This window comes from Aulostomus chinensis, chromosome 14, assembly GCF_037954235.1.
Source record: "Aulostomus chinensis isolate RoL2024-O1b breed Wild chromosome 14, RoL_Achi_v1.0, whole genome shotgun sequence".
Taxonomy (NCBI): domain Eukaryota; kingdom Metazoa; phylum Chordata; class Actinopteri; order Syngnathiformes; family Aulostomidae; genus Aulostomus; species Aulostomus chinensis.
The window spans coordinates 4,202,008-4,261,331 of NC_141333.1; the positions used below are offsets into that span (position 1 = coordinate 4,202,008).

Genomic DNA, 59,324 nt, shown 5'->3' on the forward strand with positions numbered 1-59,324 from the left:
TCTGGTTGGTCTTTGTCAGCAGCTGATTCATCAGACATCATGATCTAATTGGCTGCTCAGCAACAAGCGAGTCAGAGAACAAGAAGAAAAATGGAACTGTGGATGACGATGACTTTTATGTTTTCATCTGCATCTTTTGGTTGGTCCCTCCGTCCTGGTGTCTGACTGCATGTATGTATGTATGTTTGCAGGAAAATATGAAAACAATATTGATGATTCATGTGAAACTTGGTGGAAGGAGGTAGCATGGACGAAGGAAGAATTCACTAAATTCAGATCAGGTACATCCAATCAAATGATTTTATATTAATATTTCTATGATTTTATACATGGATGGAGTCCTGCGGGAGTATAGACTAAACTCTCTCCTAATCTACTTTAAAACTTTCCTGCTATGATATACAGGCAGTCACAGACTCAATTCAAGCTTTAAAATTCTCACCTGGCTTTGATCTTCCGACAATGTACCGTGTATTTCCCGAAAAGTTTAGTTTAGGAGATTTTTACCTTCAGCAGCACGGTGGTGCGGTGGTCAGCACTGTCGCCTCACAGCAAGAAGGTTCCGGATTCGAGTCCCGGCTCAGGCGCAGGGTCTTTCTGTGTGAGTCTGCTTGTTCTCCCTGTGCCTGCGTGGGTTCTCTCCGGTACTCCAGCTTCCTCCACAGTCCAAAGACATCAAGAGGGGACCAGGTTAATCCAGACTCTAAATTGACCGTAGGCATGGCTGGGAGAGCCAATGGTTGTCTGTCTATTGTCTGGTGACCCGTCCAGGGTGAACCCCGCCTCTCACCCGAAGGTTGCTGGGATAGGCTTCAGCCCCCACCACCCTTAACAGGATAAGCAGTAGAAAATGGATGGATGGATGGATGGATTTTTACCTTCAAAGTGAAGAGTTCTACAGCTTTTTGTAGTTCATCTGTGAAGAATAGAAAGAAAATGTCTGTGAGTTGAGCAGAATCATCTCCATAAGCACATAATCGACACCAAAATGCTGAATTATAAGGGTTATGGTATGAAATGAACATCTAATTAACAGGCAACAGCCCTGATGAACATTCGACAGTCAGCACACCAATTGCACGCCCCCCCCCCCAAAAAAAAATTGTAACATCTGAGGCGATGTGTTGTGTGATAAAACTGCACATTTTAGAGTGACATTTTATTGAGACGACGCCAGTGCGATAATCGCAGCGGTAATGAGCGAGCAGATACGCCACACCTGTCAGGTAACTGGATCTTCTTGGCAAAGGTGAAGTGCTCAATGACACACATTTGTGATCGAAATTAGTAAGAAAGGAGCCTTGTGTCTAAAAAAAAAAACAAAACACACAGGCGGATTAATATGGATATGAAAGCGTTTTTTAACAACATAGCAAGGGCAGAGATAATGTAGATTAAGCAAGTCGACACACTGTGACACAGTTCCAAGTTGAAAAGAGATGTGTTTTTGATCAGCAAACTCCTGCTGCGATATGTTAGCTTTATTCATCCAAATTGGGCTTGGATTTAAGAACAATCAGCGGCACCCTTTGGTGTGAAAGCTCACAGACAGCACAGCCTTTACCAAACAGCTGCTTTGTTGAGTTCTTCACTGTATTTATTAGTCGCAGCGTGCCGCAGCACTCACGCTGGGCTGATCTGAGAGAGACAGATAGGGAGACCGTGCGGGAAAGCATGTGTTGTAAATAATCCCTTCACTTAAGACTGTCGGCCAGTTTATCCACTACCGTTCATGCTCATCTCCATGCTCTTTTTAACACCTTGGCAGTTATAAAGTCATTAATTAAGCTTTTGGCGAATCCACCCAGAGAGCCTGTTGTGTGTGTGTGTGTGTGTGTGAGAGAGAGAGAGAGAGAGAGACCGCTGCAGGCATCTCCAGCCATCTGCTTCCAACATGCAGATGTCAGAGCCTAATAGGACCTCTGTCCAGGCAAAGCAGCTCCCTGACATTAGCAAGCATCCTTCAATAAAACACCACAGAGATAGGAGTGATCCAGTAATACCCTGAAAAGAAAGCTGCAGTATGCTAAGTGTTTAAATGCACCATAACAGGCACATTATGAGACCTCATGAGAGCAGATCATTTACACTTGTGACCAAAAAGGTGAGGCTGTTCAGCCTTAACTAAATAGTAGAGTCATTAACTTTGCATGAATTGGTTCGAGCACATGAAAGGCGCAGTTCATGAGCAAATAACTTTATCCTCACCGAGCTCGGAACAGTCCCGGCTCTGGTCCTCTGGTGATGACATCATAGCATTAGAGATCCCACTACTCTGAGCTTTCCAGCGCCTGTCACCTGGTGACAGAGTGTCACTGGTGAGACGAACCCTCAGCAATATATCAAAGGGCTGCACCTGTGGTACTCAGTAGCACTGTAATCCATAATGTAGCATTGTGAGGGGGCTGCAGTCCAGCCCAGACCAGCCAAACTACCTCAGTCTTTCAGCTTGCAACAGAAGGCGAGTGTTGGACTGGAAATATTCTGGTAAAGTGATAGTTTTACCCACAAGGGAACGCAAACTTCTTTGGCAATAAGTTATCTTTTCCTTGCTTCTTACCAAAGAGGTGGATGGCCCAACTCGCTGGAAGTATGCCACTGACAGAGAGTAAATATGGAGCATTAGTTTATTGAAATAAGCTACCAGTTATAACTGTAATGCACAGCCGGGCCAGAATTGTAATGAGTTTTACATTAAAGACATCATGTAACAATCAGCAGCGCCAGAGCCTTTCGTGGAGTTCTTAAATCTTGAAGGAGATGCTTCACCTCCAGGTTTTAAATTTTGTCATCAATGCAGGACTCATTGCCGTCTGGAGTTGGTAAATTCACCAGGCGGTTGAAAAAAACAAAACAAATAAATAATAATTCTGTGGAACTGCTGGATGTATACATAAGTTTGGATTGAGCATAAGCCTCAGATAACATTGTACTAGTTGAGTGTGACAGAGCTGCAAGCACATCATTGAGATTCCATACAGGTTTGGGTCAAAGCTGGCATTATTGGCTGCATTTCATGGTCTAAATCTTTTAAAAATTCCATTTCCTCACCAGCTAATGGAGTACTGCAGGTGGCTGCTTAGACACCAATCTGCACTCAGGACAGTGTGTGTTTGTCTGTGTGTGCACGTGTGTGTAGACCGTGTGAAGTCACTGATAGGCAATCTTCAAAATCACAGTTTCTTTTGAACAATGGAAAAAAGAAGTAAAAGCATGGCTCCTCCCAATCCTGTCAAAGTGCACGTTTACTTATAAAATGTACTGAAAGCTCCTATCTGGCTCCGAGACATCTTAAGTGAATCATCGCATCTATTTGTGGTATTATTTACGGAATACTAAACCCCATCAAACCTTGCAGAAACCTTCAGACTCATTCAACGAGAACTGAAATGATTCATTTCCTCATCTGGGCTTTTGGATGCACTGCTGAGTGGAACACAGGAGCACCAAAAGTCACACTGAGAGCCTCAAAGGCAGCGAGTTACATCACCTCAAAGCCATATAAGTCAGGGTCTAGAAGTGACACGTCTGTGGGGATGTCTCTGTTCTGCTTCAAACCAGCCAGTTCCAACCTGTAAAACCTAGAAGCCTGAATATGATGTATGTTTATGGGACTTTCACACAACTGATTGTAGATCAGAGGTCATATATTCCTGTGCCACCACCTAATAGAGGCCCTGAGGGAGGCTCTGCTTGCATGCTTAATCATCCCAATGCACTGCAGTCACATGTAGGTTTTTGTAATCCAGAGTCACATCTGGACCAATGTGGCGTTTTAGTTGTGGACATTGTGTTTGTGTTGTTCCAGGTCTTTGTGTTATTAAGTGGTTTTCCTTGGTTCCCCTGTTTCAATTTACTGTTCCTCTCCCGTGCCTACTCGTTTATTCCGGTCTTTTTCACTTGTGCACCTGTGTCACCTCAGTTCATTAGTCTTCACCACCCACAGCCCTGTTCCTAGCGTGGCTGTTCCAATCACTTCTCCCACCTGTTTCACGTTGTGTCATCAGGGGAGTTGTACATTAGTGTGGTTTTCCATCTTGTCTGCCGGATGGTCGTCACTATTCCCTTTTAACGCTGTCTTGTCCTGTGAGATGTTAGTTTAGAGTTTTGTTGCTGAAATTACTCCCGTCAAAGCACTGCACCCAGCAATGGTGCTAAAAACTTCATGGAAAGACCAAAGAACTGCTTTATTCAGTGTTTGTGACGAGAACATGAAGGATGCTGATTATGAGCACCTTATAGGGCCGAATCACTTACTTACTTCGTTCTGTTGCTGTCAACAAACTCAGAGCTGCTGGACTTATTTGAGGACAGTGCAGATTACGCTGTACTCTCACTGCCATGCTCACAGCTCTGCCAGCCAAATCGCCTGAAACAAGTTTCAGATTTGAACTTTGCATCCATCCTTTTTCTATTCCGCTTGTCTGTTCGGGGTTGGGGGGGCTGGAGCCTATCCCAGCTGACACTGGCCAAGAGGCAGGGTTCACCCTGGACAGGTCACCAGTCCATTGCAGGGCCATCAGGAGCAATTGGGGGCTCAGAAACTTGCTCAAGGGTACTTGGATATGGTCACCGGGGAAGTGAGGATCAAACCAATGACCCTTCGGTTACTCGGCGGCTCTACCTCTGAGCTACGCTGCTCCCTGGTTAAAACTTTGCAGGGAACACAATTTCAATTCAATTTGACACTTACGTTGAGCAATGAAAAACTAATCAAAGCCTCACGCAAGACATTCGATTAAGAAGTTTATTTCACTTACGTGAACCAGATTGGTAATTTTTCATCTGTCATACTGTTTTCTCTCTCGATTGTATCAAGTGGAGAGTCTGACTATAATTACATTTGCATATTCTTAATTTGTGTCATTTTTTTCCACTGGATAATAGAAATTCAGACATGTTTATTACTTTTACTTCAAGTACTGGCTGGTTACTTTTTTTCATCATAGCTGTGCCAGGAAATAGGAGAAGTGTATTGCTGCATTAATGATTACTGACAGACTGGAGATCAAAAAAAAAAAAAACAGGCTGGTTACTTGAAGGAGAACCCAACCTGTTTGTGAACAGCAGAAAAACACCTGAAGTGACCTCTTCACGAGGTGGCTTGTAATGTGTTTCAAACATGCCAGTGCCAGTTAATGAGGTTCTTTTAAGGTCCCAGATTAAGTGTCACGTGATCAGCAGCGGTTACTGCTGTTGAAACAGCAAAAGAAAAATATCTGCAAAGGCTGAGCTGGTGGTTGGCACCCACAAACAGCCTCTGCAGTGGGAAGTTTGTGCTTGAGTTCAAGAACTCTTCATTACACTTCATCCACACCATCGACCCAACCAACACCCTGCCGTAAACAGGTGGTTTTATGTTACCATGTCGGCCACAGCGGTGGGCTGGAGGCATTACGTCCTTGGGTTGACACCAGTCCCACTTCAACTGATGTGATATATAAGATAAGAACACCTTAAAGGAATTACTTCAAATTTTTGTCCCCTGTGGCTGAAGGATAAACTGAACTGGCAAGTTGGCAAATCGAAAAGAGTTTAAATGCGACCACATCAGTGGTGGTTTAAACATTATCACTTGGCGTGTTACCAGTGTTTTGATTGGCTGCTGTATGAAAATAGTTTGACAAAGTTGAGAGTTTAGCAACTCTTTTGGCTGAGTTTCTGTGGGCTTCAGCTCTACCACTCTTAGTTTCAGTTTAGTTTCCAGGTAACTCAAAGGTTTCGCAGTCCAAATCTAGCTCAAAAGATTCCTGTGCTGACTTATATAATCCCACGTTTGCGCTGTGCTGATTTGAATGCATAAAGAATAATGTAAGGAAAGATATGTGTGTGACTCAGGGACCATTTACAAGGCAAGATTTCGGAACCAGATTGTGAACCAGAACCTTTCCCAGGATATTTTCAGTTTAAAGCGTTTTGGTTTTATTAACATGGATTATCTGCTTATTCCTGAGCAAGAATGTAAGTCACCAAAAAACATTTGAAACATGCTAAGTACCTTTCTAATGAAAAAGAACAGGTCAAACACAATCTTAAAGAGCCCTTAGAGGGTTAATTCAAGTGTACTATACATGAAACTGTCACCTTAATTTATACTCATGTCCCTTGCAATGTTCATGTGGGACAAATGATTATTCAAACTGGATCCAGCAGCTTCATTCCACCACAAATACTGTATGTGCTGCCAGGCTACAGTGCCCCCTGCTGCCCGATTATTTTAAAACAGATGAAACCATCAAATTCAGCTTCATCTATCTTATTGTATTTATTTGACAGTACTCTTCACTTTCATCTTGAAAACACAATGGCCTTCAAACAATTATAGAAATGTACATTTTAATATACAATAGTGACGTTTTGATTTGCTGTTTTGATTGTTTCTGCTCATGTTAGGATGATTTTACAAGGAGATACTGACATTAGCTTTTGATTGGTCTCATTAATATTTTGTGGATTTGGCTTCATTCGTCTCAACTCTTCAGCCAAACATTCCCGTCTTCTTTGCTGTGAAAGAGAAATAAAACATCTTATCATGCACACGTCACCTTTTTTCCTTTTGGGCTTCGTGTATTATCCGACTTCCTCTGACCTTTTTCAGTGACAGTATACATCGTTTCCATGCCGGCTTTAATGTGGTCGGTGACATGACAGTGGAGCAGCCACGTCCCAGGATACTGAGGACGCATCTTTACTGTCTGAACAGGAGGAACACGAAACACAAACACGAGTCAGTGGAGATCCGCTTTTATTTCAGTTGGTACAAAACATCAGCTGTGCAATAATTCCTCCCTTCATGAGGATTATAATGTTGAGCTATTCATTTAACCTTGATTCATTTAATGGTCATTTTGGATGCTGTAATATCATGTGAAAGCAGGTTTGGGCGAGTAATTGTAATATTTCTCATTCGAACAACTCTTACATGTCTTGCCACCTGTGCTCTTCATTCTCTGCGGATGAGGGCTTAATTCTTTGATTCAATTACTACAAAATTAAAGTTGTAAAAGTTCAGTTCGGCACAAGTATATGGAAATATCACCAGACACATCCTCCCTGGCCACTCTGGTAGGTACACTTTAACAATCCAACCAAATAAGAACCAGTTGGTCATGAATTCTACATATAAAAAGCTTATCATTCTCGATGACACAATTATCTTCATTGTTGAGGTTGTGGTGGATGGTGGCGTGCACTTGAGAGATCAAAATATAAGAAACCTCCCTCAATATAATCAACTTGTTATTGAATTATGTCTCATATTGTGCAAATGTTCTTAAAACATAGCCTGTAAGTGTGTTAAGTGGCCTCTCTTGTGCATTTGCATATAATAGACAAGTGGGCCATTGGCAGAGGACTGCTGCGCTCTCAAAGTGGCCTTCAGGGTTAAAACTGTTGCTGAGAAAGCCGATCTGTGTTGGAGACACAATTTCACTTGCTTTTATTGTCTCTCCCTCCTGTTTCTGGCTCAGTTTGCAGAAATGTGGTGTTTAGAGAGTGCTATTAGGAAATGTTGTAGCCCAACGGATGATCAGTCACACCTTTTCTGTGATTACATCGATACCTAGTTAAGGTACTTAAATATCTGATGTTTAACCACGACGTCTGACACCAGAGAACAGACAGTAATGAACTTGAGAGATCAATACACTGCAAGTTCAGAAAACGCACGGAAACTGGAGAAATATCTTCCATCACGAAAGCACAAAACTACACATGAGGAAAGGCTGTAAATTCCATTCGATAACCACGGATGTGTTTCGAGGTGAGACTGATGCAGACCTGGAAGCATTATTTTTAATATATTTCATCAGTCACAATATCTACGCTTCAATAATGGCCAATTTGCAGAATTTCTTAAACGTGTAACATCTTTTCCAAATGTTGCCCATGCAGCGATTTTAAACAGATATTTTCTCATTTTGCTTGTGTTTTGTCTTTTTTTTTGGGGGGGGGGGGTGTTTTGTGCGTAGAGCGTTAGAGGTTTTACCTGGAAGGTAGCTGGGAAAAGCTCAAACACATCTGTGTTGTGAGGGCCTCCACCTAACTAGAGAGACAAAGAGAGTTATTAGAGTTAATTTTACTTTATGCTCTTGATAATGATTGTACCCTTTATGTGTGTGTGTGTGTGTGTGTGTGTGTGTGTGTGTGTGTGTGATTCTTCTCACCTTATATTCCACACTGTGGCCATGCCAGTGTACACTGTGTATGTCTACCTCATTGCCCATTCCCATCAGGTACCAGTAGACCTTATCACCCGCTTCCATGCTCAAACCATTTAGGTTCCCGTACACAAAACCATTAATGGCTGAACGTGCACACAAAGAGTAGAACATAAGTACTTTATGAACACGATGCAACACTTTCACATCTCGGGTGTGGTGACTCAGAACAGATCAGCAGTGTGTGTTTATCTCACAGTGCATCTTGTTGCTCTCTATAAATGTTTCATCATCCTTCAGGTTTGGTCGAGGGACCCTGATGTGGGTCCTGATGTTTTCATCAAGATACCTGAGAATAAATGACAACACCACAATCACTGTCAACACTTGCAATGTTCTAGTAGTCAAACTGGCTTGTGATTTTAGTTTTTTGAAGCTCTCTGTACAGATTTTTGACTGTTTAGTACAATAGTTTGACTGTTCTCAGATACAAGCAGTCAAGAAGAAACCCTACGGTTGCATGGCAGCCTGTGTCTTCCGCTGCACCAGGATACCTTCAGAGAATGTTTTTAGGTCTCCAGAGATGCATCGAAGACTGGAAAACTTAGTCTGGGCCTAGTCGGCATAAATTAATGCTAAAGACATACAGTCTTGCCTAAAAGATGCTTTAAAAATAGAAAAACAGTTGTACAACAACAGCAGCATAAATGAAATCTTTCCCAGGGGAGAAAACTTGCAGATTCCTGTTCTGTTCTGCTGCCAAACTCAAGCGAGGAGACTGTGGCAAGTCTTAGCTTCTCAACCCCTGGGTCAAACTGGGTCAACTCAGAGGTTTCCTGACTGATTATTCAAACCACTCACTCTCATGGAGCAGCCTTGATAGATACTACTATATACAGTAAAGGTGAGGAGGTCTGTGTAATTTGGGTGAAATGTTTAAATGTCTGTACAGTGAATGGTTTATCTTAGTCAGCTCTGCTTACCAACTCTCGTTCTCATCAAATACCAGGAATAGCAGTGCAAACTCCTCTACTTCCTTCTTCAGCCCCAAGGACCTGGAGCAATACAGTTTACAGAACTATGCATGAGTACATGAATAAAACTATAAACAGGTTCAAGTATTGCTTTATTGCTGCTTGGATGTGGTAATGCTCACCTGGCCCAGCTACGTCGACAGATCACCAGGGGTCCAATTAGACCGCTGTACATGTCCTGATGGGCAGGGAGAATAAATGTCAGTGTGTGTGTGTGTGTGTGTGTGTGTGTGTGTGTGTATGTGTGGCTGTGGTATGTGAGTGTGTAAGCATTAGCACACCTTGACAAAATCCACAGTGGAGTAGTATGCTGACACAGAGCACTCCTCTTGCTCTGTGGTTGGTCCCGTATTCTTTGTCACGTACCACTCATACGTGTGTTTCTCACCTGTGAAACACACCAGTTGTTACATTCTCATCAGAAAAGTGGAGTCACACACTTGTTCCATGATTTCTCATCTTCAATTCGTAAAAAGGGGGATTCTTCATTGATTTTTATATCCGTGCCAAAGTGACAATGGAGATTAATAAGTATTTCCTAAGAACTTCTATACCTGGTTTGGTTTGGTAGACCTCAGGGGTTTCTGTCTTGACTCCAGCGGCGTGGATGGAGTAAGGTCTAGACGCCATGTTCTTGAAAACCACCTTCACCTTGTCCCCAACATCAGCATGGATCATAGGACCTGATAGGATGGACGGTTTTCTTGTTACTGATCCAATTAGAGCTCTGCAAATCATTCAACTACAGTGTACACGTTGTCTTATGCTGTCACTGCGACCCTTAGCAGGATAAGCGGTAGAAAATGGATGGATGGATGTTTTGGTGTGAACTTTTATACATAACCATTCGTCTGGCAGCTTACCCATAATGCCAAGGTGTTCCATATCGGCATGTCTTTCCACCTCCTTGGTAAACTTGTCATTGGTGAACTTGCGGTAGACCACTTTCTTATACCGTGAGCCAATGAACCCTCCCTGCTGGTCGAGGAAGACAGTAGCAGGACTGCAGAGGGAGATGGAGCGTAGCGTTAGTTCAGGCCGGCCATGAAGTCAAGCTCACAACCCCGCGATACCAGCTGATGATCAGCTGTTCCAAGCTCGCCCAACTGGCTCAGCTGATTCTTTCCGTGCTGTCTATTGGCAGATGTGATTCAAACCATCTGATAAAATCTGACTTCTCTGCTGGCTGCGAGCCACCTCCTCCCCAACCCTTGGACTGAGTCAATGAAGCTTCTGTATGATGACTTTTACTTGTGTCTTATTCTTCAGCAGCTCCTCTGCACCTTCCTCTGGCAGACCCGAGGCCTGCATGTCCTGCGTCACCACAGCCTACTAATCAACTCCTTCACTTCATTTCCCAATGGCCAACCTACAGAGGGACCTCTGATAAACTCATTCCTACTTCCCTCCACCCTCAACACTCCCACCAAAAAGCTCAGCATCTTCGACGCTGCGGCCTCCAGATCCACCTCCACTTAAGTACAGAGTATTTTTATACAATGGCAATGCCACTTTTACTTAACAAAAAAATATCTCCACCCCATATACTGTATATGGATGACTGCTGGGATGAAAAACAAAGAAACAGAAATACAATTCTGTGAGTTATTTTTGAAAGGTAAGAACATCCTCAAACTAAGACGTTACCTCTCCTGACCACGAAACATCTCTGCTTCCCAGGTGCGGTTGGGGGCGTAGTCCCATTCTAGCTCCACGGCTGCGATGTAGTAGGTTTTAGAGTGGAGCATAATCTCACCCTGACGCTGAAACAGGCTGCATTTCTCTACCGTGTAGTTGGCTCGCATCCCGCCACGATAATGATTCACTGTGGGAGACGCCACTTCAAATTGACCTGGAACACATCAACACAACACACGTTTTCAGATATATTTATGACAGGATGCAAAAAAAAAAAAATGAACCAACATGTGTTTCACCTTTCCATATTTTTTTCATATTTTATAATATTAGGAAGAAGAGGTGGTCAGTTGAAAAAATGCACGTTTAGCGGGCGTAATGTGTGGTCAGTTCTGAGGCAGCAGACATTTCTGCCCTGACTGCATACTGGAGTGATTTCATCGGTGCTTATTTTCACCACTCATTTAGACAGAAAACGTAAGTAAAATTAGGACCAAGGTGAAAAATACTGAAGTTTCCCTTTAAGTTAGAGAGGAAGACACAGTACCGATGCTGTCTGGCTCCATGGTGACGGTGTGTGAGATGTGTGGGAAAACGCTGATGGAATTTCTTCTGTTCTGGCGGAAGATGAAGCGGTTTCCCTTGAAACTGAGGCTGTTGATGTCCGTCTCTGAACCCAGTCCTGACAGGTGCCACGTTACTTTGTTGCCCTTGCACATGGTCAGGCCTGGGAGATTCCTATACACGAACCCATTGAGGGCTGGGAGAAAGAGGGAAAAGAGAGAAAAACTCAGGAATGTTAAGGGAAATGTCTTAATTGCAACAGGCAGGAGAGGGAGAGGAGATGAGTTTGTCTCTACCCACCGTGCATCTTGTTGCTCTCCATGAAGCCCTCATCCTCTTTGTCGACGGTGGCAGGAGCTGTGGCGAAGGTCTGGATGTTTTCATCCAGATACCAGCTCAGGTTTTCATCAAAAACTGTAGCCAGCAGGTGGAACTCTTTGTCATAGTTCTTCTACAAGGGGACAAGTGAGCGATGAGGAAGATGCTGGTTGAAATATTTTGATTTATAAACTGATTGGCTTTTGATTTTTTGTTGTTTGTTTGTTAAGAATTCAGACTTAAGAGTTAATGACCCACAACATTCTATATAGAATTTCAATTTTGATTTATACCTCATGCAACACATGACAGGGTAGATGTTACTTATTTTGAAGGGGATTCTAAGGGGGTCTCAGGTATATCGATATTTTCTTGTTTTTATCTGACTTGTTCTTTTATTGAAGCTAATATCCTCTTTCTCAGGAGGTTTTGCCACAGCAGCCATCTTGGCTGCAGGTTCCTATCTTCATGAATGGGAGAGAGCTAAACCAGTATAGAAACACCAGTCCAATTAAATTAAAAAAACATATTAAAAAAAAAAAACTTGCAATGTATGACTTTGCTTCAAAATGTCAGTTCAAAATCTTTTTTTTTCCTCAGGTCATATTTCTGCTGCACTTGCACAAGTTTCCATGACATAATCCTTGCGTTAACTGTAAATATCACGATTAATTAGGATACGAGCTGTTCAGACCAATTATAAATCAAAGTCATCAATGGCAAATTGAACTTTTTTTTTCTCTCTTCTCACCTGCACGCCTTTCTTCAGAGACCCAGGGCGACAGATAAGGAGGGGTCCGACCAGGCCGGAGCTGGTGTCTTTGACAGGGTCTACTCCGGAATAGTACAGATAAGTCAGACAGTCCGCCTCACCCTCGACTGGCCCGGCGCCCACAGGCACCGTCCACTCGTAGGTGTGCATTGTCCCAGGTCTGACCAGAGCTGCTGGAGGAGGCGTCACCAATCCTAAAAACATTTATTCATGTGGAAAGATCATCAGATGTCTTCCTCTCTCACGTGCTCTGGTGTGTAACTTAGCAGCACTCACTTGGTTTCCGTTGTATTTCCCTCAGTTTTTTATCTGTATAGGACTCTGAACAGGAGAAGAAGAGAAGAGTTAATATGGATTAGGAAAAATGGTGCTAATGCTAAATGATGTTAGTGCACTAATACAGAATCAGTGCATGTATTAACCTTCTAGTTCATTGTAGTAGAGCGTCCCATCTTGCTCTATGCTATACTGAACACCGTGTGGTTGTATAGAGTAAGGTCGGCTAGCTTTGTTCTTGAAGACCACCTTGATAGTGTCCTTCTCCTCAGCTCGCAGCACTGGACCTGGAGACACACAAATAGAGTTTTGTAATGTGTTGGACCTCGAAGTGCTGTTTCATATGGAGCGTATCATATATTTCCTGACCACAGTTAACAGAATCAGTGAGAAACTACTAATGACATTATCACACGGACAAGATGAGACTGCATGGAAAGCAAACAAAGAGTTGTCTTGAGCTGCTCTTCTTCTTTGTCCTCATTTCTTCGAGTGTGTGTGTGTGCTATGTGTTTGTCCTGCTGCTCTGAATTAGTGCACCATGTATGAGTTGCCTTGAGATAGTCCCAGCTTGAAAGGTAAGGCCTGGTAGAATGTGAAGAAGGAGGTTAGGCCAAAATATGAAGACAGACAACATTCGCCAGCCTAATATTTTCAGCCCAGTTTTTAAACTGCTCTTCTGCTACTTTAATTTCCACAGATGAATGAGAGGACTGTAAGTGCTCCTCCACCAATGCATCTCAACTCACCCCTTTTTATTACAAAATCAGGACGATAATAATGATAACAACATCGCCAGAACTGGATGAATGTTCAATTCCAAAATCGATTGTTTCCAGCACTGTTCCTTAAGGACTACCGAATTAAATCCAAATCCATTCACAGTGCTTTGAATGAGGCTGCTAACAGGCACACAGACAAACCAGCGCTGATGAAAACACAACTTCCTTGGCAGAGGTGATCAATTTCTTCTTGGATGAATTATTCTCTCTTTTTATTGTTCCATTTATCTTATATGGTCAGACAAAAAAAAAAATCTGATGTTCTTTGTCTTGAAAGTTAAATTAGATAATGGTATTTGTAATATGAGAGGTGCAGTCAGCCCAAAACCAGTCTGGATTACCCAGGATTCCAAGGTGTTGCTCATCTGGGCTGCGTAGCATCTTAGAGGTAAAGGTGTTGTCGGTGTATTCCACATAACGAGCTTTCTTGTAGCGACTCCCGATACGATCTCGACCTCTGGCTATGAACATGTCTGCCTCACTGCACATATGCAAGCATACAGAAGCACAAATTAGAAAGGACAACATTAAGAATAAGCACAAACATGTGATTGTGTGTATTCAATCACCAACCCATCAGTTGATGGTGTGGGGGCGTAGTCCCAGACTTCCTCCTCGGCAGCGATGAAGGTCTCTCTGAGCTCACCGTATGGACGTGGTTTATGGACGTTGGGGAAACACTTCTTGATCTCAAAAATAGCCTGCATACCAGCTGGATGGAAACACAAAGCCAAGCCACTGGAGTTTTTCTTTTCTTTAATCTGACCCAGTCATGTTTGTGACATTATTGTTCACATTTGTGGGTCGGGAGGTGTGACTCACCCATCAGGTGGTCGTTAACAGTACACGTCAACAGCCAGTGACCAGGGTTGTCAGACACCATCTCAGCAGTGGTGCTGGAGCCGGGGAACAGACTGAGCGTGTCGGTGTGGTGATTCTGAGTGGTCAGGATCTGGCCGTGGAAATGAACCGAGTGCATGTCCACCTGCCAGTTGTAGATAAGTGATATTTTAAGTAATGTTCAGAAAACAGCAATAACAACCTGCTAGCAGCTATTGATTACATATCTGCTTCATCAGTCTTTGGTAGATTATGGATTCAGTTTATAAAAATGACAAAGTAGAAAAATGCAACAATTTGCGTAACTGAAAAATGAGATGAGATTTTAAAAAATTACTGATGAGCCAAAATGAGAAAACTAGCTTGCAACCTTGAAGTTGTTACTTTTTCTTTGTCCATCTGTTTGCAGAATTACACCCAAAAAAAGTCTCACTTGTCTCTGGTGTAGCTCAGGCCGAGGAAGAAACCATTAAATTTGGGGGCAGATCCATTTAACATAGCAAAAGTTTGCACGATATTCTTTCTCTTTGTCTGAGTGCCTTCTAGTTCGCTATTAGAACAAATGTAGGGCAGTTTGACATGCGCTGATGTTCTACCACTTATTTACAATGTTCAGGATTAGCATAATGCCAGTTAACCACTCAGAGCCTTTTAATAAACAATATGTTTCTCTTAGTTGCCTTTTGAACATGTATATATTGATAAAAAATCTTCAACACCTTGAACAATAGTATATCAGTTACCTCATTGCCCAAGGCAAAAATATGCCAGAGGATCTTTTTGCCTTGGCACATACTCAGTCCAGGAAGGTTCCCGTACAGAAATCCGTTTATTCCTGTAAGACACAGTCGAGGTTACCAGAGCTCGTGTGGACGTGCGTGCATTTAGTGAATCTGCTCACTCTCCTCACCGTGCATCTTGTTGCTCTCCATGAAATCTTCATCGTCCTTCAGGCCTTTGGCAGGATTGGTGATGTACGCCCTGATGTTTTCATCCAGGTACCAGCTGAAGTTCTCATCAGACACCATGAACAGCAGAGAGTACATGTACTCTGCTGACTTGTCTCCGTATACGTCCAGAGTTCCTACAATAACATTCAGTTCAGTTCCTTCTTCCTGAGATATGTAAAACCCCTTTTGTACCATGACAAATGATAGCGTAACCTGAAAGATGCTGATATTTTTGGAGCCCCCTCCACATTTCTGAGCTCCTCACCAAAGGCTAAGCCACTCGGCTAAGGACACTCATGTAGGCCTCTTGTATCCTCATTCGTTCAATAACTTGTGAAAAAAAATCATCATATGCATCTGTTCATCAACAAAAATATCTGTTTTCAGAAAGCAGAGCAGAAGTGGGTGTGGTCTTGACATATGTAAATGAGTCAACAACAAGCAGTTAAAAACAACTTTCTATTTTTCCAGATGATTATGAAAATATTCAAACAGCAAATGTCTGTGATTAGTTAATAACATTCAGTCCTGGGTCCAAGTACCAGCCAAAGTAGCGCCCAAACAACTGATATCACATCAAAATATTAATGAGGACAGGAGGATTTGTAAGACCCTTCAAGTTAAAAATGGACCCAGTACCTCTCTTACAGATGATGAGGGGTCCTATCAGTCCTGAAGCTATGTCTTTTGGGGCGTTGACGTGGGAGTGGTAGAATCTGGTCAGGCAGTTGCCGTCGTCTGATGTTGGGCTGTGGGACAGTGGGAGGGTCCACTCATATATTACTGTTGCACCAGGAGCCACGGCGTCGTCACGCTTCTGCTGCGGAGCGGTGCCGTCTGGGTACAGGGCTCCTGAGGAGGAAGGACCGATCACAGCTCTGTTCATCATCACAGTTACCATCATCACCATAATCCCAGCATTTCTTCCTCACCCTCATTGCTCTTGCTGTAGTTCAGGCCGTGAGGGTGGATGCTGTACGGTCTGGATGCTGCGTTCCTCAGCTGGACCACCACCGTGTCTCCCTCTTCAGCCATCAGCACAGGTCCCAGGTATCCCAGCCATTCATTCTTTGTCACCTCCGTCCTGTAGGTGCCGTCGCTGTATTGCTTATAAACGGCCTTCTTGTAGGTAGAGCCGATTCGCTGGGGGCCCCTCTGGAGAAAAACCGAGGCCTCTCTACAGAGAGATCCAGACACAAGTATGCACTTGCTCATCTATCATGGCATTATTTCAAAATCTGTAATCAGCTGGACATTCAAAGCACAAGGCACACAATTTAATAAATATTGTTTTTATTCATATCTCAATGGACTTGTTTTAGCTGAGTTTCCACAGAGCTAGATGGACTTTATTGATCCTGTGAGAGTTCAACAGCAGCAAACACTGGAAGTTTTTTTTAGGTTTTTTTGTGCTGCAAATCTGAAGAAATTGCTGGTGGACTTCATCAAATGGGCACATCAATAGTTCCCAGTCAGTGGTGAAAGTCGTGAGACGAGACCATAGAGAAACAGCCTTAAAGGGCAGTGGATTCAAAATATAAGACGGTGCCAACCAACACAGAGCTTTCAGTACAAATGATGGACTGTTAAACAAATTCAGTCTAATAATTCACTGGTGTGTCAAATTCAACACAACACGTTGCTCTCTGGTACCAGTCAGTAGTTGGACAAGTTGAACAAGACATGTAGGATCCGTGTACTTACTCATCCTCCTGCAGTGACCGGTTCTGTATGATGTTCATCCCACTTGGGGCATAGTTCCATAACACCTCCTCTATCCTGAGAACATACTCTCTCCTCATTCCAGACACACTTACTGCTGCACAGCACAGCAGCAACAAAAGCCCCAACCGATGCATTTTAACTGCGTAGTCCTGGAGCTTCGCCACTGCTAGTATCAATACTAATGATAGCGATGAAAACAGACAGGACAACTGACAGCTGTTGGTTTGTCTGTTTGTCTCAGACTTTAGCTCCAGTGAGTCTTTATACCCTGTCAACAGAGGGGTCACTGACCCACGTATCAGAGGAGAGAGAGAGAGAGAGAGAGAGAGAGAGAGAGAGAGAGAGAGAGAGAGACCCCGCTGCCCGACACCCTGCAAACTCAAAAGTTTGTAATTGCACAAGAGCAGAGGATGTTTTGCCTGCTGACATCTGTATTTTGATTATCCAAGTAGATGCTCTATAACCAGTCCAAACATTGAGCTGCATCAGAGAGAAATGGCACTTTAGCTGAAGATCTGGGTCACGGCAGTTGCTTCTCTTTGCTTGAAGAACTGCAGCCTATGTAGTCCCGGTTAGCCAATATCAACTACTATCTTTTGACCTTGTCAATATTGTTCCAAAAAAGAGGGTTTAAATAAAGCAATGCAGTGCTGACTGGTAACTTCTGCACCGGAAGAGGAAGTCAAATTTACTTGTCAAATTCAGCAAATTATTTTTCTGTTTCTGCAACTCCTTTAATTTCCTTTACTTAAAGTTCATTTCCTGAACTCAGGAAGACCCAGCAGAGGAAGAGAGGCAGTCAAAATGGGGTTCGGGTCCAGCTGAGGCAACACGCTCATCACCCCCCCCACACACACTGCCCAGCATGCCACTGGCTAGTCTTCTCTCTCTGGACAACAAGCTGCAATGTGACAGCTTCACAGAGATCTGGCTGTCGATGTAATAATACTGGACTTAGTTGACCTCTTGTAGTTTTATATTCAAGTAAATGACCACCGACAGACTCATTTTACAGACGAACGTAGGTTATTATGCTCAGCCAGATATGAGCAACTGACTTTGACGAGAGACTGACAGTTCTTGTATTTGATAACAGCAAGCTTCAGCCTGAGTCCTGATGTGGATCAATAACAGGCAACTTTGGAAAGTCCACAAACTCTGGGGAATTGTTTACAGCACATTGAGTTGGTAACACATCCACACACACACACACACACAGAAACTTGTGAGCTATCGTGCATAAACTGAGTTAATATTGCTTTTATGTCAGTGACGCCACCCTTCAGTGAGTCACAGATGAACGCAACTCATTCACAGTTTAAGAGGTGATGAGGGTGCTCAATCTCACACACTCACACACACACACACACACACACAACTCTTGTTAGAGGTTTTTCAGGTGAAAAGATGTTTTGTAGATTCTGACTCACTCACCACAAACTTAAAATGGAAATAGTTTTTTTTTTTATTCAAGGCAGCACAAACAAACATACATTATAAAAATAAGTCACTAAAATATATAAAATATTTGTTAACGTTGAACTAGCATCTGAAAGACTTAGAGAAAACCATTTACAACAAAATCTTCTGAAAATAAAAACAAATGTACAAACACGCACAAAAATCAGCTCACAACAGTGATCCAACACGATAATACTGGACGTAAGAGGGCGTTTCCTGTTGCGTTGTGATGAGGGTGCAATCAAGAACACACTAAAATCGACATTTTCATTGCAGATCGCAAGGACACCATCAGCAGTGTCCTCAAAAGCTCATGTCAGGTGTAACATTATAAAACAAGTGGCAGACATCTGAAGAGTAATTATACTGATTTCAGTGATAGTATCAATTCTATCCAATCCCATCATGTAAGTTCTCTCCATCATTCTGGCAATTAGAGCATATTTGTAGCGCTCGTGTAAATTCTAGCAACAAGAAATGCACCAAATGTAAGTAGTTACTTTTTTTAACACTGTTATAAGCTCTCTTTCACAAAATATAGTGTACTGAAGGCATAAACAATCAGGTTAAAGGTCAAAAAACCCTCAACTAAAGAAATGAAGAGCTGTGTTTTTATCTTACTTTCTGATACCTCAGAAGACTTAGCTTTAGAAGCTCAGCCATTACGAGCTTCCTCATACCGATCGTGCTCAGGCTAAGCAGGCTGATGGAAACTGTCTGATTAAGACCGTTGTCCTGAACATCCTGATCATGGTTGCTCCTCCAGCTTATTCCGGGCTTACAAAGCTTTTTAAACATGTCGTCGTTCTTCAACCGTTCGCTGCCTTCAAATGGAAAATGCGAGTTCGTGTTCAGGACATGGTGGGGAACCCTGAGGTATGAGCCAATTTCCATTAAGGACTCTGCTCATGAACACAGAAAATACATCCCCATCTCAGGGCAGCAGTAGTGAAGACTCTCCCGCTGAAATCATGCTAGCCTACTGGCCGAGCTTCCAGTTTCAGACAATTTTGCTGAAAACCATTCCATTCAGGTCACCAGCTGAACAATCTGTGCATCACAAAAATATACTGTAATTCTATGAATAATGTTCGACGCAGTTATTGAGAATGGTGATGTGACTTTTTCTAATACTATCACTGTTTAATACTGGGGTCGCTCATCTCATGCCCGCTTAGCATCATATCACTGGAAACAACGTAAAGTACATCCTCCGGTTTCTATGGTGCAAACAGGAGAGACACACCTACTCTATTAATGACAAATGAGCTGTTGACCCACTCAGCTCATCACCAGGGGCTGCATTGTGATTTAACCTCTTTTACAGGGCAAACTGAGATTACACTGACAAAGTGTGTCGATGATGCATCAAATGTAGATGTTTCTAAATAAGAAGACTGTATGTTGTAGCCACACAAACACATGGAGGTGGACAATAAGGCTGTCTGCAGACTCCTGTGCATGCATGCGTCCATTAATGCGCTGAATATGTGTTTTAATGTGGGCACAAGCGCCAATGTCTGCGCAGGTGAGACCCCGATCATTTATCTAAGCGTTGAGACTGTATTCCTGCTTGTAGCAACAGGGCCGGCAAACGGCGTTGACTAAACCGTTTACCAGCTGTAGGAGGCAGATAATGAACTCCAGTACAGCCAGACCCAGTAACACACACAGCAGAGTCACGTTCCACTCGACGATATTGACCGGCTGGAGACACAGCGACCACGACTCTGGCTGCAGCAGGTACCTGGAACACAGACAGATCAGAAAAGAGAATCAATCAAAGACAGACAATGAAAGGTGCAACAGATGCAAGCAAGGTGGTAGAAGTGAGTCCCACCTGTTTCAGCTGATACACCTGAATGCCAATCATCATGATCAATAATGATGCATCAGTCTGAATTAATTCTGCTCTCAGTAGTCCTCTGTAGTATGGAGGAATTACAATTCGCATGTAGGTTTTAGAGTGATACTGCATAATAAGAAAGCTGCGCGAACAAAACAAAAGCTGTACTCGTGATGATCGCAGGCTCCCTCTTGTTTATACTCCTGTACCATCACACATACACACACACTCACACACAGTATCAGCTTACCTGCCCCCCTTTTCTGCAAACGGATACGACCATCCATGTGAGGTAAAGCACAGGGGACCCTGCAGCAAGGCGAAGCCTGAAATGACGAAGCAGTACGTCGACCCCACCAGGCCGACCACGGCGGCCAACACCGACCCGCACATCTGGAGAACAGGGACAGTGTGTGTTAAAATCTCAGCTGCTTTATTTCTCTATTTTATAAATGAAGCAGAGGCAGCTGACGCACACACACAGACACACACACACACACACACACACACACACAATCAGCAGCTGTACACGTGGCTGCTTGAGTTGTGTGAGCCGAGCTTAACTTTCAACTAACAATGAGACCCTTGTTGAATTATCATGGCAGGATTAGCATTAGCATTCCACCTCCTAAGGACTCAGTGTTATCTGGCTTTAAGACAACTGTTTTGTCTTATTTCATGTAGTGAGAGGAAAGAGGCAAAAGCCTTATTTGACTTTATCGAGTCGTTGAAACTGAATGAGTGTGTCCCTTAACTGTCATTTGAGAGTGTTGTAAACAGAGATGTAGAGATTAAGTCTTTATTAAGCATTTACACAGATATTTTCTCAATTCACAGGTCAGCATTCCACTGGTACATTTCATAATTTTGGGAAGTTTCTCACCATTAAGCTCTCATTCCAGCAGCAACTACATTTCCCCAGAGTGATGAAGGCCACAGCTGGAACCAGCATCTGGAATCACAGAAGCAAGTGCAATTTATGAACAAATTCTCTTTCTGTCAATGTAAGTTTGGCCATTTTTGGAACCAATAAATGGCCAATATAGTGTCTGAAAGCTTTTTGTTCAGACCTCCACTTAAAAACAGCATTTTCCACATACATTTAGCCTGAAGCTAATAGCTCAACCAACTGTCAGAAAATGTCAGTTTACACACTCTCAAGAATACCATTCTTTATCCACCTGTATGCTCAGTCATCCACAAACACATGGATTTGAGCTAAAAACATACTCACAATATGACTTCCAGCTTGGCACCAGATCACACCTATTTGCCTTGAAAGGTAAAAGGCACTTTGTGTTTGAAGTATCGATTTCATATAAAACAACAACACAGTCCCCCGCAGCTACGGCCTTAAAACACTGCCAGACGTACAATAACTGACTATGTTGCCACAGAGTCAGAACATGATGAATGAATCAGACGGATTAAACATGATGGAGCTTTCTAAATCCTCTCAGTTCTGTCAACACAAGAAAGTACTGGTGGACAAGCAGTAGCACTTGTTAACTACACTGAGGAGCATACGCCAGCAACAAGAGAGGGAGAGCGAGAGGGAGGCATGGACATCCTAAATCTGTTTTATTGTTCAAATCTTTACTATTTTCCCCTTTTTTCCCCCTCTCTTCTCCTTCCTCCCCTGTCTCCCTCCCAGATGCCAGAGGACTTTAAATCACATCCTAACAGAGGAAGGAAAGCTCCCAAGGTTTTGCTCTCACACACAGATGAGAGCCTCAATAAATTCACATCCTGGATGTCCCCCTAAAGCACCATCCTAAAGGAGATAGAGACTGTCTGAAGGAAAGAAACGGAGAGGAAAAAGGAGGGAGGAAGGGAGAGCTAAAGATAGCTGTCTCTCAGAGGGGTTCTGTTCGCTCTTTGACTCCTATCACTCCTACAGAAAAAGCTGAAAGAGGGGGGGAAAAAAAGGACAGTAGGACAAATGTATTGATAAAACACAAAACAAATCCATACAAGCTTTAAAATAAACAGCTGCAGGATGATAATCTGCTCGCTTTTATTGTGAAGTGACATTCACAGCAAGCGTGGCAAAAGAAATACACAATAGGAACATTTGTTTCCTTAACATGAGGTAATATCCTGCGCATGTGATGAGGGCATTTCTACCCTGAATTATCTGCTCTGAGATGGAAGTTTTCAAAAAAAGGGACTCAGCTGTCAACTGTGGTGTATTTTAGCAGCATGCTAAGATGTTTCTGGAAACTTTATCTCCATCACAAGCGCACCACTAACAAGTTTAATCTTGTAGGAAAATACAATCTCTCCTCTGTTTGTCTCTCGCTCTCTTATTAAAACCGAAGAAAATGAACAGCTCCTTTCTGCTCACTCAGTGTATAAACCCAACAGCGACACGCAGAGCAGACGGATTAACTGTTTATTAAACACAGCGCCTCTTTGTTCTCGCGGAACAACTGCAGACACATGCAGACTGAACGGTGCTGGAGGGCGAATAACTGACATGTACTCATGTTTGGAGCTTTAATAACATTTTTTCAAAAGCTCATACAGGACATCAACCAAAAAAAAAAGAGCGCATTGGCATTTCAAATAAAATGAGAACATTTGAAATATTATAATCCTCAGAGCACCACTGCGTCTATAGAGATCCCCGAAACGGAGGAAGGGAGGGATCCGGCAAATGCTTCTTCAAAGAATTTCACCAACAGCATGTTGAGCGGACATCCAACAAGCACGTGGCTTTGAAATTTTTGAATTCACAGACGTCAAAACTTTGGTCCAAGTGAAAAAGATCCATTGTTAACTCATCGCTGTTAGTTTCGGCAAATTTCTGCCTCCACTGTAACCAAAAGAGAAGAATTCCACACGAAATCTGTTCATCCACCTCACGGGGCAAAATAAACTGAACTTTTTCTTGTGAAACAATCTGCCCCAGTCAAAAAGGAATAGGTCAGGTGAATTTGTAAAGAAAATAAAAAGGGGAAAATGACATTCATATATAGATGAACAAAGTTGGATGCAGCGTTTCCTCAGGTTCCCTAAACAGCATCAAAACACAACAATGTAACATGTGACTGTTAATACTGAAGGATAAACAAGCAAGAGCATTGAAACCTGCCACGATCATTGATTCTGCCTCCTAATTCAGTAGTAGACAGATGGAAGACATTTTATGAACACTGCATCTATGTTTTATAAAACTGTTCTGTCGCATGTATTTTTCATGTTACTGGTTGTAAGACAAGTGAAAATTTCCAACATTTTACTGTTTTTTTTTTTACCCAATAAATAACACTGAAATAAGTTTCGACTGACAGAAGTAAAAGGAAGAGGATCTGATGACACTTGAGGTGAGGATGGAGTAGAGCAACCAAATATAGGTGCAGGGATTTTGTTTTTTTACTCACCAGCACTCCCCCACCTCCTACTCCACCAAAGTACCAGATGTATGTGGACAGTCTTCCCATCTCGATGTAGGTGATTTCTCCCATAGGAAACAACAGCAGCAGGTTGGCCAGGATACAGCACAGGGCCAGGGGCAGCAGGGCCAGACCCAGAGACCTGGCGAAACCCACCGAGCAGCACATCGCTCACCCAAAATCACAGGACAGCGGGGTGAAGAGGAGACAACCGGACTGGGCCGAGGAGAGGAGAGAAGGAGAGAAGGAGGGGAGGGATAGGTCCGAGCAGCTGCGCAGCCAGGAAACAAACACAAGTGGTGAGAGCCTGTGTGTTGAACAGATTATCCCTCCTCACTGAGAGTCCTACCGTGACACATGCGCCAGGAAACACATTCACAGGAAGGGGGCTGAACAACGGCTGCACTGAGCTCAGCCAGAAATATAAAAAAATCCCACAAGAGTGAGAAAACGTGTGTGTGTGTGTGTGTAAGAGAGAGTGTGTGTGTTTCCTACCTCCTCTTATGCAGCAGAGCCTCAGCAGCACTGTAGAGAATTAATTTTCCTCAGAACATCTGAGTCACATTAGCAGGCACATTATAATCATGCCCTTCTTTCCAAATCCTTGTTTCCATGCGTGCATCAATCCATCCATCCATCCATTTTCTATACCGCTCATCCGTGAAGGGTCACGGGTGGGGGGGAGCCTGTCCCAGCTGACATTAGGTGAGAGGTGGGGTTCACTCTGGATGGGTCACCAGTCCGTCGCAGGGCCATCAGGAGCAATTAGAGGCTCAGCATCTTGCCCAAGGATACTTGGACATGGTCACAGGGGGAAGTGAGGATTGAACCAGCGACCTTTTGGTTGCTGGACAGCCTCACTACCACTGAGCCATGCTACCCTTTGCTGTTTCCATGCAGTGTGAACAAAATTGTTTGAGAACTGTCGCACAGACCAAGTAATGTAAAATATCTTTAAAGGTCTTCGTATTTCTCACACTATCAACTTATCTGTCAGTCGTTTAGTCTACCAGCTTTCCAGGCACATTTTGTTCTGAATTTGATATCCCATGGAACGTCTGGAGGGAATTTCGTGATATCCGGCTCAGACTCCCACTTTGACTCAAGGATGATCTGATCAAGGTCACCGTGACCCGACAACACACACTTTTGTCCACAACTCAAAAAGTCATTCAGCAATTATGACAAAAAGTTTCTCACTACTGTCTAATAGGATGAAAATGGCGAAAAATCCAAATGGTCAAAGGTCAAGTTCACTGTGACATCATAATGCATACACCCTCCTCCAACGCTGTGCTGAATTCGAGACGACTCTGAAAAAACGAGCTGCGTGTTGGGAAGATTACTTGAAATTCCAACTTCCCAGTTCTCATGAACCAGAGGAGCTAAACTTTAAGTCATAGGGCAGCCAAATACCATAGACTTATGGACAGGCATTGATGTAACCAGCTGGGGTTGTCGTTACAGTCTGGCCCAATGAAACCAGCTAAGCCTGTTTACATAATTAGTTTACTGCTACAAAATAAGTAAAAGACGCAAAGTCTAATTTTGCCATTAAAGAAATGTTTCCAGTATATTTAATACTTATAATTCTCATGCAGGGAGTTGAAAAAGACTCATCGATCTTCCGAGTGTTTCAACAGTTTGAGTCAATTCAAAATACATTGTCATCAACAATTTAAGGATCTTTTTACTTATGAAAGACATATCTTATGGATTTTCACAAGTAAATCATTCAAACAATTTGGGTGCACGCCACAATTAGTGAAACTGGCTATTTTGGTGACTGGTGACTACACAAAAATGTCAGTACAAAACATTCGAATGTCACGAATGTGAATAAGAAATTGCAGTTTCAGGGGAGATGAAGTGAAAGGAGGCGAAACAATATTAGTTATTCTGATGATTTCATGTGGAACAACCTAAATGTGTGTACTTTTGGGAGTATTTTGAAGTTTTTCTTCTTTCCAAGAGTCAAAAACTAATAAATGACTCAGGACAGAGTGTCCTCATGTATTTGATGTACTCTTAAGTTATGTAAAACAGCAATATTAAGCTAGCTTGGCCAATTAGCCCACTGCCTAACAAATAACTGATGTAGGAGGGTGGGGTTGGGGGTGGATGACATTTTATTGCAGGCTTTGACTAATAGGAGACTTAAAAATCCCCTGATCTGATTTCTTTTATATCAAACTGTAAAGATATTAGCTTGCTGATTAATGCTTCTAAAAAGCAATGATTAGAAGATTCAGATCAGAAAATAACATGTTAGACTAATTTGTATATTGCCATAGTAAATATATACTGACGATAAGTGCTGGTCTTACTTATATGCAGGTCACAATGACACAACGGCTCAGCGGCTCCATGTAGGGCATTAGGGCACGACATGACTCCCAGTAGTGCTGCGTCAGACGGCCAGAAGGACTGCATGTGTGCATGTGTGTTTTTCAGGGTCCCAGCATGTTCTGAGGGTCTTTAAAATCCAGCTGGAATGCGACATATCCAGATAAACTGCACTGTAATCTGAACCCACTAACAAGCTGCTGCAGTGTTAATTAAGGCTGATTATGTACAATTGTGTTTACTTGACAAACACATGGTTTTTTTATGGGAGTAAACTGTTGGTACCACCACGGGCTTGGAGCGGTAAGAAGATCAGCACTCAAAGTTCACCATCACCTGGAGATTTGTGTTTGAGCTGTTTCCCAACACGTTTCTAACATCTTTATTCACCCGAATTAAGACGTTTGGTAAAATTACATTTTTGTTATTGACCATTATCAGAGACAAGTTAATCAAGGTTTTAAAAACAGATAAAAAAAAAACCCTCACAACTGAGAAAGGAAATCTTCGGTTTCTAATCTAACTTTCTGTAATTTACGAAAAGGTTTTCCTGTTTGTTTTTCTGAATTTAAGGGAAAAAAGAAGTGAATGCAGAAATCGATAAATGATGCACACAACAAACTCGTGTGTATCTGATCTTTACAGTCTTCTGCTAATTTCACGCGTAGAAATGTGTCGTTCCCTCGGATCCATTTAAAGAGCAGTCGTGAGGAGTTTTTGAATGTCTAGTATCCCTGAGCGCATCCATCCGCCCTGGGGTCTGATCCTGCCCACAGCACCCTGGTTGAACCAACTTGATTGACAGATGGGTTCCACCAATCCCCCATGGTGATGACCTGACCCCTCCCAAACTGAGACCTCTTGTGCCCTGTGTATGTGAATAAAACATACATGAAAGGCATTAGTAAGCTTGAATCTGGAGCAGAAAAGTCCCGTTTTTGTTGTTGTTGTTGGTGGTGGTGGTGTTACGCAGTGTCAGAGCATGAGTTGAAGCTGCTGACACTCCTCCGTTTTCACACAGGTGATAATTCAATCATTTTGTCTGCACTCAGCAGCCAGTACGTGCACATGTTGCTAAAATAAAGTCCACAGTCCATCTCTTGTGTTAGATTAAATCTGGACTTCCAAAGTACATGATAGTCCTCCTGATATCATACTTTTCAAAGTCGGATAAACCCAAATGATGCGGTTTGCGGTCAATAAACTGCAGCATGTATACACATCGCATCATGTGTTCCAAAATCGTCTTCAGCTCCTGGGCCGGTTCTGTAAACTGGCTGTCATATTTAACATGCAAACTGAACAGCACACAGCCAAGGCGGTATTATGGCGTGGGGCATATGGTGGCCATGTCTCCTCCACTAGTGATTCTTCTACAGTTCTTGTACACTTGGACAACAACAACAGTCTGATTAAAGGACCTAACTGAAGAGTAAAAATGTTCTGAATGTAACTGTGCATGTAAACCCAGTGAGTGTCGGTATTACATCCCTGATGCAAGCGTGTTCAGTTCTTACATGGTTACATCCCCACTAACAAGCACTGTTTTTGGGAGAAACTCTGGCGATGATGGAAAGATGATATTGTGCAGTGACATAAGCAATGAATAAACACGTACATGATATGAAACCAACGTTACCACAGATAAACACACACAGAATATAATCTCTGCCTCTGAAGGCCTTTCAATCATCACAGTAACAAAAGATTAGTGTTCTGCAAAACGGATACAACACTGGAGAGTTTTTGTAGATGAGTGTTTCCTCAAAAAAACAGCCATAAAGAAGGAGCGGCATGGAACTGAATAGGTTGGATTAGTAATGGGAATTTGTTCTGTTACACAGACTCTTCTTTTTCAAAGAGGCGCGAAGTGGAAGGATCAATAAGCAAATGGAAACTTGTTCATACGTCTTCCAAAAAAAAACACAGAACAATCTATTTCCCTCGCACTGATACCAGACGAGGGAAGAGGAACACCAGAAAAGATCCTGCAACAGGAAGTAACGAGGTTTATCAGTACTTTATGGACCCATACTGGTGCAAATCCTTCTATACAGTAAATAAAACAGGAACTGTACCTGTGACTGGCCAGTTTACTTGGTGCCCCCGTCTTCTCAGTTCATTGGCCACCTCCTGGTCGATCCCCTCCTCCAGATTAACCAACCAATTATCATCTAAATAGACAAATGACACATCAGAATATCGTATCAATTAAACATCTTTCATGTAAACATGAGACAGAGGATCTGTTCTCTCACAAAGCTTCCTGCAATGTATTCAAATTTATACAGCCAAATGCGAACCAGCACAAGTGCAAAATCAAGACTCGGAACAATTCTCCACCCAAAAAGTGGACTGTACCTTTCACGTACTCATAAACACGCGTCTTGAATGAACTCCAAAATGCAGAAAAAGCTAGCAACGTGTTTAGCCTGGAGCTGCTAACAACAGGCAGCTAACAATGGGAAAGCAGAACCAAAATGAAGGTTTACAAACTGTCAAGGGTATAATCAACATCTTTATTCAACTGCATTCTCAGTATTCCACCAACATTTTGTAAAAGTAACAACACTTCAAGCCGAATATAAGTGGCCGGCTCTTTCTGCATTCTGGAGTCACAAAGAAGTAAAGAGGAGGAAAAGAAACATCCTTGTGAGCCCAACAATTATTTGTGATTATTTGTAAACCAAAAATTACTTTTTTGGTGAAGCTTCACCTTAACCACCATTTAAAGATAAGATGTGCACGATACAGCAAACAGCTTACACGGCATTGCTTCATGCCAAAGTGCTCTTTCTACAGGCAGGGAGCAGACAGGAGGCCTGCCAGCTGAGTCATTACTGCTACATTAAAACATTATGAGAGAAGACAAATCACATTAATAACAACACTCTACTTTCTGTGTGGGACCTGACAGAGTCGCTTGCTTGAAGGGTGCCGAGAGGATGATTTCCTCTATGATTACAACCTTGTGACAAACGCGAGATCATTTTTTGGTCATTCTGAAATTGTGTTGTTTTCTCTTTAATCTTTTACTGATACAAAGCCATTAGACCAGCTTATATATCTTGATCACAACAAAGTCACAATGACTTTTATCAGTGCTCCTCACAGCTGGCAAAAAGTAATTTGATTTTTATGAGTAATTTGTGTGTGTGTTAGTGTGCACGCGCGTGAAAGCGGGACGTACTTTTATGGTCGTACTGTACAAAGACTCTTGGGGAATCCAGAGCTTGCTGAGGATTCATCCCAAACTCCAACATGTTCAGCAACACCTAAACACACAAGAAACATCAATTCCAAAGAAAGAGCCGTTATCAGGGCTGTCTTCATTTTTTCAATTCTACATTTTCATTTTGACTAATCCTCAAGGTAATGAAGCCCCCCTTATCTGTAAAAGGGTGACTCATAACGATGTCATTTTCTCTCATGCCTGCTCTACTTTGACAACAACCCACAGGTGGAACTAAAAGCTCACATTAGAGATTTTTACGAAATTTACGAAATTAAACATTGGGGATATATCTTCATTACTGAAGTCTTTGAATTCAGTTCTAATCAAATACCTGGATGTGTCCTTGTGGTTGCATGGAAGCCCCCATCACCCCAAGTGCAGCAAGCAGTTGTGGTTTTTGTGATTCGGTTGCAGAGCCAGTGAGGAGAGCAGAAATTATAGTGTGATAGGGCCGTTTGCCTCCAGCCGCACAGTTAACGTGGTTACGATGCAGGGAAAAGCTGGCACCACGATTCTGTGAAGGTAAACAGAAGCCATGAATACGTTAGAACAAGCAGGAGTCAACCTTTTCTGTCTCATCACTGGCCAGTGATATGTTTGCACTTTACTCCGTTAATGCTCTACTACTTCTTTATTATCAGGCTGGATTTTTGCTCTCGTTCTGGAGCTGTACACCCATGACGAGCTCACATGCACACACAAGCTCTGAGTGACCTTTCAAACCTGAAGTGAGAATCCACAGTCTTTTGGGACCAGCCCACTCCCAAAGCCCATATATGTGCTGTTGACAAATGTGCATGCGTTCCCCTGACTGTCAATCACACAGAAATATACTGTGTCACTTCCTGCCATCTGGCCAGACTCCACCCCTTCCATGGCCCTGTGAAAAAACACACACAAAACCAACAACTGAAAAAACAAATCAAGAGCTCTTTCTTTCACATTAGTCATCTCTTCTACAACATTTATGATTGTGCGCTGTTTTGCATCGTGGCCATTCATCACACCACCACGTGACCTCCATCTCATGGTAGGACTGCATTTCCCATAAATCCAGGAGTGAAGAGGAATTTTTCAAAATTGCAAACCCCGGCACATTTTTGTGGACTTGGATTGAACTGATTCAATTTTACAAGATCCCAGTTTCTTACGGGGACAGAAAACAACATGAGATTGAGGGCATGTAGCTGTCAGTTTAGGGTTGTTGGAAATGTGATGATTCAGTTTTAGTGGAACAGAATCAATGGAATAAATAAGAATATGCATTTGTGTTCTTTGGCTAATGCCTGTGGAAGAGTGTGTGCACATTAAGGAATCATTCTAATGAATTATATTTCTAGAGTCTCTTTGGATCTGCCACACAGCTGCAGACCTCATGTTCAAAGTCTACAGTATTAACCACTAAATACACCTTCTTGCCAAAATAAACACACACGCACGCACACACGCGCGCGCACACACGCGCGCGCACACACACACACATCTGACAACATCATGGAGACACCTCATTGATTTAAGTCAAAAATTAGTCAATGAAAACAACCCTTAAACCAAGTCTCCACCCTCAAACGACCGTCTAAGTCTAAACTTGTGGAATCCAGCATTTTGGAGACAACGAAACACAAGGCACATAAGACCTCACAAATATAGTTGAACAAGCTCGCGCTCTCTCGCTCTCTCTCTCTCTCTCTCACACACACAGGGCAGTGGAGGAGGGACCACAGATGGATGCACAGGTTTGGAGGTGGGGGGGGGGTGAAGTTAGAGTCTACAGTCCTATCTAAAATCAACAGAACCTGATTGGTACATACTGGTATTAACAGACACACACACACACACACATACACAAATGTGCATGCAAACACACACCTGTCCATGCTGACGCTCTGGGCTCGCTGTTGGCTGTAGCTCTTGTCTAGCAAGGTTTGCAGAGGTACGGTCACATGGTCAGGATCACCCAAGTAACGCATAGAGTCTGTTAGTGCCAAACGAGCAGCCTCCACCAAAACATGGATGTAGTCTACGCTGTTATGGCCTAAAGCTGCAGACACACACACACACACACACACACACACACACATATACAACAAAGCATTAATTTTCACACAGATTAGTAAAACTTCCATGTTTGTTTGTGGGGCTTCTGGGACAACTTCCCCATCTTGACATGTCCATGGAGAATGGAGGACATCTCCCAGACCCTGATGGAGTCCAAACGCATAGCTCCTTCTTAGCTCCTCTTAGCCACTTTAATTCATTTAGTTCACTTCCAGGTTACTCTGATGAAGTACTGAGAAGTGATGAGCTGTTTTTGTGTCACTGAGTGTAATAAAAGTGTGTGACTGCTAGACAGAGCTGATACTGACACCTCTGTGTGGTCAGGGTGGTGGAGGTTACCTTTGACAGGGAAGTTCTCCAGGATGTTGAGCAGCAGCAGTGCAGCCAGTCCTTGGCTGTTGGGTGGAGGCTCCCACAGACACACACCCTGAACACACAACAGAGTCATTCACTCAGCCAACAACCTCATTGAAATACAGGCATCTCAGCAGGCTGACCACACCTTGTACTCTGTGCTTATGGGGGTGATGATCTCACTGTCATGGCTGCTGAGGTCATCCAGGGTCATCACGCCTCCATGTTGGCTGATGACGTCGATGATGGCTCGAGCCACTCTGCCCTGGTAGAAAGCTGGTTTACCATGCTGACCCAGCTCCTGGAGACACACCAGTCAAACAGCTGATAAGAGGGCACATGAGGGTTGTGGGTGATGGGTCAACCATTCATATCGTCAGGCCGATCAATATTATTGAATGAACAGGAGGGTGTGGGTCTGAATGTGGGAAGGAACACACACCGCCGTCACCACCGAGGAATGACCGTGATGATGCCAAGAAAACCATCCAACAATGAGGCTGAGGTCATTGCTATTGTTTTCCTGTCAGGAGTGTGTGTGTGTGTGTGTGTGTGTGTGTGTGTGTGTGTGTGTGTGTGTATTATTACTTCTGACATTTATGTAGTCGGGCATCAATCGCTGCATGACTATCTAACGCAGCACACATACAGTCTCCATTCTTTGGTGGTGACACACACACACACACACACACACACAGACGTTCCATTGATGTGTCACCCCCGGAAACTAAAGAATAAGAATGGGTTTTATGAATGTTACACTGCCTTCACACCTTCTCATCAGGGACAGGAAATGCGGTGACCTGTAAAATATGTGCCACCTCACTGAAACTGCGCTCTGTGGGGAATTCTATTGACACATCTACTGTACATTAAACCTCAAAGAATATTGTATATGGGTTTTATTGTGTCCCCTAATAACTTCTGTCAAACTCTGAATTATCTCTTGAGGATATTATGGTTTCCACAGTGTGACAGTGGAACCTCAGTTTGACTTGTGATGGACACGGTTCTGTAGAAACTATTTTGGTTACATTTATTACCTATGGTAAGGAGGTTAAAACTTTAACCGGTGATTAACTGGAATACGCAAACATATCAATAATTATATGGAAGGATGTGCAGCAGCCCAAGGAGGAACCCACTGCCTTTTTGTGAAGATGGGGGATCAAGTTGGTGTTTGTTTGTTTTTTTATTAATTTAAAATTGTGGGAGGATTTTTTTGTTATTTTTTTTCCAATTTGTGTTTCAGAAAATGTTGTATGGGCCTTTTTTATGAAAAATTCGATCAAAGTATAAAAAATAAAATATTTCCAGACATTCACTGGTGGATTTGCTACTTTTAAAGTAGTTTATTCTCAAGTTTGTTTGAAAAAATGATTCATTTATTCTACATGGTTTATTTTTTTTTGTTCGTGTTGTGTTAAGCTAAGAATTCTGTCTGGTACAGTCGCAGCTTAGTTTCAAGGATTTACCTTCAGGGTCCGGGCCAGGGCCGGGTTTCTGAACACCTGTCCGGGTTTGGGGGCACAACCCTCAATCAGCAGGTCTCCAGCTAAATCCTTCCCAGCCTCTCGCAGGGCTGCCACCCAGTGTTCCCAGTGGTGAGCTGTTACCTCGGCAACAGGAAACCCCACCTCAGCCAGTTCCACTGCCCCACTCAGCACCTCCAGCAAGGACAGCTAGGGAAACAGGGAGAGGAAACACATGCTTATTACCTCACAGGAAAGCCCCCCGAGCAGGAAGTGTGAGTCATTGTTTTGAAAAGAACTATGTGGAAACTCTGGCTAATTTGTCTTTTCCTACCAGGATTTTTCCAAATTAACTAAAAAATCTTTTTCGATCAAATGAGAGGAAACATTGTGAACTAGTGTGCATTTACTGCAGGCAACTCTGGCTTGATATGTTTGTTGTTGTTGTTTTTTTAATATCCCGCAATGAAACCATCAGTTGGAGAGGAAACGTGGCTTTGTGTGACCTTTAAGGTTCATACGCATTTTTACCAGCACATTTCTCTTCATGACCCTTTGCACCCTGATTCTTTGGTGTATAACAGGTATTCCCTTGATGCATCCTGTCATCAGGACCACAATGTCTAAAACACACACACACAAACCACAAATGCATAATGTTTACACTCAGTATTTCTTTCACAAGTTCTTTTGCAGATATTTGAATTTAAAAAAAAAATGTTTTAGTTGGGATGAATCCTGCCTAAAGACAACATCGAAATTGCTTAATTTCATTTTCCATCCCTGGTTTCCATCTTTGATTTAAACCTCGCAGCAAAACTGTATCACAACAGTCGTTTTATTTCACATATACGTGTGAAGGATATGACTGCGGAGCAGTTCTGCTAATAAGTTCACACCATTTTCACATGTCACAATGGTTAAACGAAAACCTGTGCTTACACATTTACATTTTCATGTAAATGATTATCCATAAAACCAACAAAAAAATCCCTTCCATAAAACATCCACCTTCACACAAAAGTTCCACAGAGATGGACACAGTCAAACCTTGTGACTACCAAAGAGCTGTACGGTATCACACCAGCACGCAGGGGCTCCTGGTACTGTAACATTCAACACGTGGAACACTGAAGGAGGGGCTTCAGCACTGTAACCACGGCCTTCCAGGAAGTCCAGGGTCTGAGCTCTGGGCGAACGACCACTGAGGAGAGAGAGAGGAGATGTTCAGGTTTTTCAGTCTGTATGAGTGCTACTAAAGTCAAGGTTAAGATGAGTGTGTACCTGCCGTTAATCCCTCTGATCTCTCCGGTGCTTCCGTTGTAGAAAAGACAGAATGCATCCCCACCAGGTCCAGTGCTGCACGGCTCGGTAACCGCCAGCGCTGCTGCTATGGCAACTGCAGCATCTGCCGCGTTACCTCCACGCTTCAGAACGTCTGGACCGCAAGACATGACTCATCAGTGCAAATGAACTATAAATAACAGAGGGAGGGAGTCCCTGTGGAACTTCTTGGATGCCTCTGAAACGCCATGAACACCTCAGCTTCCGTCATGTGACAACCTGGTCCCAAGTTTGTTTACAAGGAACTCAAGCAGCAATGAAAAAATCAACGGAAAAATCAAATAAATGCTAGAATGCGAAACCTGCATCACAATAAAACTTTGAAACGACAACAAAATTACTAAATTTAATCATTAATTTAAAAAAAAAATGTACAAAAAAGAGCATTTACATTTTTAAAATCCCAGTAAAATTTTGCATGTATTAATGATATTTTTTGAGGGTCTTGTGTTGCTTATATAACATCTGAATAGCCAGTATTTGAGGATCAGGGCCCTGGCAAAAAACACTTCAGATGGGGGTGTGGGAAATCATCACGAGTCCTGCGCCCGAGAAAGTTTTGAGAAACCCCCAGTTTGGCTCTCAAGCTGTCGTTACTAAATCGGTGTGGATTTCCACTGCCTTGTTCTCAAACACGTATCGACACTTTTATGTTTTCGTTAGCTAAAATGTAAAAGGGGCGACGTGAGGTGGAAGGTTGTCATTTTGCTGCCTAACTTGGAGCTCCGTGGCAACTGTCACTCACCCAGTCCAACGCTCGAGGCTAACGGCTGGCTGGACGCCACACAGCCGCGTGAACACACCACCGGTGAGCGACGAGAGGAGAACATCAGGTCCGTGCTCATGCTTTTAATATCGGGGAGTGAACCCAACTAAACCCGCGTATTTGGGTCGTCAATGTTCTGATCGGCTTATCGGGCATCGATTGCGTGTGCCTCAACCACTGATTAAACGAATGTTGATCGCATCGGTGGTCGTTCCTTTTCCAGCAGCAGAGGTCATGTTTCGGAAATCCCATAAAAAAGGCCCATCAGTAATTTAAAACTTTTTTTTAATCATGTTAAGAATGATAAAACTTCTGGTCACATTCAATTTTAACCTTCAGAGTCTCACCAAAGATCCCTTACTGTTCCATAGCTGTCAATCACATCCTTATCAGCGGGTGGCGTTTGCATTACTATCAGTGAATTGTTCCATGTAATTACAAACAGGAATATTCTAATTCCCTTTATCCGTGTTGCCTAAGTGAAGGCTAAAACGAATTAGTTGCCATTTGTGGGCCTATTAAACTTAAAAAAAAATACATATTAGGGGTCATGAGGCTGCTCGCCCTGTGAAACCTGATGAATGTTAGCGCTCCACACTGTGATAATAGTTGTAGATAATATTTGGTCCTTATGACAAAAATAACCACAGATATTGCAGTATTTCAACATTTCAGCGGTAAAAGTAATATAATCCAGGGTGGCACTGTTGTCCACTTTTATGACGGTGAAAAAAGGTGGTCAGAACACGTGCAGGTGTTTAGGAATATGGCAGTCAGAAAGCTGGGATGAGTTGCAATTGCTTATAATGGACAATCTTATGCTGATTCACATGTGGAAACAGGAATTACGATTCCCTGCACTTAATGAGACACGCCTTTTGTATTCTTAAGAATTGTTAAAATCATCGCGCTCCACTGTTTGATCATCCTTAGGTACTGATGTTAGACGCACCCCAGCTTGGATAAATAAGGAGACAATCCTGAGGAAAGGAGATATTTTCCAAGTGAATCACTACAACTTTGGTAGGTTGAGATCAGTGGCGAGGGCCCACTGTATCGACCAAATGTCTGTCACTTCCTATTGTACACAAACAGTAGAACATTAACCACTGTATCTTCACTGCTCTCTCAGTGGACACAGATATGATCCTGCATCAGTGACTTGCTGTGTGTGTGTGTGTGTGTGTGTGTGTGTGTGTGTGTGTGTGTGTGTCTGCATGAAGCTTGTCCATAAGTGTTTATGTGTGTGTGTATTTTTGCATGTGCGTGTGATGCCGTTACAGGTAGCTGTTGTAAAAATTGAAGCAGTGACATCACACTGCAGGATAGGCTGGAGGTGTGTGTGTGTGTGTGTGTGTGTGTGTGTGTGTGTGTGTGTGTGTGTGTGCGCGCGCGCGTGGGGGGGGGTCTATAAAGGCATCAGTGTAGCATCAACTACTCTCAGATGCAGGAAAGGTGTGACAGACAACATCATCCAGACATTCCGGTGAACTCGGCAGAACTTTCAGAGGAAACAACCAAGCAAAACCAGGTGTAGGGACACTTTTATTATAAAGCGTTTCCAGAATCCTGCAGTGCCTGTATTTTTTTTTCCCAGCAGATTTTTAGAACTAGATCTACTCAGAGGGGACAAAGTGTAAGATAATTTATCGAGTTTTTCACTTCAGTTTTTTTTTTTTTTGTCTAACCCAAGATCAGAGGCAGTTGACCCGTCAGTGTCAGGATGTGTTCGGGCAGCTTCGCTAAGTGTTTAGGGATCAGTCTGATGCCTCTGGCCGTTATATGTGTGCTGTGTAATATCCTGCTCTTCTTTCCTGGTGGAAATCATGTGGAGAGCGAGCACATCACGGAGCAGGTGTGGTTCTTTGGAGGAATTCTGGGATCAGGAGTGTTGGTGAGTGTGTTTCAATTACAACGTGGTTACACCACAACAAAAGTACTTACTGAGTACAGCTGTATGGAATTAATGCAGTTCAGCATACAATATTTGGATACCTGAAATCACAGAGTGAAAGATACACACTGCATACTTAATGGAAGTCTTTTTTGTTCTTTTTTTTATGATTTCAACCTTATAGTGAATGATAAAACAGGTGTTTTGTCCTGGTGGACTTTGCATGGAGTCTGTCAACGCCGTACAAAGCAAAACACATGATCGAAAGTCAAACTGAGTATCTGAAAAACACTGCTGTTCACCCCAGATATATAAGAAATAAAACAAGTTCAAGAAATTGATAACAATGTGAAGCAGCATGTGATGTCATGGGTGTTCTTGAGACCTTCACATGACTTGACTGGCACCTTTGGCATGAATTTGACAAACTGGAGGAACTTCAATGAATGTACAACTATTAGAGGCGACTACATTGTTCTGAATATTGGTCGTGGGTATTGACTGTGGGGTGGAGGCACAACCATGGGCCCTCAGTACTTGCTACACGTGTAAAGTCTGACTTTTGTCTGGGTTAAATGATGAAACTCACAACTTGAAAACATTTAAAAGAAATATAGGAAGTGGTTAAATGAAATTAAAGAAAAGGTGTGTCCTATAGTTCGAGCCTCGCACTAAGATTTGGAATCCCTGGATCACATGACATGAAAGCTGTTAAAGAAAGCAAACATGCGTGTTTGTGTGTGTGTGTGTGTGTGTGTGTGTGTGTGTGTGTGTGTGTGTGTGCGCACGCGCACACATGTGTGTATGGATGACAGATGATCTTCCCTGCTCTGGTCTTCCTGGGTCTGAAGAATAATGACTGCTGCGGTTGCTGTGGCAATGAAAGCTGTGGGCGGAGATTTGCGGTGAGGATGTGTTTCACTTCCCATCCTAAAAAAATGATTACTTACAACTGTAATGCTTGCATGTTGGATAATGATACAAATTTGCCCCATTGAATTAATTTAACGGTCCCAAGATGTTGGCTCTGTATTGAATGATGTGTCACATGCACTTGAATGTTTTCTTTAAAAAAAAAAAAAAAACTCAAATTAAAATCAAATTACGAAATCCCATTCGCTGTTTCTAATGGATTTCGGCTTACAAGCAGTTTCTTGCAATGTTTTCCAAGCCTTTTTCTTTTTAGATCCTATCCAGTGACACATATTCTGATCTCTGCCCACCACTAGAGGGCTTCTTACTAACGCTGATGAACTGTATTTTCATGCAGAACACAAAGATATAATTTTTGATGCTTTCACAAAGAGTGCAGCAAACATTTAGCATCGCTATCGTAGAATAAAGGCTCCAATCACCTACAGTCGGTGTTTTTTGCATAATCCTCAAGACAAATGAAAAGACAAACAAAAAAACAAGACGCAGCTTAATCAACTGCTAAAGTAAACTAATTATGAGTCATTTTTGTAAAAAATTGTAAAATATGAAAAAAAAAACCTGTCATATGAACAACTGAATATGATTAAGGTTTGGGATTCGTCAGAGTTTTATGTCTGCTAGTAAGTGTACCATCTCTATTCAAACAACCACAGAAGGTACACAGAGAAATAATGGCATACACACACGTTAAAGCGTGTATTCTCACACAAATGAAGGCGACACTGCTGTGAGGGGAGTTTCACATGACTCTCATACAGAGCTGGTATTGTGCTGCTTCAGACACACATATTGATCAATAATTCAGTGTGTAGGTGTGTAAGTGTGTGTGGAGGCCCAGGAAAGAATCAGCAAACAAAAGTCTATCAGATTGACATACACACACACACACACACACACACACACACACACACACACAAGCTCTGCGTTGCTCAGGCTCTGTTCATGAACTTCAACCTCGTTTCTGCATACTAAAACTCAACCATTATCATTGTTTGAGAAATTAATCTCAATAATCTCAATATTGTAAAAGAATCTCTCCTCTCTCGTTTTCTCTCTCTCTCTCTCTCTCTCTCTCTCTCTCTCTCTCTCTCTCTCTCTCTCTCTCTCTCTCTCTCTCTCTCTCTCTCTTCATAGATGCTGAGTTCCATACTGTTTGCAGCCGTTGGTATCATGGGGGCCGGTTACTCAGTCATAGTTTCGTCTCTTGCCATAAACCATGGACCCCAGTGTCTTGTTGCCACAAACGGCACAGACCAGTGGACCTACCCCTTCTCTGATGGGTGAGAACCAGAACTATGAAGTCAAGTTGTTAAAACCACTGCTAATTATTTTGCATTATGTATAAGCATGGAGCTTCCTTCACATATCAGTAGCATCAAGAGAATGTTGTAATAAGTTGACATTGCACATTATCATTTCACTTCAGTAAGAAATGAAGATTTAAATGTTTAAAAATAGTTTCAAATCCATTTACCAAAAAAAGAAGGTTGTTCTTAGGGGGCAGTACAGTGGAGCAGTGGTCAGCACTGTCACCTCACAGCAAGAAGGTTCTGGGTTCAAGTCCCAGCTCGGGAACAGGGATCTTTCTGTGTGAGTCTGCATGTTCTCCCTGTTCCTGTGTGGGTTCTCTCCGGTACTCCGGCTTCCTCCCACAGTCCAAAGACATCAAGAGGGACCAGGTTAATCCAGACTCTAAATTGACCGTAGGTGTGGCTGTGAGTGTGAATGGTTGTCTGTCTCTATGTGTTGGCCCTGCCATGGACTGGTGACCTGTCCAGGGCGAACCCCGCCTCTCGCCCGAAAGCTGCTGGGATAGGCTCCACCCCCTGTGACTCTTAAAAGGATAAGTGGAAGAAAATGGATGGATGGATTGAGGGTGTTCTTCGAGTATTTACTGCATTTCATTTGTTTTACTGATGCACTTTTTACATTTTTAAAAACAAATTCCAAATCCATGAGCTCCAATTCTGTGAGATTGGACAGTTTTATGCTCACTCAGGCTGAAAATGTAATTCAGTGGGTATGTAGTTTACATGAATTCAGGTTTTAATCAAAGTATTGGTGTTATTGCTGAGTAATCAAGTTTCTAACAACCAAGCTGGAAATGCACACAAGCCCTGGACTCCCCTGAAGGCCACTCAATGTAGAAAACTCCTGGCCTGGCACTGTTCCACTGAGAGTTTTCAACCACAGTCCAAGGTCCTTACATATAAACATTTATGCAGCAACACACCACACACACACACACACACTCTCAGCTTGCCATTGCCTTGACAGTGTTCTGGACTTGATCACACTGCAGGGGTGACATCTCACTTTATTTAATTCTGTTATCAGACCCATTCTCAACCAGATGTGCCTCTCAGCCACTGAAATCTTTCAACCACTGATTTCTGGTGTGTCAGTGCTTGCTGCATGGCACCAAACCTACTTCAAACAATTACTGAGTGAATACAGACTGAGAAAAGGTAAAAGGGGTCAAAGATGCCCCCTAACTCGTTACTTACGCCTCAAGAGTTTGGAGGAGCCTGGATCGACTCACCACCCAGCCTGCTACTTTACTAACAAAATAACCCCTCAATCTCTGCCTCCCTCTCCAGCGACTACCTGTCCAACAGGACCATCTGGTCACTGTGTTTAAAGCCGGATGGCGTGGTTTCGTGGCACCTCTCCCTGTTCTCAGTGCTGCTGGTGGTGGGTTTAATCCAGGTGGCGCTGTGTGCTGTGCAGGTGGTGAACGGCCTGCTGGGAGCTCTGTGTGGCGACTGCTGCGGCTGCTGTGGAGGGGTCAGTATCAGCTCTGAGATGAGAAACATTCACTGCAGTTGAGTTGTAGTAAAAAAAGGATTGGTTACAGGGGATGCCTCCATTTTTATTGAATTTTTCCAAAAAAAAGATAAACAGATGTTTTTTACATGAAAGAAATAAAGAAAAATACAAACCCAATTACAAATAAATATTGTTGGAGAACTAGAAATCACTCATCAAACCACTACCAAGGCGAACTTTGACCCCTGGCATATTTTTGCCCAGGCCCTGATTTAAGCTGGAGGCAGCAACGACATGTTGGAGTGTGTTTGTATTCTCTGTAGAGAGAGAGGGAGGTGAAACCTCATCATATTTGGAATTTACATGAAGGGATGCAATATGATTCAAGCACACCTGAAAACAAGCTCTCCTTGCCAGGGGTAAATTTAGGGAAGTGGCACCGATCAGACACACGTACTGAAAGCTTCAGCTACAGTATTTTAAAAAATGTGATCTTGACTCAGCAGAGCTTTAGCTATGGAACTGAGGATTTGTATTCGTGAACAAGAATAGATTGCATTTTTGGAGGATACACTTGAAAATATTAATGATGTTTGCCTTTCAGAGCGATGGAGCCGTCTGAGAACTTCTAATGTCTGCAAGAATCTGAGGATGGATGTTTTTCCCTGTATTTATTCTGGTTTTAGAGGATGTCAGTTTCTTGATTAAGTTTCTGTAGTTTTAAAGTTTTGACACAAGTGTGAGTTGTCCGACAGCACTGATAAAACAACCGAGCTGGTTTAGCTAACACTTAATGACTCCGTGTTTTGATGTTTAAATCTGGATTTGCATCTGCTGGCACATAGATTTTACTCTACTGTATTTGTTTGCATTTTTTTTTGGAAAGCTATAATGATTTGAGACCTTAAATATACAGTAGATCGTGAAAATGATGTGAGACCTTGAGGAAACAATCAAGAGATTGCTTTAATGTTAATGTTATGTTTTATTATCTAAAGTAATACGGCCAAACTTGTAGAGGGGTTATAGACTACATTTCTGTTGCATGACTGCCCCCTGCTGTGTATTTTGGTGTTATAGCTCATAAAGTACCTGTTTCTTCATTAAAACATCTTGGTTGACGTTTGAATCAAATGTAGTCTTCAGTGCAACAAATTCCACGTTTTGTCAATGACTGTGACCAAATATTACATTTCTTACATTTTAATTTCCACATGATGGCATGGTTGCTAAACGTCCATTAACCCACACTACAGACATGGTTACTGATAGCTATATTGTCCTGTCAGTATTCAGCCACAGTTTGGAGCACTAAACTTCATAAAATAGTAGATATAAAATATGACTTTCTTTTCACACTGTGATCAGGTAATGTTGTTTTTTTTCTTCTTCTTCTTCTACAATCAGTAGTTTTCTGACTACGGATAGTTTTACATCTGGTGAAGCCATCATGACAGGCCCATCATCAGAGAGTTTAGGGCATTTGAATATACTATTCATGAACAAGAACATGTTCAATACCACATCTTCTTTCCTCCCTCCTGTAAAATCTGATGTAATGACACATCAGGTGTGTCTGAGGATTTTTTAACTGATGAAAACACAACTATTACCAATCCTAACCTTCCATTACTCAGCAACTCTTTGTGCTGTCTCACCAGGAAATCATATGTACCAGTAAATACCTTTCCATTATCTTCAACTAAAAGTGTAACTAAAAATATGGATATTCAAGGAATTTCATTCTTGATTTTTTTTTTAACACAATAGGCCAACAACAAGGACTGTTTAATTTTGGGGGGAATTTTCGAAATTATCATGGTTGCTCTCTTTGGTTTTGACTCGTTTTATAGCGGAACAAAATACATGCTCGCCCCTTTTGTTCGCACGGAAGGTGTAAAACTGCGCACCGACGACTGTGCTACAGAGCTCGCTAACTACTGACTGACCTCGGAAGAAAATAGTTGGGTTTAATATGAACATTTCACCCTGAAGCAGAGGTAAGTTGACTGTCAAGTGTGTCTGGACGTTGTTTGAAGGTTTTCGGGTTATTTTAGGGTTGAAACAGGCCTCCGTTATTTTCGAGTAATGCTTGTTTTTGCTGCCTCTTGACAAGCTAGCGCGTCCCCCTCTCTCATCGGTAGTGAGTTAAACGGATTCCTGTCAAGCCTCGTTGCACCTGTTAGTTAGGGGGACGAAATAGAGTTGTTTTGTGGCCAAAAGATATAATTCGTTCCCTCAAGTAAATTATTTAAAGGTCACGACGTGCAACTTCTGCCCTCGATCTTGTAGCCCACAAGTATGGAAGCCGAGAGTGCTTTACTTGCATTCCATGTTTTTTTTTATGCTAAATACCTATAGGCACATTAGTACAGACCAGATGGCGAATGATGATGATATTTACAGACAATGACGTAGTTGTATGCACAAGCTAACACTATCGCACGCAAATTCGGCGTGTGTTCTGTCAATGTAAAAGGGGCCTTGTTTCGTGCTAATTGCACACCACTGTACAGAGCACAGCTTTGGTCATGCTATAAAATGTCAAGCTCACAAAGACAGCAAGTTGCATATAATGATGCAGTGAGGATTTCAGTTTTAGTACCAAGATGTGAAAAAAGATTGATTATGCCATTATCCAGTGATAACCAGACGAATCAACTCGCAATTACAGGGTATTACCTATCGTGAGATGGAGACAATTACTTGCTCCTCCTATTTAATCCAAGCATGTGGACAAGTTAATATATTGAGGGAATGAGTTACATCAAGAAAAATATGTAAGTTATCTGCAAGTGATGAAAAACAAGGAGGCAGTAACAAACGTGACAGGGTGAGCCTAGAGATGAAAACTTGTTGAAGGTAGTAGTCAGGCACAACCATATGAATGTTGGTTTAATTCAAACTGTACATTTACATTCCGTGTTGTCCTCGATTATTTGAGTGTGTTCGATCTGCATGTCATAATCGTTGCTTCCATTTCTCTTCAGATGCTCTCTTTTATATTAAGAAGAAGCTCCGTAACTGCCCAGAAGGTAATGGGCCATTGGGGATTTTGCAACATTCTTATTCTAAAAGATTAAACCTCTTAAATTTGATCAAATGTGAATATGTGTGTATGTTAGGTTTTGCACTGGGCAGGTCCCCAACAAAGATGCTGGACATCTGTTGTGGCTGGAGCTCCTGATGGTGGTCCTGGCTCCTGGGGGACCTGTTGGTCTACAGAAAGGGCTGCAACTGTAAGAGAAAGACGTTCCGCTGCAGTCCATGGGTTCTTGAGGCCTGCGACCTTCCCCAGGAATCCTGCTGCTGCTTTTTTGATAAAGAACTGTCATTTTCACTCCTCTGCTGTGAGGCTGAAGAAGCGGCCGCTGCCTGAACCTCCACCCCGAGAGCTGGATTTGCTGCGCTATGACATGAAGGATCTCTGGAATGCTCCCAAACCAGCCCTGGTCCTGGGGTTTGCGGGCCTCATCCCCTTTGTGTTTCCCCCTCTGTTCATGGGTGTGATTGAAACCTACTACCCACAGCTAGCCTATGCCCAGGTAGCTTACGGTGCCTCCATCCTTTCTTTCCTGGGTGGAGTTCGCTGGGGGTTTGCGCTTCCTGAGAGCAGCCCAGCCAAACCTGACTGGATAAACTTATGTAACAGTGTGGTTCCCTCCCTGCTAGCCTGGGTGGCCATGCTGTTGACTGGCGACATCCTTCCCTCAGCCATGATGATTATCTTGGGACTTGGAGTGTCACTTCACTATGATCTGTCTCTGCTGCCAACCTACCCCAGCTGGTTTAAGGCCCTACGCTCCGTCCTGACCCTCGTGGCATTTTTGTCTCTAGTTGGAACACTAGTATTACAGGGCTTTTATCCAGAAAAGACGCTTTACTGATTAAAAGTATTCAAATCTGTTCGACACTGTCATTTTGGGGATCCAATGCCAAACTTCCTGTTCAGTGTTGTTTTTCTGATGCAGTTGATGCAATCATCTCACTTCTGAAGAAGCAGAACATTTTGTTTGCACCCTCATCATTGAAAGCTTTTCTTATTAGCTTGTTAGTGTGAGTGAGAATCGCCAAAATGGGCTTTACAAGAGCTAAACAAAATTAACCCATGTGGAACGCAATCAGTGACTATCAAATAAATGTTCTTTTATTCATGCTGGTTCGACTTGAAATTATTTTTCTAGTAGTTGTTGCCAGTTTAGAAGTTGATCAAGTCCCGTACTTCCAAGGTGTTCAGCTCGAAGTGCTGTTTCCTTTTCTCTCCCTTCTTTAGTTCAGCACATCCTCTGAGAGCAGGGTAAGTCATCCTAAACCAGGAGTGCTGACATCTACGTTACGTAACATGGAAGTGGAGTAATCTGGATTTAAAAGGGGCTAACTATACACGCCACACATGGCTCTTCAGTGAAAGCTCGTACGGTCTGGAATAAATAGGATTTTACTGAGCACATTTTCCACTTTTAAAAAATGATTTTTATACATTGAGCTACTTATGCAACAAGAAAAAGACTGGGCTCCTCTCACTTTTGTACTCAAATTTATTCATGTAAACACCATCTAATCTACCAAATAATGGAAAGAAAGGCAAGGAAATGAGGGGCGAAGTCCAGATGTCTGAGGAAAATCTCCTAAGGCACATTAGTGCTTGTTGACAAATGTCACTGAAAAAGTGCAACAGAGAACCACAGGATTAGTCCTCAACCCACAAATGAGTTAGCCTTGAAGGTCCAGTTCCCTCGTCTCTGGGTTTTTGGTTAAATAACTGAAGTAAGTGGATTACACAGGTATGATAGTTTTTGCTTAGTTGTTTTTGTGTTGGACAGCATAAAATGTCAGTAAATATGTAAGAAAACTGCAGGACAGAGTGTCCTCATGCAGAGTCAGTGGAACGGTTTGTTTATAGCCTCGTTAGCATTAGCTTTGTACTTCTAAACATAACATTTATGCTTCAAAAAACCTCAGAAATGAAAACTTTTCATAGGTCTTGAGTTGTTAATGTAATTCTTAAAAGGTACCAAATCAGGACACGACTTCAAGCATGTGAGAACCCAATCAAAAAACACGTTGATTTTGAGACGATAGAACCAGAAGTTCAAAAATGCTAACAAACTTGTTGGGTTTTTAAGACTCATTCCTGCATCACTATAGATGTTCGTTACAATGAAGTTCTCCTGGAACTCCAAAAGAAAGGACATACTTGTCTCAAACATGAACCAATATGTATGACCAATGTGTAAATACAGGATTGCACTTCAAAAAAAAGTTTCCTCAGGTTTTTTTTAAGTGAAACATGTCAGCACTCAGAAGGTACGTTTGGCAGGGTATAAAAAGGTGTCTGACAGGAAACGAACAAAGACCGCGTGTTTCCGAGTTCGGCCGGTCTACTTTGGTTGGTAAAAAGGAAGCAGAAGTATAATAACCAAAGCTTAGTACAGCAGATATTCTGCTTCAACAGGTGATGGCTTGATTTGGTGCAAGGTGCTTTTTGTTCAACAGTTAGAGGAACACATGACACATTTCCTGTAACAGGGACCCAAACTTAAAATGCCTTATGAAACCTCTGGCATTTCTATTCAAATCAACAATTAAACAAAGGAAAAATAGACTGAATACAAAACTAACCTCTCCAGATGTTGTTGTTTTTTGTTTTTCAAATTTTTAATATCTTACCTCCGTGTTTGATTTCACTAAAAGTCAGATGAGCTGAATTGTGCCCCACCACTGACAGTGCATTTACAGCTTTGGATAAACTTCACATAGTTGCAAACAAGGAGGGTGAAATCATCACCACAAGCCTGATGTTAGTACCGTCTTCCACGGTGGCTCAGGAGCTTCAACAAAGTCCTGCAGGAAACCTCTGCGATCTGCAGCAGTCCCTACTGACTCTGGTTACTGTAAACAATGTACAGACTATAAAAGAAGTGGATGTTGCTTATGGGTCTGAAAAGTGAAGCTAATTTGATGGCGGGGGGGGGGGGGGCAACAGTTTGCAGACAGAACTGTCAAGTGGAGAATCTACTGTTTTGTGCCATGATACCAAACAAATCAATCAACTTGTTGGGGTTGGTGGATTCAAATGTGTGCAAGTGCGACTGACGAGACTGTAGGGCCGTGCTCTGGACCGGGGCGTCCTCAGGAGGAGGGCAACGCCAACCTGCCTGAGCACCCTCAATCCTCTTCAGCATCACCCTCTCATCAAAAACAAGATGGGTGCAGCCAAACTGCCAAACAGAGAGCCCGTAAACTAACAGGCGACATCCCCCTATCTACATCCACATCTTTTATAGTCTTATATCACTTTCCCTCATATGTTTGAGGAAAGAATTTTTTAAAATGAAACTGCTGCACATCTTTCGTCAGGGACCCAAATAGTTAGAAATGACTGTTTCCTATTTCTGAATGCCCAAGCCAGAGCGCATGTACTCATACACCACGTAGCTGATGCTGACAGCCGGCAGTACTTTCATAAAGTTGGGCAAGATGCCACGGTAGAGACCAAAGAAGCCTTCCTTTTCCAGAATCTTCTTCACCATTAGATTCATCGGCAGCTGCTCTGAACCTTCAACAGACGCTGAGAAAAGAGAGGTTGAATCAGCACCATAAAGCATATTTTGACCTCAGCGCAGTCAGTTAGAAATGACAGTAATAGAGGTTAAAGAGCTGAAAATAAACGGTGATTATTGTATGGATTTAAACATTAGCAGCTGAGAGTCAACACTTGCAAGAAGTTAGACATTTTCTGAAATACAATTCTTATCCATCTTCCTGAAGGTTTAACAAGAGGATCAATATAACCTTCTTGTCTGTCCATTAAATCCAAAGCTACTGCTTTAATTAGCTTAGCATAAAGACAAGGCAGGGGGACTGGGGTTTAATCCAGTTCCTTTCACCAACCAGATGCGACTACCTCTTTTGTAACTTTAGCTAACAAGCTTTGCCATTCACTAATGGCATCCAGAGCTTCATATCTTTTCCTCTGCCCTAATCATACAAATGCGCGTTTGAGCAACAGAAATATCTGACTTATAAACCACAATGAAGTTATCTCCTAAAAAAGCTAAGTGAAGTCAGATAGGAGTAGTATTAAGTGGACTCACTGGAAAAGATTTAGCACTAAGGGACCTCTCACAAGCACTTCAACACAACGTAAGTAATCCAACATCACAAGCCTAACCCCCTCCTTTCAATCTTTTAATAATTAAGTGATTCGTACCTTGCGCCTGCATCCTGGTGCGGACCAGAGCCAGGGGGTAGCTGGCCAGCTGGCCACAGGTGCTGGAGATGGTACCACAGCCCAGCAGCACCAGCACTCCTGGGTTAGCTGTGTCTTTAGCGTAGCGGGACAACCAGAGGTTCTTCATGCTCTGTCAAGGATGAAGCAGGTGTTTGTGTCATAGCAGTACACGAGGGAACCAAACAGGAGTTGTATGGATCCACTGCCACGCACCTCATACACTGCCAGGTCTATCCCAGCATAGGGAATGATGCCCAGAATATTAGGAATGTAGCCCTTGTAAAAAGCCTTCACTCCTTCCTTCTTCAGAATTTTCTTGGCACAGTCAAACATTCCTGAATACTGCCCTGTCTTCCTCAGTGTCAGACGGGTTTTCATCACCTGATACGACAAAGGATGATCAGAGCGGGTCTCGCATGGGCGTTTCAGTGAAAGCCAGAAGATCAGGTTCAATAATAAGTGATCATGTTGTGTGTCATCACTTGAAATTAAACCACAATGTAGGACAAGGAAAGACAACATTAAATCAAGAAGGAACAGACCCTAAATATTGTATTAACAGCATACAGGGGCCTGTGAGTTATGGAGGGTGGTGGCGTTAAGTACCAGCCAGCAAAGCTCTGCTCACCTCCATGGGATAAATGGCTGTTTGTGCAGTTGCTCCCGCCAGCGATCCAGCCATGAACCTCTCGTGAGTCTTGACCTTTCCTGGTTCACTGGACAGCAGCTTCTTATACTGTGAAACAGCGTCAAGAGAAAGTTACAGGACAACAGAGTGACTAAACCAACACTGCTTACATTCACGCGGATAGCAATATTCTGATATAAACCCCATATAGAGAGATGCTGCCGTGTCAGCAGCAGGTTCTGATGACCTTAATCTGAACAGAGTCATAGACGGATTGAGCAATCATCAAATTAATTGTTTAGCGTTCAGATCTTTGCCCCATTATTGAAGTTATACACTTCAGTCGCGCTATGAAGTCCAACCAAAGTTTTTGAAACATTCTGCAAAGCATGCAGCAGTCAGGCTTTAGGATGCATGGTTCAGCCTCCAGAGGTTTGTTACAAATTCCTTGAAGCACAAAATTTTACATAAAAACGCTTAACCCGTGCACCGCAGTGACAACATGGCATGGTATGGATGTATTCATTTAAATTATAATATTATGTTGAATAATTAAAAGGCTCTTCAGACTGAAAGAGTATCATGCAATGTTTAAGGACTAACGTGTGGGATCTAGTCACATCCAGCAGTGAAACCAGGGACTCTACACCCCTCGCACGCCCCTCTCTCTCCAAGCATGAGGAGGATCGATGGTGGCCTGTCGGCTCATTTGGATATGATCCAACAATTGTCAAAATTTGGCCTTTCCAACCGAACTTCTTACACAAAATATTGGTAACAAGCACTAACTAGTAGTTCAATCAGCTCAATTGTACCGAAAATCCATCCTCGATTCTTCCCAGCCTTAAAAAGCAAACGTGTGCTTGGAGGGGTTCAGGATTTACCTGCTCGTAGGCCATGAATTTGATGGCAGTCTCAGGGGCAATCTTCAGGACATTAATACCATTTCCTCTCCACAGAGATGCCACACCTCCTTCTTTTAACATTTGCTTGAAACCACTGACCAGGCTGATCTTGTTGCTCTTGGAGGAATGCACCTGTAGACACAAAAAAAGGCATGCTATTTTTATGAGAGGTGTGTAGAAAATGAATCACAAGTTAATCATCTGAATGACTTCATTTTTAATCTGTAACTTTCTCCCCCCAAGCACACAGGTTCATCGTACTTTGATGTAACGGACTGAATTTTTTAAAAATTTGTATTCTCATTTTTTTCCGTAAAAACCAAAGATTGCGACCAAATGTGAGGTTTGTACGGAAGATTATTAAGGCCACCCATGAGAAAAAAAAAATTAGAGGAGGTAGATTTTTTTTTCATCCCGTACTTCGAGAAAAAAGTCGCCAGAGAATGTCTTGAACAGTTGCAGTTTTCAGCACAGGATCTTAAAAGTCCAAATACTGATAACTACAGCGTGTTTGTGAGCTAAAAGAGAAAGTATTTCTCTGTTACTAAAGCCGAGTATAGTTTCACCAGTTCATTTAACTGCTTGCTTGTTGTTACAGTCTCAAAAGGTCAACTTTATTCTCAACGTTGTATTTCAAGTTTTTTCCCAACATTGCGTATGCAAGTGCATGATGAAAAAAAAAATCTACCTCTTATTTTTTTTCTCTCATGGGTGGCCCTAATTCTCTCCTGTAGGTTTGACATGCAAATCGACATGTAAACTCATTGTTGCCCTACGGCTCATGCTAATGAAATTAGCTTTTCTTTGCTAGCCACCCCAGTAATTATTATGCTTCCCCCTACTGGTGTGGAAAGTGAACTAGGAAGTGCTACCTTGCTTATGATCACGAACAAATTGTAACTTCTAGTGAAATCAAATAAACGGAGCCAAACAAAAAAACAAAAAAAAAGTTAAAGCGCCACCTTATTCTGAATGGGGTTTATGGATATTTTAAAAAACACACAAATTTGACACACCTGCATGAAGACCTTCATTCTGTCCAGCGGGGCCGTTCCCGTACGGGACACCGCACCTGCCATGGCCCCCGCCGTCAGCTGCTTCCACCACATCCCAGTGGTCTTCTCCTCCTCTGTGAACTCATCTGGGATGGTGAGGCTGTCACCAATGTCCAGCACCTGCACACAAGGGGAGGCAATTCAACACAAGCCACCGTCCTTGCAGTCCCCTCTCCTCCCCGCGAGCAGGCCAAACATGTAGATTAACCAACAATGTTATCAGAGCGCCACCCTCAGACAATCCCTGTGTTTTAAACATTTTACATTCAAGATCTTACAAAATCTAATCTCCAGTCTTTAGTTTGTCCCTGTAGAAACATAACGGTGCAGTTTCGCATGTTCAGTGGAAGAGGATCCACATCCTAGACATGAAAATATAATTGTGAATAAATTTCCATTTCTGTGAACGGATCCGCTTTAATCCCACAGATTGGTCCTTTAAAGCTGAAACACGAGGGGTTTGTTCTCCAAAAGCTGCCAAAACAATCCGAGCCTGTAACGCCAGCAGATCAGGTGCGATTTGCTTCCTGGAAAAGGTGAATATTGATGAAGTATAAAAGAGGCGTTTTGAAATATTAATTCAAATCCCTGGCAGCAAGCTCTGGAGTTTGAGCATTCACAGCCTCACCTTGAACCTAAACCTGGCCAACCAGCCAAACACCTTATCCTCATCCCAAAAGTTGCATAACTCCAAGAGAACTCCTTGCACAGCACTTAAATCCAGTTGCATCATTAACACCCTCTTAACGTGATGCATGGGGAGTCAACACAATAATGTGAAAAGCAGGAAGGTTCCTTCAGTGAAGGTTCTTTAAAGGTTCAATAAGACTTTACCAGAAAGGCCTTGTGAATCAATGCATGCCTGTGTGTTGCTATACAGAAAAGTCTTTTACTATGAGATTTTATTACATTTCTGTTCTCTTTGGCACTTTCATGGTTAGCCAGAGGACCACAAGATATATAAAAGGCACTGTTTCAATCCAATGAAAAACCTCCACCAATAACAGCCTCAGAAACTCTGTTCAATTCACCTCCAGCTGTTTTTACTGACAGGAGGTTCTCATCTTAAGTTCATCTCAAGCTCGGCTGTTGCTAGATTTTCAAAGTCATTGCGATGCTGAAACTTAATTAAAAAGTCAGAGCGCAATACAACGGTCAATTACTTTCACGTAAATTAAAACATGAACATTTACGATCCTCGGAATATGGTTACTGAATAATTCTGACACAGAAACAGGAGCTTTACAGTTCCAAAATAAACATCAGCGCCGTTTGAGTTATCGTTACATTATCTAGTTTGTCCACCAAATATTCCTTCAGATTCCTACACTTTAACTTCCTGTTTCTTACCCAAAAATAAAAATCTACACATTATACTGTAGTGCAGTGTGAGTTGGTGATACTGTGATATTGCGATTATTGTGTGTACCTTTGTGATATAATAAACAAGTTAGGAACATGAGTCTACTTGACTTTCAAGAAAAAGGCACACAAAGTACAGATATTCTGATCCTCAAGCGTGTAAACTTCAACTAGTAATAAAAACACCAAAATATTTGAGTGATGCTGTTTAAAAAAATTAAATGGCTGACAATCAAAAATATCTTCAACAAAATAAAGTAATTTCATATTCAGTGCTGTTCAAAACAATAATTGTAGGTTTGTTTATTCGTGCACCATGAGTGTACTACTGTATACGTGACACCAGAAAACTGGAAGGGTTCCACCATTAAAAAAAACCCCACTCCAAACAAGTTTGAGGAACCTACCATTTCTACATCCACCTCATAAATCAAGCCATCGTCATCCAAGTCGATGAAGAACCAGTTTCTCTGCTGCTGCTGAAGCTGCTGCTGCTGAGGCTGCAGCAGAGCCATGGCCATCGCAAGCCTTTTAGAAAGCTTCAGAACAATTCAGTCCCAGGTGATAGAAAGTTCCTCCTGAACTGATCAGGATCCTTCAAGTGACTCTACAAAAGTTCCCGGTCAGATGAAATATGGCTGCAGGTCCAGTTTGGGAGGATAGCTCCAGATTCTCTGGTGCTCAGTGAGTGAGAGTACTGGAGCTGCTTCACTGCTTCAGGTCCACGATGCCTCATCCCAGCAACCTCAGCCTTACCTGTCCTGTACTGTTCTAGGCTCACTTCCTCTCTCCTTGTTCTGTCCCAATCCCACTGACAACTTAATCCCCCTTTAGGTCAGACTGAAATTAGATTATCTCTACCAAGTTTAGCAGCCACAGGTTTATTAGAGCCTGAAGGTTGTGCCAGTGAACAGAGGCGGCAAATGTGAAGAGATTAGCCATTGACTAGAGCTGGCTGTGTTTCTGACATGCAGCCGTAGTAAAAGCCAAAGGAAACCTTGACGACTGCTGAAAATAAATTCTATGGCTAACACGAGTCTATGAGACTTGTACAATTTGTTCAGGATAATCATGCTGAACAAAACAGAATCCAGGTCTTTGGAGAGGCTCACTTGTGTGTAAACTTACTGTGAAGGTGGACACAGAGTTGTTGGATGTTGCGTTCAGGTGCTTGTGACCATGAGGGGACGAGTCGAGGGAATTAGAATAGTTTGGTACTACAGAAATACAGGAGACTTCCCCGAACCACAGGCCAACCATCCATCAGCGAACAGACCTTAGCTTACCGCTGTATAAACACTGAGACAAACATTTGTTTTCTCTCTCTGTTCTGGTGTGCAGCAAGTAGTTCTAGTGTGTCTTCGGAGCATGAAGACTGTATGCTACGAGGTCACGCATCCTCTTACCGTGGTGTGTTTCCAGTATCTGATAATGTCCTGCAGGCTGGTAGCTGTGTTAAACAGGAAATGTTCTCTCCATTCATTCCAGTCCACAGTCATGGTCCCATCCACATCGATACTGTACAAGGATGGACAGAAGACATGGGAATTGTTCAAAATGTATCTAACAGCAGCATTTATGCTCATGTTCTTGAAGCATGTCCTAACTCTTTACCATTGTTTTCTCTCTCTGCCATTCTGACACTCAAATGACCCTCAGCCTCGGCCGAGTTAGCGTGCTGGGCTTCTCTACTGTCCAGCCACTTTGAGAGAGGGTGAAAACTCACCTCTCAACCACAGAAAAATTGTTAAAACTCTTGGTTTGGAATGACACTCCACAATAAAGATAAGAGGAAGGAATGCTGTTTGACTGCAGGGAGGAATGGAAGTGAATTGTTTGAAAAGTTGCTACAGCTAAACTATTAAAAACTTCCATTGCGGTTGTATGATTCCTGTTGCTTTGACATTTGACCTCCAGGTTTCATTTCTCAACAATATGGTTGAGTCACAGCGAACATTCATTTCTCCATTTGAGGAGATTCCATTCCAAAGATATCGTGTTCATGTTCCACACGGATGGACAGACGGAGGGACAACCCAAAAACAGCCCATCAGCAGTTTAATGCCTCTGCATTCAACCAGGCAGTTGGGAGGCTTCATCTATGCTAACTTCCTTAGCATGAGCTGGGAGGACAAAAGCTCTTAATGAACCAGCCTCTAATCCTCCTGCTGCGTTCTCCTTCAATCATTTCATTACCTCTGACGTCGTTATTCACCGACGTCAGTTTGCCAGTCAGCAGATCAAACTTAGATTGAGAGTAAAAATAAAGACGTTTACTGATTGCTACATGTATCGTATTTGTGAAAGGTCAATTTAGACATGCAATTTTAAAAAGTTGCATCACGGTGCACTACAACCACATGCAACGCCATTCACTGTCTGGAGTCACAGAGAGAGAGAGAGAGAGAGAGGGAGGGAGAGAGGGGGGGGAGACATAGAAGAAGGGAGGGAGGGAGAGGGGGAGGGAACAGTCACTCAGTGCCAAGAGATTGTGGTGGAGCAACTTAACAACCATTTCTTAAAAATCTTGCAGTAACATATTTACTCCATTACTATCCAATCCAGCCATTGCCGAAGCATTTCTAGGCAAACTTTTGATATAGAATTGATTTTCTTCAAATGAATTCATGCCTTCTCCAATGAAATGGGCCTCTGTCCTCATCTGGCCTCTCTCTCTTTCATTTCCTGCTTCCGTGGCTGACACACTCATCAATTACTGTCTGTGGTTTAAGACGATCTGATTCACTGTCACGCTCATCCTGCTTCACTTCTCTTTCAAGGTTTTCACGATCACGTTCCCTCCAGCTCCCTCTTCTGGTTACGCAAACGTAAAAAGGAGTGATTCAGCAGCTGCCCGAACAAACCTGGCTGGACCTGTGAGCTCTTCGTGCTCCGGTCACATCGAGAGGTTTCTTTCTTAATTGGGAGTTAGGAACTCAACATCACCTTGCTCCAGTTATGCATGTATGTTATCATTTATTACTCTGGCTACTGTCTCCAACTCCACTGGGACCTAGAAACGTCTTAATCATGTAGCAACTGGTCTCATTACACACTGAACTGGTTATCAGCCCCTCACACTGGTCCCCAGGCCCCATCGCTCTTATCACAAGTTGGCTTTTACTTTTAGTTCAAACATCTCAGGAGAGAGAGAGACACACACACACACACACATATATATATATAAAAAAATATATATATATATATATATATATATATATATATATATATATATATATATATATATATATATATATATATATATATATATATAATCTTGCAGCTGTAATGCAATCCGGAACAGAAAATACCTCTGAAGGATCTTCTCGGCCTCCTCCTTGCTGATGTCCAGTCCCAGATCTGCGAGTGACTGCTGGATCTCCATGAAGTCAATTCGGCCTGTTGAGAAAAAAAAAAAGATACATTTTGCATTTCAACAAAAAAGAGAGAAGAACCTCTCACTCACCTGCACAGAGGAGGAGTAGAGACACACAGAGCAACTCAGGCATCACCTCATTCTTAGAAACACAACATTAGCTTCATGCTTTTACTCTCAAAATTAAAATAAATAAATAAATAAAATGACAACTGGACTGATTTCTCAAGCAATGAGAGATTGTGGTCCACTGAGAGCATAACGACCAATTCATGGACCAGTGGGGTGGGGGGGGGGGGGGGGGGGGGTCAACAGCATACCATCCAGGTTTTTGTCCAGACTCTTGAAGGTCAGTTGTAACTTCTTCTCGTGCTCCTTCAGGTACTTGGAGAACTCGTTGAAGTCGAGCCCGTCATCTTTGTCCTGGTCTCCAGAGGAAACGATTTTCTGAAGGAGACACAGCAGATTTGTGAATGAGTTCATGTGACGGGAGGTTCTGGTTCTGCCGCCATCTCGTCCTCTTACAGTTGGTGGTTAAATCTTGATGAGCGCCCCGGACCTCACGTCCTGTTCGCAGGCTTCCGTGGCGTCAGCGACTATTTGCTCATTTGGGATTCATGTTGCTGTTGTGCTTCTTCTACTTTAGCCAGAGAGGTACCGTTGGTACCGTATGTCTGTTCGCAGGATAAAACATGAGCTAAAAGGTTCATTCTGACCAAACTCTGTATCAGAGGGGAACAGCTTTGCGTTCTGCCACTTCCCTCTGGTTCACCCCAGCATTTGGCCTATTTCATTCTTTGACAACAGATATCAGGAGCAAGGAGAGAGAATCAGGCTTTGCTTTCTGCCTGTAAGAATGAATTCAGGGCTAAAAAAAACAAAACAACAACAACAAACATGTCAAATCTATTTGACCAATGTGGCTCATTGCTGGCAACTTTCAGGCTTATGACAAAAATCAGTGACTAGTCAGTGCTCCTCTCCACACTTCTCACATGATTTGGATTAAAGAATTTTTCTCTGAAGCCCAAAGAGGTCAAATTATCTGGCTAATGTTATCTGGTTTTAATAGCGGAGCGCGTATGATAGCGTTGCTCCTTACATCTCATTTATCTCACTAAAAGGAAAGATTTTCTCGCATCCTTGTTTGTTTTTCTACTCAATTTAACTACCTAATGCTGTATAAAGTGGTAAAATTTACTGCATCTTCACCAGGTGCAGCAGGAAAAAGTTTCTTGCACTGTGACTCATAAGTATTACCGCAATTACACATCTTTAAAAAATCAGAAGCGGGGCGTAATAGGGAATCAGGAACATTTGCTGATAAATCTTTGTACTTTTACTAGAGCGACATGATTGATGAAAGGATGTTTACCTGCAATGGAGTATTTCTACACTATGAGTGCTTTTATTTGGGCAAAAGAGTCAGAATATTTCTTCCACCACTGCTGGTGATCAGAGTTCATTTATCAGCATCCATTAATCATCTCATTACCACATAGTTACTGGTACTTATGGCGCCTGCTCACCCACAGAGCAGTAAACCTTCCTAACCTTTGCTCCTGATGCTGCTGTCAGAGTCATCAGCCTGAAGAATTCTCTGATTAGTGGATAAACAAAGGTGGAACCTTCCTCTTCAGCCGCAACCCACAATAAAAAGCTCACCGACCCCTCGGAGACTTGTGCTCCTGCAATTCCTCCTCAGACGCTTTGAACAACCAGCCTCAACTTGCTGCCGTAAGTCTTGAGAAACCAGTCGCATGCACACTTCAGAAATGACACTCCCACTGGGAATCCCGCGCATGATGGTTTCCCACCCACACCTGTACAGGTGTGCAATCAGGAGGGAGTCAAACCACAAGCGCTTAGAGGTGAATCGCTGCTAACGGCTTTGATTTGGCCTGCCAGCTGTTATGATAGTAATCAATAACTTAATGATATTCATAACTGGACCTGGAATTAGGAAAAATTAGGAAACTGGTTGCATAGAACTTGATTTAAGGACAAATATGACTTTTGTAATCCCTCAAAACTGGAGGCGAACACGAAGGCGGAGACATACGGCACGGATGAAGATGATCCTGCTCTTGCTGAGGAATGACAGGGTTAAAACTCTACGAACGTCATGTGATCGTTTCAAAAAGGGCCTCTGGGATGAGAGTTGATAACACAGGAATAAAAGATGCATCTTATTCATGTAGTTTCATGTCTTTAGCCCAAAGTGGACCAGCCACCACAGAAGTAGAGGTCTCGCACATGAGCGTGATCCACATTATCGACGAGAACCGCCGATATCTGATCATTTACAGCTGATTTGGTTGATTGCTGACATTTGCCAATATCTGTTTTAAAGATAAGTTTATGATATTGACATTTTGTTCCACTGCAAAAGAAAAAAAACACATATAAACAAAGTGAATTTGGAAAAAGTAGCATTTTTGTCAATTTCCCAAATCATTTGGCAAAGCCTACACTTCATCATGGCTTCATCATAAACAAGAAGAGCCATGATGGCCTGATCATCGGCCATCAGACTATCACCCCGCATCTTTAACCCTTCCTCAGTTACACAGATTTGTTCTTTAGCGGTGTGCCAGGGATGAATTGTTTAGCAACGTCATCAGTTATGGCAGCATCACTGTGTGATACTGGTTCATCCTGTGGCTGTTGCTCCCTCCCATCGCCCTTTGCTCTCTCTCTCTCTCTCTCTCTCTCTCTCTCTCTCTCTCTCTCTCTCTCTCTCTCTCTCTCTCTCTCTCTCTCTCTCTCTCTCTCTCTCTCTCTCTCTCTCTCTCTCTCTCTCTCTCTCTCTCTCTCTCTCTCTCTCTCTCTCTCTCTCTCTCTCTCTCTCTCTCTCGAACCCATGTGATACTGGTGATTGAGTCCTGGCCCTACCTGAGCGGCTCCCTTCCCGGTCCGGATGCCCATGGCAGCAAGGCCTGCCCTCAGCTCGGAAACATCCACTTTTCCATCCTTGTTGACGTCCAGTTTCTCGAACAACTCCTCGTATGTTTTTGACGCATCTGCTGCGCACCGACAGTCCGTGAAAAACAGTTTCCTTACAACTTGGTACATGGTTAAACTGTCAGTGGACAGTCCGGGCCCGCAGGAATCAACACACACACACACACACACACACACACACACACACACACACACACAACCGAGATGGGAAATTAAACTCGTCCAGAGAGAGAGAGAGAGAGAAAAAAAAAGAACACCACCAACTGATTCCAGCGATTGGCACTTCTGGTTTCAAGCTCGGGGTTTCCGCCGTGCAGCTTGGAAGAGAAGAGTCCACATGCGGATAAATGGTGTAGAATCCGCAAGATGAGACGGTACAATGTTGATTTGTTTCTTTTTTTCTTTAAAGGAACCGGATGAGGTAGGTTGGAGAGCAGACGGACTCGGCTGAGTTTGCCTTGGGGACCTCCTCTTTTTACTGCGCAAACATCAGAGACACACCCTTCACCAGGAACCACAGGGTTTCCAACTCATTTAAGACCTCAAAGCTGCTTGTTCTGTTTTCATATCCCTTCCCCTACGGTTTCGGTATATTTTCTTCATAGTTTTGTTGTGTTGTTGTGGTAACAGTCACTCACATGCACGCGCATGTATGTGTAAAATCATCGCTGCAGCCACAGCAGCTTCTCATGGTTTGTTTCAGCTTTGTGACTCACACCTAAAGGCATCTGACAGCTGGCTACATGTAGTCCCCGCCCCCAACTTTTATCATTCGCCCTCTCAATTGTTGCCCCAGTCGTGGATTTGGGGAGGCCCGATTAAGTGCGGTTCTTACATCGTGACGTAGCAGTACCTCAGTTATA

At 42.7% G+C, this 59,324-nt stretch overlaps 6 protein-coding genes across 13 annotated transcripts; 2 read left to right on the forward strand and 4 right to left on the reverse strand.

Annotated features, from left to right (window-relative positions):
- Nucleotides 1–880: 880 nt before the first annotated feature.
- cp (ceruloplasmin) lies at nt 881–17,305 on the reverse strand. Of its 2 annotated transcripts, none has more exons than XM_086224121.1 (24): nt 17,038–17,305; nt 16,266–16,510; nt 15,973–16,185; nt 15,294–15,467; nt 15,127–15,218; nt 14,366–14,528; nt 14,117–14,255; nt 13,885–14,024; nt 12,908–13,048; nt 12,762–12,806; nt 12,465–12,679; nt 11,696–11,846; nt 11,379–11,591; nt 10,841–11,045; nt 10,057–10,196; nt 9,748–9,876; nt 9,475–9,581; nt 9,316–9,371; nt 9,143–9,214; nt 8,417–8,508; nt 8,166–8,305; nt 7,988–8,044; nt 6,546–6,695; nt 881–916 (listed from the first exon to the last, which is right to left on the reverse strand). In XM_086224121.1, exons 1-24 carry the CDS (start codon nt 17,190–17,192, stop codon nt 896–898), a joined length of 3,255 nt encoding a protein of 1,084 aa, XP_086080247.1. In that variant the 5' UTR covers nt 17,193–17,305; the 3' UTR covers nt 881–895. The 2 variants fall into 2 exon arrangements, with proteins under 2 accessions (XP_086080247.1, XP_086080249.1); XM_086224123.1 differs by lacking the exon at nt 881–916 and adding an exon at nt 5,948–6,504 and having other exon boundaries at nt 6,590–6,695.
- A 1,206-nt stretch (nt 17,306–18,511) lies between these two features.
- On the reverse strand, nt 18,512–24,210 carry tm4sf1 (transmembrane 4 L six family member 1). The gene is made up of 5 exons (XM_086223462.1): nt 24,113–24,210; nt 23,752–24,034; nt 21,249–21,317; nt 20,616–20,758; nt 18,512–20,266 (listed from the first exon to the last, which is right to left on the reverse strand). The coding sequence occupies exons 2-5, from the start codon at nt 23,929–23,931 to the stop codon at nt 20,068–20,070; spliced, it is 591 nt and encodes a 196-aa protein (XP_086079588.1). The 5' UTR covers nt 23,932–24,034; nt 24,113–24,210; the 3' UTR covers nt 18,512–20,067.
- A 188-nt stretch (nt 24,211–24,398) lies between these two features.
- LOC147249481 (uncharacterized) lies at nt 24,399–35,504 on the reverse strand. Of its 4 annotated transcripts, none has more exons than XM_086223458.1 (12): nt 35,318–35,504; nt 34,513–34,666; nt 34,279–34,432; nt 33,232–33,438; nt 31,905–32,057; nt 31,742–31,829; nt 31,214–31,385; nt 30,068–30,224; nt 29,676–29,858; nt 29,300–29,384; nt 28,188–28,283; nt 24,399–26,252 (listed from the first exon to the last, which is right to left on the reverse strand). In XM_086223458.1, exons 1-12 carry the CDS (start codon nt 35,415–35,417, stop codon nt 26,242–26,244), a joined length of 1,560 nt encoding a protein of 519 aa, XP_086079584.1. In that variant the 5' UTR covers nt 35,418–35,504; the 3' UTR covers nt 24,399–26,241. The 4 variants fall into 4 exon arrangements, with proteins under 4 accessions (XP_086079584.1, XP_086079582.1, XP_086079585.1 ...); XM_086223456.1 differs by having other exon boundaries at nt 24,399–26,977; nt 35,318–35,503; XM_086223457.1 differs by lacking the exon at nt 24,399–26,252 and adding an exon at nt 26,836–28,097.
- tm4sf4 (transmembrane 4 L six family member 4) lies at nt 35,116–42,049 on the forward strand. Of its 2 annotated transcripts, XM_086223461.1 has the most exons (7): nt 35,116–35,405; nt 36,272–36,361; nt 37,032–37,232; nt 38,048–38,137; nt 39,303–39,448; nt 40,769–40,955; nt 41,542–42,049. In XM_086223461.1, exons 3-7 carry the CDS (start codon nt 37,062–37,064, stop codon nt 41,557–41,559), a joined length of 612 nt encoding a protein of 203 aa, XP_086079587.1. In that variant the 5' UTR covers nt 35,116–35,405; nt 36,272–36,361; nt 37,032–37,061; the 3' UTR covers nt 41,560–42,049. The 2 variants fall into 2 exon arrangements, with proteins under 2 accessions (XP_086079587.1, XP_086079586.1); XM_086223460.1 differs by lacking the exons at nt 35,116–35,405; nt 36,272–36,361 and having other exon boundaries at nt 36,783–37,232; nt 41,542–42,048.
- A 750-nt stretch (nt 42,050–42,799) lies between these two features.
- LOC147249483 (transmembrane protein 69-like) lies at nt 42,800–45,096 on the forward strand. The gene is made up of 3 exons (XM_086223809.1): nt 42,800–42,937; nt 43,928–43,972; nt 44,063–45,096. The coding sequence occupies exons 2-3, from the start codon at nt 43,928–43,930 to the stop codon at nt 44,822–44,824; spliced, it is 807 nt and encodes a 268-aa protein (XP_086079935.1). The 5' UTR covers nt 42,800–42,937; the 3' UTR covers nt 44,825–45,096.
- Nucleotides 45,097–46,894: 1,798 nt separating this feature from the next.
- slc25a24 (solute carrier family 25 member 24) lies at nt 46,895–59,121 on the reverse strand. Of its 3 annotated transcripts, XM_086223806.1 has the most exons (11): nt 58,722–59,121; nt 58,393–58,579; nt 55,818–55,944; nt 55,433–55,520; nt 53,528–53,639; nt 50,721–50,879; nt 49,684–49,836; nt 48,800–48,907; nt 48,385–48,552; nt 48,151–48,301; nt 46,895–47,508 (listed from the first exon to the last, which is right to left on the reverse strand). In XM_086223806.1, the coding sequence occupies exons 2-11, from the start codon at nt 58,570–58,572 to the stop codon at nt 47,327–47,329; spliced, it is 1,428 nt and encodes a 475-aa protein (XP_086079932.1). In that variant the 5' UTR covers nt 58,573–58,579; nt 58,722–59,121; the 3' UTR covers nt 46,895–47,326. The 3 variants fall into 3 exon arrangements, with proteins under 3 accessions (XP_086079932.1, XP_086079931.1, XP_086079934.1); XM_086223805.1 differs by having other exon boundaries at nt 58,393–59,116; XM_086223808.1 differs by lacking the exons at nt 58,393–58,579; nt 58,722–59,121 and adding an exon at nt 57,052–57,228.
- Nucleotides 59,122–59,324: the final 203 nt, after the last annotated feature.

Coding starts and splice junctions, on each gene's coding strand:
- LOC147249481 (XM_086223456.1), bottom strand. CDS start 35,417: ATGAGCACGGACCTGATGTTCTCCTCTCGTCGCTCACCGGTGGTGTGT. Junction 29,859..30,067: donor ACTGTGGATTCTCACTTCAG/GTTTGAAAGGTC, acceptor TTACCTTCACAG/AATCGTGGTGCCAGCTTTTC. Junction 28,284..29,299: donor TGTACAGTACGACCATAAAA/GTACGTCCCGCT, acceptor TTGTCTATTTAG/ATGATAATTGGTTGGTTAAT.
- LOC147249483 (XM_086223809.1), top strand. CDS start 43,928: ATGCTCTCTTTTATATTAAGAAGAAGCTCCGTAACTGCCCAGAAG. Junction 43,973..44,062: donor GCTCCGTAACTGCCCAGAAG/GTAATGGGCCAT, acceptor TGTGTATGTTAG/GTTTTGCACTGGGCAGGTCC.
- cp (XM_086224121.1), bottom strand. CDS start 17,192: ATGCATCGGTTGGGGCTTTTGTTGCTGCTGTGCTGTGCAGCAGTAAGT. Junction 16,511..17,037: donor CGGTCACTGCAGGAGGATGA/GTAAGTACACGG, acceptor ATCTCTCTGTAG/AGAGGCCTCGGTTTTTCTCC. Junction 917..6,545: donor GAAGCCCAAAAGGAAAAAAG/GTGACGTGTGCA, acceptor TATTCTTCACAG/ATGAACTACAAAAAGCTGTA.
- tm4sf4 (XM_086223461.1), top strand. CDS start 37,062: ATGTGTTCGGGCAGCTTCGCTAAGTGTTTAGGGATCAGTCTGATGCCT. Junction 37,233..38,047: donor TTCTGGGATCAGGAGTGTTG/GTGAGTGTGTTT, acceptor TATGGATGACAG/ATGATCTTCCCTGCTCTGGT. Junction 38,138..39,302: donor GCTGTGGGCGGAGATTTGCG/GTGAGGATGTGT, acceptor CTCTCTTCATAG/ATGCTGAGTTCCATACTGTT.
- tm4sf1 (XM_086223462.1), bottom strand. CDS start 23,931: ATGTGCTGCTCGGTGGGTTTCGCCAGGTCTCTGGGTCTGGCCCTGCTG. Junction 20,759..21,248: donor GCTGGAATGAGAGCTTAATG/GTGAGAAACTTC, acceptor CCTGTTCTCCAG/ATGTGCGGGTCGGTGTTGGC. Junction 20,267..20,615: donor TTTGCAGAAAAGGGGGGCAG/GTAAGCTGATAC, acceptor TCTGTGTTCCAG/GTACCTGCTGCAGCCAGAGT.
- slc25a24 (XM_086223806.1), bottom strand. CDS start 58,572: ATGTACCAAGTTGTAAGGAAACTGTTTTTCACGGACTGTCGGTGCGCA. Junction 53,640..55,432: donor GCCGAGAAGATCCTTCAGAG/GTATTTTCTGTT, acceptor ATCCTTGTACAG/TATCGATGTGGATGGGACCA. Junction 49,837..50,720: donor GAATGAAGGTCTTCATGCAG/GTGTGTCAAATT, acceptor TTGTGTCTACAG/GTGCATTCCTCCAAGAGCAA.